The sequence below is a fragment of the Nelusetta ayraudi genome, unplaced genomic scaffold, assembly GCF_046127955.1.
Source record: "Nelusetta ayraudi isolate G7.1 ecotype Tasmania unplaced genomic scaffold, CSIRO-AGI_Nayr_v1 ptg000022l, whole genome shotgun sequence".
NCBI classification, from domain to species: Eukaryota; Metazoa; Chordata; class Actinopteri; order Tetraodontiformes; family Monacanthidae; genus Nelusetta; species Nelusetta ayraudi.
Genome location: NW_027466072.1, coordinates 3,666,608 through 3,735,967, shown reverse-complemented (window position 1 = coordinate 3,735,967; position 69,360 = coordinate 3,666,608). Strand labels below are relative to the sequence as shown.

Sequence of the window (69,360 nt, the reverse complement as noted above, 5' to 3'; positions counted from 1 at the left end):
TGCAAATGGCGCGTTGTGTTTGGACGGAGGAGGAGACAGAATATTTTTTACAAGTAATCAAAGAGAAAAATATAATAACCATTCTTGACAGTAAACAAACGTAAATAAAGAAAAGCAAACATAATTCTCGTAAGTCTCGCGGGACGAGTTTTTACTAGAATTACGGCTTTTGCTCTTCACAGCATTCGATGGAAACACCTGCAAAACGCAATTGCACTTTGTCGAACTTTTAGAAATATCGCTTTTATTTTGCAAAAAACTGTAATGGGAACGCAGCTATGGTGTCGCTGTGGTGGTTACTCAGGAAGAGCATAGATTTGGGTCTCACCACTGCAGAGGGCCATTCTTCCTCGTCCTCAGCTCAGAGGGACTTTCAACTCTCAAACAAAAGCCCTTTTTTTCATTCCCTGGGCATTATTTCACAACTCATCCCGACGATGACTCACCCGCCGCTGGCTTTGTGAGCGGGACATGGAGCGCAGGAGAATGGAGCCCCGGCCGTGGGGTAAACGGGGCCGACCTTTGCACCAAATACGCACTTCACAACTCCACAGTGGTCGACGCGGGGAGAAATTAAATGACACGGATAATATGAAAAGGCGAATGTGAGCTGGATTCAAACTGAGCCCAACTGCTGCTTATCCTCCCGAGCCTCCAAAATACTCCACTTAATACCTTGCACAAAGATTCGGCACTGGCCCTTCGGCATTCCAGCGGCATTAAAGGCTGGTCAGGGAGCGAAGGAATCCCCCTTTCACGTTTTGTTGAGGCCACTGAGGAGAAAGGAAAAAAAAACTGCCTGCCGTGCAAGTACAATGAGGTGACGCTCAGGCTGATGTCACCCAACTGTAGGGGAACAGTCACGCCGTACAAACAGGTTCAAACTGGATTATCTTTTCATACACTAATGCTTTTAACAACAGCAAAAAAAGCATGTGCCAAAAACTTTATACAGGTAACAGATTTGCCTGCTAAGCAGAAAGCCATCAGGGGAAGAACCAGTGTTGCATATTAATGGACTATTAGTTTGAATGGACCTTTTTGTTTATAAAGATTCCTACCTAAGATTATTTAGCAACAAGGAAACTTTATTGTATTTTTCTCAATCTATATTCAACAAGAATTGACTGGGTACACCAATGGGAATCCTTGGATTTATCTTACACATCCAGCTGGTAAGCATTTGTTTTTTTTTTTGGCAATTTATGGATTGATTGGACTGGAGGCATCACACCCGTCTCCCACGACAACAACAACAACAAGGGTCTCAAGGCTCAGTTGGGCTAGTATGCTAACTGCAGTAAGCTGTCCTACACACATACTGAAATACATGCAGTGCTAGACTGAGGTAGTTCAGGGTCTGTTTTCAGGATCTATATTGCTGAAACCACAATGAAAAACTACAGCACAGTTTAATTACAATGGTGACTTTTTCTTTTCTTTTCTTTTCTTTTCTTTTCTTTTTTACAAATCAGCCATCTACAATCCAAACTGATGATTTCAATAGCAACACACTGTAGACTCAAATTTTTGATTTTGAATAAAGTTTGGCAAAGGAGTGCATATCACCTTTGGTTTAACTGCAGCAAAAAAAAAAGAAAGAAATTCAAAAGCATACAAGAGTTTGTCATTGAATCTTGAGTATATGAAGGCATTCTCAATCTGGGGAGCCCATCCGCCTCCCACCCCCAACCCCTCGCTTTCACTCAAGGCGGTCACACAAGAAAAGACCCATCATATGACCACAATACAATCACATTCCTTAAACTGGTCACCTTTGAAAACGTAACTGGCACACTTGCCCTGCTGTGCAAAGGCCATGCCGGCGGGAGAAGAGAGATCAATTGCAGCAACAACATGCATGTGGGAAGATAAATACTAAAGATCCAATATTCTACCGATATTCCCATCTTTATTTTTTCATCCTGGACCCTGGTAGACAAGTGGTCTATGATTATTTAAACAAAAAGTCTTTAGATCTCCTAAAACAAAAATTGTCCCGCAAAGAAGGAGTGTGTTCTTCCTGCTAAAACTGATGCTTTGCTGCAGCCTCAACACGTCTAAGAGGGTACAAAAACATGCGGGCTGAGCCGACACCCCCGACTGGGGGTCTTGTCACAAACATGGGAGGAGTGTCGCTGAGAGATCAGTGCCTTTTGTTCACGGACTGACTGCCAGAACGGCAGATAAAAGTTCAGACTTTTTAAACAATATTGGAAAACCTTGGGATAAGAGGAAAAACCCTGAACAACCCCCGGGCGCTGAATGTGTCTCTTGATTGATCAACCCTGCCATTCAATCAGCAATAACCAAAGGAGATGTTTGACGTCAGCCTCTTACTTATGTTTAAATAATGAATAAGTAACTTTGCGCAGCCATATGCCATTACATAAAATGCTACATCTACATACATTGGTTTGCAATTATATTTTACAACAAAATTGTAGTGCTTTGAATCCCAAACTATTCCAGGTTTTATGAAAGAATCTGAACTGGCCTGAACACAGTCAGTCCAAGGCAGCCAGCACCGGGCAGCAAACTGCAACCCCAGTGGTTAAGAAATGATGGAAAAATGCCTCAAATCTGATGGTCTGTAAATTTCAGCAAAGCAAACCTTTTCAGAATAAAAAAAATCAGTTCTTTATCCGCAGTCAGACGAACAGAATGACAGCCCCCCCTCACCCCCCCAAATTATTGGAATTAGAGAACGTGTTATGTTACCATGAGCAAAGAAGTAGTCTCTCGTTAAATATTTTGGATCTGGATCCAAAATGATTTACTTGGCAGTTTCTGGTGGGTGTCCACGTCCACAAAGAGCGCTGGGTAAGATCATATTAGTCATGGTCACATAATGAGATGGATTGTAAGATTAAAAAGCTCCAGGCCTTGTCTTTGGTCCAGGAGTCCAAACACATATATTACCGTAATAGTAATGAAGACGGTGGGCTGATTCATTGTCGCTGATGTAAACCTACTAACTCTGAAGATCTTAAGCGCTTTAGCAGTGCCCTAGCAGTTTTATACTAAGCTATGAGCAAGACCAGACCAGTCAAAAACATTCAGCAGATTCCACCGGAGTAATTTGCTAAACTGAAGATGTTGAAATAAAGGAAATATTTTCCCAGTGATGAAACTGAAAAACTGAAGCGGTAAATTGTTTACCACATAGTTCACTCCATTCATACAGATCACCAACGCATCTTGGTTTATTTCCACTGCTCCCAATCACTCCCAGACAGTTGTTGCAGAAGTTTGCAGTTTGAATCATTGATGCCTTCTGGTAGTGAAAGCGACACTATGAAAAAAACAACCCCACTACAACCCTTGAGGGCAGTGACACATTTCATTTATACTCCAAAAAGGGAGAGTCCCTGAAAGAAGAATTTTGAATACAAAATGGATAAAGCCTTTCAACGCAGGCCAATGTCATTTCTTCACAAGTAGCAGTGACAGTGCAGCACAATGCACTCGTCTCTAAGAAGCAATGTGCCGCAGTGTTATACTAAACTGTATCCAAAGCCAGTGAGCAGCATCTCTTCTACAAATGAGCCATCAGCGCTCTACTTTTTCGCTGCTGCTTCCTGTTTCTGACACAGCTGAGACCGGGTCGAGGACCGCGAGGTGATTGGTCATGTCGAACTCCAACCAGCCGAAAACAACTCGGTTGCAAGGTTTCCTCAGCACGTCGATGAGGAATCAGATTGGAAAAGTGAGGAAGCCCAAAGTTTCACCGGTAACAACGCGGTGCAACGTCTCCTGCAGGGTTTGCAGCACAACCTGCACCAACTCGTCATCACCAAAGGGCAGATTCTCCTGTTGATCTAATGGCTGATGTGATGTCACAGCTTAACTTGTTCTGCCGGAAAGTACCGGAAAGGACGCTAACTTGCTAACTCAGGTAGTCAGGTGTGGGTGGCTCTCTCCGCCTACAGACAGAATGCTGGTTTCATCAAAATGAAAGCAGTGCAAGCTTGGTAACCATGGCTCAGGGGGAGAGTCAAGGCTGTCAGCATAACTATCTGCTTGCTCACTATCCACAAGCAGCATGAACAACCTGCAAAAAACTAGGACCAACACAAAAAAAGGCGCAGAATACGAAACACTTGGACGGTTTAGAAGGTAAAACATCAACCTGCGAACTTCAACAAGGTTACCTTTTTCTTTTCGAACCAGCGCCCTACAGTGCGGCGCTCGGCAGTATCACTGGAAACAGTGCTGCAAAACAGAGCAGACTTTTCATGCATTTCATGGGACCTGGAGAACATATGGCTTTGATTAGAGGGCAGGGTAGACAAGAGGCTCCAGTGAAAGCTGCACACAGACAGCGTGTGCTGCTGCGAGTGTGTGCGCGCGCACAAATCTAAATTTCTTTGCGCGTGCGTGCGTGCGTGTGTGTGTGTGTGTGTGTGTGTGTGTGTCCTTGCTCCCAATAAGAGAATAAGATGACTCAGAGGGGAGAGACTGTTGAACTTGAAAGCCAAAATGAGTAACAGCTTTTTGTAAATCTGTGCATCTGCATTAGAGCACAACAACAGCGAGCCGTGCCAGCAAACGCTTGATGAACCGTGTCAGTCACCGCGCCGCACTTATATAACCTGGCACAACTGGTGACTGTACGCACAGGTTTTCACTGCTTTACCAAACAAAGAACGTGTTGCTTTTGATCTGAACCAACTGGTTCGGGGAAAAGAAATGTCGGCGTTCTGTTATCACTTATTTATGTTAAACAATGAGCTGTCGGAGTCGAAAACAAACAAAATGAAAATGAATTTCTCAACATGTCATTTCCTGACGCATCTTCTTTATCATTTCACAACTGATAACAACGCAAAGTCAATTCCTGGTATGAGAGAAGCAGATACTGAAGTTCAGAAAGCGATACTACAGCTCAGGCGTCAATACTGTCAAGCAACACCAAGCTCAAGCTTCATTTGCATGATGAGAATATTAAAGACAGAAACATAAACAGAAAGATGTCCCTTCTCTTTCAATCCTACATTTGCGCATAACAAGATGACAGCAGTCGCTTAAAGGCATGGGAACGTTCGCTCTGCCATTGTTTCCCCTGGCTTGTGAATAAACTTCTCAGAGATTAGCACTGCTTTTTCTTGCTCTACTTTTCAGAAAACATGAGTCAAAACACACAGGTCCTGAACAAAAAAGTTGTGTAGTTTCCAATTTTGGGATCAATATGGTAGATCTATCTATCTATCTATCTATCTATCTATCCATCTATCCATCGACTCTGTCCTTCATGTCATAGAGGATAGCTGTAATCCCCTAACACCTCTTCCAGGCTAGTCACAACATCCCCAGCCAGGTGACCCTCACGCTTACCCCCCCCCCATATGCAAGAAAGCATCAGTATCGGCAGCATTTTCCGAGTGCTTCAATTGGCCATCATGAGGTTGCAGGTTCGATTTCCAGGTCTGAAGACAACTGGGATTGACTCGAGTACACTTGAGAGATAGAGTGCAGGAGAAGTGGCAACAGTTTTTCTGGAAGTTTAGCAGAGTGCATAACAAAAACAATCCTTTTGGGATAAAAGGATAATTTAAAAAAAAATAAAAAATAAAAATAGCAGGATTACAGGGCACTGCAGACAAGTGGATGCCATCTGTGTGTTTAGAAATGTTAAAAAGAAAAAAAAAGTTCAACTTTTGTCCCTCAGCTGCCCCCTTTTCTCTTTCCTGCCCTTCTGTTTTTGATTTCGATAAAAAGAAAAAAAAAAAAGAAAAACAACCTCATCTGATCTCCATTATTTCCCTTCTTTTTCCCCTCAGTTCGGAACGAAAGGTTGTCTGTAGTCGTATGTAGCCGTAGGTTGACCGCAGCCTCACATACAAAAGCGCTAAAACTCGCAGCTGCCCCAGGGGGGATGCCTCAGTGGCCCTGCCTATGTAAACAATGAGCAGACTTGTCAAGTTAAAGAGACCAAGGTTTTGGAGAGGACCGCAAGCAACCAAAAAATCTATACGTCCGACAAGTAGTTTATGACTTTGCCACCAAACCGAACCCCACTTTAGACACAGTTTAACTCGGCTTGAGGTTCACTGCGGTGTCCCAGCGGCTCTCGAAGGCAAAGCCACAACCACATGTCAGCTCCTCTCCTGTCTGGAACCCGGGACAAGACAAACCCTCCGACCAACCGCACGAAACACACCGGCTTGTCTACAGAGTGGCGCTCATTTCAGGGATGCCACTTTCACGGGGGCGGGGAGGGGACCTCGCGCTCCCCTCGCCGCACGGAGCCACCCCGCTCGGTGCAACGGCAACTCCGTCAACAAACAGAAAGCGGAGGAGGTCACAATGCTCCTCCGAGGTGACACCTCGTGTCGTTACAGCCAACTCACCGGGGAAAGTCGTCGAATCCGGCGGGCATTCACTGCTAGCAGCGGTCCACTGGCCGAGGACTCAGAACTCAACTCAGCTCAGCTCGGTGAACTTGGTGCTCAGTCACTGTGGAGCCCCGCACACTGATGCCGTGTCGCGTGCTGCGGTGGGGAAACGGCTCTCCCTCGCGTTGTGTTCACGTGCTGCCCGAAAATGGGGATACTATTTGGAGATCCAAGGGCGTTTTGTGGTTCGTTTCCGGGCCAGGGGCCTGTCATAATTAATAGTTGGTCAAAATTTGATAGAGATAATAAGAATGAATAACTGTGACCTTAAATAATTAGAACTATATGTCTTTTGTATGTTATGAATAAAATTTCTGTCAGAATCAGTTAGATCATTAGCTTATGGTGAGAAAAGTTAATATAATAGAATTTCTGTTTCCTTCCTTTAGTTAACTAACCAGAACCCCACTGAGCAGTAAAAGAAGAATATTTGGGTCGTTTTGTAATGTGAGACATCTTGTCTAATTAGAATAATTAATTTGAATGAATTCACTTCTAAAGTCTAGCCATGCTTGGAAACAAAGAAGTGGGTATTGAAAATTGATGGAAGGATAATTTTTTTTTAAATGACAAAAGTTAATTGCACTTTTCATGTTGCGATGCATAACGTACACGCAAACATAACAATGACTATAATGAGAATAAATTTGAGACATAACATCGATATCAACACAATCTACTGTGAAACTGAACCAGACCAGGATAACATCATTCATATAGTTTTCCTTGACAAGCGTCTCATACAGTTTTACAAAGTTTTTTTTTTTATATGTTTCTAGTTTGAAGTTAATTTAGATGTAGTTTTACATTTACAGTAATAACCCCCCGCATCCACCCCCCCAAAAAAAAAACTTAGTTTAGGATTACACAATTTCACAATATAAACTTTTTTACAATAACATTGTTTTTCATAGTTTACTCGTGTTGCAAAGAAGACAGCACATGATTTTTGTATTATTATGATTATTATTATTATTATTATTAATATTATTTCACACCGACAGATTTCACTAACAACTAGCATGTCTCCGGGAGTTCCAAACGTGCCGCTTGCTTCGTATGTTTCTTTGTCTGTTTGTCTTTGTTACATTGGTTGATTGAAAATTTAAAGGGGACAAGCCAGACGTGTGACATACAAATTGGTGTACCCTAATAATTGTGGCAATATATCCAACAGGACCTGAATGCAGCATCTCAAGCCTGCAGTAGCAAACTGAGCTGTGGACTGAAGGACAATAAACATGTGTGTGTGTGTGTGTGTGTGTGTGTGTGTGTGTGTGTGTGTGTGTGTGCGCGTGTGTGTGTGTGTGTGTGTGTGTGTGTGTGTGTGTGTGTGTGTGTGTCACTGTATTGGAATGTCTGTCTACATTGCACAGCATAGACACCTACGCAGACTGCTTACTTCACCTTTTTGCATCCATCCCAAAACAATTCAAGTTCAGGTTCAGATTTTGTATTTCATTTCAGATAAAGCCTTAACAAATATTTACATTTTCTATTTTTGTTGCATTTTGACAAACTGTTTACAACTTCACCGTACAGACTGGATCAACAGTGGATCTTATTTTGTGTTGTGTTGCACTGGTTGACCTCAGCAAACAACAAATCCACTACATGCAATTGAATGCTCCCCTGATTGCACAATTACTTGACAAACCTTTACAGCCCCTCTCCGACTACTGCAGGACCATTCAAAACAGCAGCACGTGATCGACAGATTCTTGTTTCCACCTCACGGCCTACAAAACTTCTTTTTTTTTAAGATAGGAAAAAATTAGGTATTATTTTCCAATGCACTCCCACCCACTTTCTGCTGATGGGAAGTGTTATGCCATCTGACAGGAATGTGCAACGCTTCCATACCACCACGTCTCCCCCACCCAGGAGTGTGTAAACCTGTGGGATTCCCCAGACTGCTGATAGAACAGGAGGGCGGGCAGCTTTCCAGCTTCATCCAGCTTTTTTTTCTTTCTTTCTTTCTTTTGCACTGGCAGTTACACACTGAAGCTGCCATTGGGAAGTTGTCTAGTCTGCACTCTGCTAACAAGCCTGACACTTTCATCTCAGGACATTTTCTATGAAGGAGAAGTGCAAGGATGACGTCCTGAGCTTTAAGCGCTGATGCAGGCGGAGTGATGCAGCGGCCTGATCTGAGATGTTTCATTCAGGGCTGATCTGTTCTTCGTCCTTCAACCCGAACCTTCAAACTAAAGGAATGACGCAACTACTTCTAAATTATCTAACAGCTTTACATGTTTGCTTGAGAAAAGAAAGTCAAAAGGCTCCGCATGTGTTGTTCTCCTCAATACTTGGGCACAGACTTCAGCTTTAAAGCCACATTTATAATGAGCTTCATCTGCAAATCGGAACTAGACCGCACAGTGCATGCATCACTCAGAGAAAAACTTGCACTTGAAGCCTCATTCAAACCCGTGGTGTCTTTGTTTGCTTTCACCACTGAGCAGCGTTTTTTATTTCCACCACCACATTTCCAACTGTGAGAATGTGCAACGTTGCTACTCACCCTACTTGTTGTTTTTATGACCACGGGCCTGCAATAAAGCCACAGATACTTTTATGACGGGTACACGTTGAGGTGAAGGACAACCAAGAGTAAGTAGCTCCTTCTGTTGTGGATCCTGCCCTCTGCTGCGAGGCGAAGGTCATTACAAGTAGAAATGGGTGCGGCGTTAAACGTGGAACAAAAAGGAGTAAATCAATTTTCTGAACACTAATTGGAGAAGGAGGGCAATGTATCGTTTGCAAGACGTGTAATTTATGTATTTTTGTCTGTCCTCTTGTGTGTCTTGTTGTGTATTTTAAACAGACCGATTGTGAAGTAAACGCCGAAATGAACTGAATCAAAGTGAATGGAATTTTGAACATGGAAAGTGAGAAAGCTGAAAAAATGCAAGTGATTAAGAATAATTAAAAATCAGGAATGCGTATGAAACATCTAAGAAAGAACATCTGTGTTACAGTGCAGGCTTTGCGCATCTCATAAAAGCCAAGAAATAAGTGAGCGCCTGTGACTGAGTCAAAAATTCACAGCACCTTTCGGCATGCAGGCGATCACGTGTGCCAGCTACACACTTTGGTTGGGCACAGTAAGGCCCATTTTGGGACACAGTGCAACCACACCGTGCTTGTGTTGTTGACAAACAAAGGGGAAATAAACAAAGGCGTGACAAAATAGGGACAAATATGCTGCATGCATGCATGTGTGCACGCACAAAGGCCACTTGGCCAGGTGCTGCAGCTACCTGACTCAGTGGTTTCATAGCTCAGCCGCGGTACAATTGGCTCCCATTCATACGTGACCTCGCTCAACCTTCTCGACAACGTGAGCAGAGCGACACGGCGGGCCTTTGGGAAAAAATGATGTAAGCAAAGTAGAACGACTCGGCGCAGCTTGAAGCCTGTTCTGCTGACTTCAATCAGCTCGGAGGAAACAGTCGAGTGAATTCAGAAGTGATTGTAGTGGAAGCCAGAGAAAGAAAATCTGATGAAAATTGTGGATCATTTCTCTGGGGACTGAGCACTACGAGCACAGTTTTTGTTCCTTCTTGCTGTTTTTTTACGATTGATAAGAAATGATTTCTATTTTTACAGCACACTATTAAATGGTAAGTGCTGTATGTCATAAAGATCAGGGTACAATGCATTATCTAAGGAGGACATATAAAAACCTCTATATCATAAAATCCTAACCCTAACCTATAAAAAACTAAATAAGAAAACAAGTTAAACAGTTAAAATGTGGAGTCTGATTTCACAAACCCTCGAGGCTCTGAACTGGACCAGATTTAAATCTGTTTTAATGGCAGTGTGAATCTCAAAATCTGATTTAAATCAGACACATAACTGCATTTATTTAAAATCCAACATGCAAGCCGCATGGAATACAATGCAAATTTTACAGCACTTGAAAAAAAAAAAACCTTTGTACAAGTAGTTTTGTCTGAAAGCCGTCAGCTGTTGCCCCACAAAGAGGCGTAATAATTGAAATATTGTGTTGTACTGGGAAGGTAAGAATTTGTGAGGGGTCTGACAGCAGAATTTGGGATATTTGAAATACGTTATATTGCTGTATCACGGTAAAATGTTCACCGTGAGTCAGCATTGAAAAAGACGACACACAACATAAATTAGAAGATTACATATGATTTATTAATAAATCTTAATATACTAAATATAGTCATTACCTATGCAGAAATATATACATCATATAGATTGTCCTGATGTAATACGAAGACAGAAATAATAAATGTTTTTGAAAACTATAAAAACATAACTTTAGTAAGGTTGGTAAGGCTCACAGGTGTTGAAAAGCTTTTATCGGAACCATCCAGTAGAAAAGAAGAAAAAAAAAAAATCAACAACAACAACAACAAAATGCGCTCAACACGACCAGCATTCAAGTCCACTACAATAGCGTTTAGAAAAATCAATAGCAAAGCAAATCAAAGGAGAACATGGAGCGGTTGGAGAGCGGGTCCAAGTGCTGTCGAAGAAATAGCTCGGTGCTAACGTGTCGCTGCTTACGGGTCGCTGCTTACGGGTCGCTGCTTACGGGTCAAACAACCTTTTAGAAGGTCTGGACACCGAGTCACAAATCCACACATGTATCCTCATGATAACAGTTTAGAACTGTTGGTCTGGATTAGACGTTTCTCGTCCACAATGAAACGGCTCTCTTGTGCAGCACCTGCACCTCTGTTTCGGTTTATTTCAGCCCACAGCGACATACAGTGAGATTAGAACTTTACCAATCGGCACTGAGGCCCCGGTCCGACCTTTGGAACCGGGTATTTCCTCTCTAGGAGAGATGAATTAGGGAAACACTTTTACACTGCCACATTATACAGCCTGATATAACTGAGGCAACAACGGGAGTTCAAACTCCAGAGTTCACTCGTTGGCTGCTCAGGGTTCGACTTGATGACGACGGGAGGAAACACGGCCAGGTGGCGAGTCTTGACGATGCAGCTGACAAGATGACAGCGGCGTGAGAAACAGTGGGGAAACTGCAGGATTCTAATTAGTGGGCTGCCAGCATTAACTGTGTTTCTCTACACACAATTGTACACTTGGGCAGTTTCTACCAGCGGTGGCAGTGAAAAACTTTTTGCTTAGAGCTGAAAGTGCTAAAATCTCAGAGACATGAGCCGCTTGGCTAATCTGCCCTTGTCTCATCAAACACTGTGGGAGTTCAACAACGTTAAAAACTAGAAAACTGTTTTTTTTTTAGTTTGCAAAGTGTGCACAAAGATGACGTGTATTACTTGTGCGCTCAGCCTGGTTCAACAATTCATCATCCATGAGAGAATAAACACCACCTCCACACCTGCACACGCCACCACCAATGACCACTGGTGATGTAATGTGGTGAGTGGTGTGCGCATCAATCCAAAAATTGGTACCAGCGTACCGAGATTGATAGTGGACAAGTGCTTTTATATATTTTGTTTTACCGGAGCTTTTCCCGAATTCTGTCCTGGGTTTTTAACTCATTATTAATCAACATTAGGAAGAAAAAAAACTCCCAAACACTTTAAAGGTCATGAAAATCCAATCAGATTTAGCAATTGGATTATATATTGAACTTAATTCTCACAAAGTCTCACTATGGGTGCCAGTGATACTGGCCTTGTCTTTAGTTTTACAGTGTTGCACACTAATTATCATCCCAGACTGCCTGCACCACCTGTTAGCGATTCTCAATGAAATAAATAGCTGAGGGCAGACTAAAACAAATAATGATGAATAAATTAATAAACATGCTGCCGCTTTGAAAGGCCAGCGCTCAATTGGGATTTCTGCACCAGACAATAAGTGTACAGCACCCTAGTCTACTGGCCGAAGTGCCAGATTTGGAAAACAGTCAGTAAGTCTCGGTTTGTTTTTCACTGAATCTGGCAAACCTGAGTGCAGTTACATCAAACTGCAGACCTTCCTTAGGGAACAATAACAATAATAATAATAATAATAATAATAATAATAATAATAATAATAATAATCATCATCATCATCATCATCATCATCATCATCATCATGTTTGACTCTGAAGTTATCACTGTCACACCTGTTGTCTGTGGATTAAATACACAGACCATCCTGGACTGTCTCACCACCACCTTTTTCTCCTCCAGGGTCTAAAATTGTAAAAAAGAAAAAGAAAAAAAAAGAAAAAAAAGGGGGGCATCTTGGCATGCGCTGTCATATTCAGCAAATAAACAATACTTTGTGATTACAGTGGGCAAAATTGCACGTTTTACCTTCCAAATACAAAGTGCAAACAAACAATCTCGGCCCTCCCCTCGCCCTTTGAGAATCACGGAAAACAAACGTTCGCACGGCTGTAAACACGAATTAGATGCTTTAGCTCTGCATTAAGCACGAGTCAACGGTGGGGAGGGACGACTCCTTACAAATTCTTGCTTGATTTGATCATGCAAGCAGCGTGAAAAGCTTTTCAAAAGCTTTCTTTCCTCCCAGACCAACACTCTTGCTGTACCTGAGAGGTGCCCTGCAGAAGTTGCTGGGTTACCAAGCAGCTCTAGAGCTTAAAGTTTCTTGTTTAAGGCACTTCAAAAATATTTATTTTTTTGTTAAAAAAAAAAAATAAACTATGCGTTGAAAGAATAATAGATTTTAGATGTTTTATCTTTAAAATAGAGGAAAAAAGAGTGTTGACAGAGGCAAAGTCTCATCAAAAATACTTCAATCAAAAAGTAATACATTTCCTATCTTCCGAGATAAGGACGTTGGGTGAGATATAGGTATAATTATCAAAAGATTGCGCAATTATGAGAGATCCCTGAGATAAAGCTACAGTCTGAGCCTGATTTCAAGCAAAATTGCAATTTCAGCATCTTTTAATTGTCCAACTTGTTTTTAGTGCTGACGTTTGAAAACAGCAATACTTGCACTGACGGCAACTCAGAGATATTTTCTTTATCTCATTCCCTATGATTGTCTAATGTGACCACATTTAGAAATTTTTTTTTTTTTGTTTGTTTTTTTACCCTGTAGCTATTATTTGGGCATAGAAACTAAGGAAACTGCTCTGAGGACAAAACCCTGTCGATCTGCTTTACTTTGCCCAAATAGTATTTCATAACTACTGCATATCTGGCCATTGAAACAAAGCATGACGTCCTAGGCAAGTCCTAGGGGACGCTGTGTTAGTTCAGCAACTTTCTTTGAATTCCCATTTGTTTACACAAAAATAAATGCGGCACAAAAAAAGGTACACACGTTGACCCCCAAGAATCAACGTGCATAAATGTACACAAAAAGGAAATTAGAAACCCATCGTAAGTTCCTCACTGACCCACTTCTTTTGGATTCATCTGCAATACTTCTGCTTTCAACTCTGCAACGAGCGGAAATCTCCCTCAGAGGCTTGTGTGTCGATAACAAGTAAAACACAGAAGAATTCAGGGACAGATGAGAGTGAAAGAAAGAGAGAGATGGGAACACCACAGCGTTCCGTGTCCTTCTCAGGACTTGCGGGAGTTTGAGTACCACTTCCGAAGTGCCACCCCGCTCGTGCTCACCACGATGCACAGCGCCCCTCCGAGGGTCCACAGTGTCGGCACGCGGTTAAAGAATATGAACTGGAAGATGAACGCCAGCAGCACGTCCACGGTCCTCATCAGGGCCACGGGTCCGGCCTTCTCGATCTGCAGGGCTTTGGTGAGGAAGGTCTGGCCGGCGATGCCCAGAACGGCAATCAGCATCAGCATCCAGCGATCGCGGCCGCAGGGCGGCAGCTTCCACTCCCCGAGGACGGATACGGTGATGACGCACTCGACAAAGCCGATGACGGCGTAGTACCAGACGGAGAGGTAGTAGTGGGCGCCCTTGCCGATCTTGCGAAGGACGACAATCGTACATGCGGCCGCGATGGCTCCTGTCCATACAAAGGCAAGAATTAGATGCTAGAAAGGCGTCGGATGCAGCCATGACACTGTTTTCCTACTCCAGAAACTCTCCAGAACTCTCTTCCCTCGCTTGCCCTGCTTTTAGGAAATCTTTCTGGAAATGCACTGATATTTTTGAACATTTTAACAAAGTATAATTGCAATTTGCAGGTGCTTCCATTGAATGGTGTGACAAGAATAAACTCTTTATGCGTCATGTCAGCAGCAAACTAGTAACAATGTTCAAGTGCATTGTCCCTGTCAAATTTCACAAATAAACAAACATGGATTTGGATTCAAAAGAAAGTCCAGGATAAGGTATAACGTGAAACTGTTAACATTTGTCCTTTCATAACTTCCTGACTTTTATAATAAAGGGACATATTGGCAAGAAAGCTTCCATCTTTCGTCAGTATCAGAACATACAATAGTGAGCAGCAGTGCGGAACCCTGTGTGGTCTATTTTTGTTCATCATTCAGTTTTGCTGCTTCTACTCAGAGATGAGTGCAGCTTTGCTCGGATGCTTCCCGGGAGGAACATAAAAGCAGTGCAATTAAAAATGACGCCCTGCCTTGTTGAGTAATGTTGCTCTGGTGTATTTTGTCTTCGTATTGCATTGCATTGTGATGCTTACAAAGCAGCAATAAAATCTGATTCTTTCACAGCTAAATTTTTGGGACTCATGCTGGGAAAACAGGAGGAACAGGATTGTGTTGTATCACTCTCTGTATAAATAAGATAGTTTGATTTGCTCCATCAGTGAACGGAAATGTAAACGGTGCATCCTGTTAAATGTGCAGAGTGCATTTGGTGATCGATCTATCTATCTATCTATCTATCTATCTATCTATCTATCTATCCATCCATCTATCCATCTATCCATCTATCAATCAGCATAGAAAGACAGTGATTATTTCCACAAATTTCAAGCGGCAACACTAAAGAAAACCGGCATTCTTTGGGGAGCTTTTTTAGAGAAGTTTCTGTTATGATGCAGTTCCACCTTTGCTTTACATGACAACAACGTACTGGCTCCAAAGTGCGACCAGCACAACATTCTTTCTCGCAGGGTAAACTGGCAGAGTGGACAACACTAGAGTGACCATTGACCAGCCGTGGCTACTATGCCCCGTCTCCTTGGGGCATAGTGTACTACTTACCTGCAAATGCAGCGATAGTGCCCTTGATGTGGTTCGCGTAGTTGCCCTCGATGCCGTGCAGATGCTTTCCAAAGATGAACGGAGGTCGGGCGATGAGTATGACTCCGGTGAGGGTGAAAACAGTGAAAACGCCGTCCCAGATTGTGCATTTCTCCTTCAGGAAGATCCAGGCCAGGAGGGAGGTAAAAACTGGATTACTGTCGGGGGTCAGTGAAGAGCAAACAGACAATCACAGCCGGGTTGCAAATAAAGAGGCAGAGAGGTGAGCCAGCAGAGATCAGAGAGTAAGCAAGGTGCAAAGACGATGGTGCAGAAAAGTTCTGAATATTGTGTGTGAACGATCCATCGCAGTGAGCAGGCTTTGCCAGCTCTTTGGTAAGCTGCAGGGAGGCCATGGGAATGATGATGATTAAGAGAGATAAAGCGATAAGTGAGACGTGAGAGGAACGGGAACAGGAGGAAGATTAATGTAAAGGCAACCTAAGCCCTTCAATTATGTTCCCGTCTTGCTCTCACCTGAACATGATGACGGTGGCATCTGCCAGAGGCATCTGCTGAACGGCATAGTAGAGCAGGATCATGGCGTTGGAGCCGATGAAACCCCGGAGCACCAGATACTTGCGTTTACCTTTGGGACCAAGGAAGCCCAGCCTGGAGAAGGAGAGATATGAGGACGATGGACGAATGAATGACAGAGACGTAAAGGACGGATGGCTGGACGGATGGAGACGAGGCAGCAGAGCAGCATGGTTGAGCTTAGAGTTGAGTTGAGCTAAGAAAACCAAGACACAGCATTGATGGGTGTACACCAGAGTGGGCCGGGCTGAAAGTAGTTCATGAAGAAAGATGCGAAGATGAAAGGATGAATTGGCAAACTGAATAATCGTCTCTGAAAACTGTCATCATTTTGGTTTCACAATGCGACTATTGTGAGACAGGTTTCAGAAAAGGTCCAGTGTTAAAAAGGAGTCAATTGGCATGAAATGAGGTAAAAAGAAATTACTAATGTACATATCCGGTCAAATAAACCAACGAAAACTACATCAGCTGTTACATTTACTGATAATAAGCATTAACATTTACATAAATGGCAGATTCAGTTCCAACAAGGCGGCTGATTTGTACCACCGTGAACATGCAGAAGCCCATAATGTGGAATCAATCTGTGATTTATTTCAACCTGACATCGCAGCTGGTATAGAAAGAGATTTGAGGTCAAGCTGGACATCAGAACACTGGAATTAAAATCTCTGGTGTTTGCGGTGTGCTTTATTAATAGATGGTCCTAAATGCTACACACTGGGCCTTTAAATTGACTGCAGCGTTCACACACACACATGCGTAGTGCAAACCAGCCCTCGTTTATCAAACAAGTACAGATACAAACTACGCATGCCTCTGATATGACTTGAGAGGTATAAATAATAATCTTGGGCCTGAGTCCACCTGCACAGTTCAAGTGGACGAAGAAGTGGGTGATGATAAATGAAAACAACTCTCACTTCAACCATAAATCACGCCAAGATTTCCTTTTGCTTGGCCAAGCATATTAAACAGCAAAGAAGAAAAACGTGTCTGCTCAGGAATCCAGTTGTGCTGTTTGGAAGCCTGAAAGGTGCTACCACAGAGCCAGAAACTGTGTCTGAACACGTAAAGTGAACAGCACCAGTGTGTAAATGTCACCTGCAGCTGATGTTTTAACATTTAATATATTACCCATATATATCCCATATGTTCCCTGATCAAATTAGGTTTATACAGGATCTGACTGATAGAACCCACAATTACATTGCAAACTTGGATTAAAACTCAATTCAGGCATTCAGGAAAGTGGTGGCACGGACTCACAAGGCAAGAGTTTTACTCAAAAAGCTGAGTTCAATAACAGTTTTTGAAGCAAAATCCTGTTGCAGAAGCACATTGCTGTTGTTCAAATGTTTCTCAATTTAACTTCTCCATTGTCAACAGCTTCAAAGTTGTTTTTTTTGATTAACTGTTCAATATCTGTTGCGCCATGTACAAGGACACGTATAGTGTAACTGAAAGCAGACTCACCAATCTCTCGTTCCAGAGGTCACAGACATTAAAAAGCAATATGCCGTGAAGAGATCTCACATTTGACTTTGAGCTGCTTATGTGTACACGGGTGCAGCCGTCTGCATTGGTCTGGTGCGCTTACTTGTGGTAGATGAGAAGGGGCAGGATGAAGAGCATCTGGAAGAAACAGCGAATGGCGCTGATCTCTATGGCTTGGATTCCTTGGATGGATTTCACCACCAGGCCGATGATGGAGAAGAAGACTGTGGACAGGAAAGCATAGAACAAGCCGAGACCTACACACTTCTTTGGTTTCTGTGCATCTGCGGAGAAGAGAGAAAAACGTGCAGGAAGATGATGAGAGGTGTGGAGTTTATGTATTTATAAAGCACTGATTTATTGTACTAAGTACAAGTTACAAGTAAGCGGGTCAATGCATTCATTCCCTGTTATTCTTAATATATTGAGGGCAAGTAATAATCTTCCATAGACTGATATTTCAGAGACTCATATAGCAAAACCCCAATCTAAAGGAAACAGAGTCTGGAGATGGATGCTGAATGGAAGGTGGGATCTCAAACCTGGACAAAGGAACAAGGAATGCAAGTGACTGATCACCTGATCTGGCTTTGGCACTGCCTTGACTTCTCTCCCTGAACTAGCTTTGCATGCCTCCCATCAACGCCCCATCCCCCACTTCACATTTGCAGCCCTAATGCTGATACAGTAACTGAATCATTGAGGAGTGATGTGGGGAGCATGTTTTGAAACACTGCGGTGCTCAGGGTAAAATTCAGGTGAGGAAACCACAGGCGGGAGATTATTCAGTCTACCAGTGCAGCCGTGTTTGCAGACCGTGCCTGGGAAACAATAAACAGATAAGCTTGTGAATATTGGATTTCCACCTGGGGTGACTGGGGTGTCTCCCTTTGTATTAAAGCACAATGGGTGACGAGATTGACTTACCACTTCATTTATTTTCAGAGAATATGCCAAGCTGAAAACACGAGTCCATAAACAAACTGTAAAGTGTTGCTTACGTGTTCATGACAGATAAAAGTACAGTAGTACAGCCACATATTGACATTGACTTGGCACCCACTCACTGTCCCTTACTGACCGGGCAGAGCACAAAGTGCCTCTCATTCACTGGAAAGGCCTTTCTTTCTCTTTGTATGAGCACAGACTTCAAGATCCCACACAGCAACTAGGCATTACAAACAAGACACTTGGGACACTCAACTCTCAAACTGTCACAGACAAGCGCTGCGTGGTCTATGTTGCAGCATCAGGTTTTCGGACAATTTTAAAAAGAACAAAATCCCTCCTTTACTACTCTTGCTTGCGCCACTTTTCAGAAAGATTGCACTAAAGGGTCGCCCTAAAAAATAAGGTTGTTGGGAGATTGTAAATGGCACTGGTGACTTTCTGGATACTTCTCCCCAACACCACACTTTGCAAACTTGCAAACATTACGGTCCAACAAACCATCAGTTTTAGTATCAATCTACAAGCGAGTGTGTCATCTTTAGAGACAGACTGCTCCACTGGAGTCTGGGAGGGAAACACTTTCTGAAGACACATTTCAGAAACTATTTATCTGTAAAGATTTGTACGATTTCTCACTGAGGAATTTTGAGGTACTGCTAAATATATAAGGTCATTATTAATTATAGTGATGTATGGGTAGTCAACAGCAATGAAACCGTGTGCGGTAGTAAGAGAAAAAAAAAAGAGAACCAAAGAGGTAAGACAATCTCTATCATGTTGTCATTCCACATACGGTTGTCTGTGTATGTATAAAGGGGATCACTGTTGCTTCCCTCTGCAGAAAAATGATATTTGTGACCATGCCTTTCAATAGTTTGCAGAGAGAAGACGAGCCGGTCGTCAGAAAGTAATGGATGTCCACTGGCACAGACGGGGAGGGCTAAACATATTAAAAGCAAAGAGCGTGCGGGCATATGGTGCGCGTTGCTGGAAAAGTGCACAGTCATGCATCCTGTTACGGGATTGTGGAAACGATAAGCTGGTTTACAGCCCCTTTTTTCTTTTCTTATAACGGTCAACACAAAGGTCATTCCTCGACGTAGTCATCCTGAGACGTGAGGCACTATGACCGAAATAATAATTTTAAAAAAATAATTAAAAACAAACAAACTCCACTTTCACTGTCTCCAACTTTTATCTAATCACTTCAGTGCCAACGTAACCGGCGTACATTGTAAACAAATCACGCTTCTAAAAAGCGGGAACAACAGAAGCCGGCGGCACTTTAATCTTGCCGTCTAAAAACGGACATCCGCGTGCGGCTGCTTATAGGCTCGCGGCGTACACGTGACGCCAGCGACGCTATCTACTGATACACGACGCGAGAGACGGTTGTGTAACGTGGTCTCAACCCTGGAAGAAGCCCTCAATGTCCGCTGTCATTGTACTTTATTTTTTTTGGTAACATATATGTTGCCTTTGCCTGACATGTAAACGGGGGTCTCGCTCTCCTTCAGAACAAACTTTCCTCGAGCCGCTGGCGCGCGCGCCCTTCACTACCTTCGCGTGCACCATCCTCCAGGGATGGGGGCTCGTTGCTGACGCAAGACGCCGGCTGGCAGAAAAGCCGCTTCCTCTCGCCGTCTTCCGGCAAATGTCCGTCCCCGTGTCCCGTATCCGTACGCCGAGCATCATCGTTTTCCTCCTCCTCCGCCGCCGCCTCTTCCTCCTCGTCGTCATCGCCGTTCGAGCGCCGCGACAAGCCGCGGCTCCCGTGCAGGCGAACCCGCTCCGCCGGCCGTTCAACGTCGTCATGGTCGCCGCCACGACCGCTGCTGTTGTCGTCGTCGTCGCCGCGGCTGTCAACTTTGTAAAACACCACGGTAATGTCGTCCTCCGCGTCTAAAGGCCGCCCGTGTGCGATGTGGTTCCTGTCGCCCATGATAGAGTGTGCCGGCTGAGCGACAGCATGCCTCGGACCGAGCAGGTTCGTCCGTGTTCGCCTTCTTTTGGAGCCCTGAGTGACTGAGAAGGTGAACTAACCTTGGTGATAGCGGAGCCAAACTCGCCCTGCAATGGTTACTTCACCCACGTGGGGGCAGGAATGAACTCAAAACGCATCCATTCCATGTCCAAATTACCAAAGTTTACGCCCATTTTTTTTTTAGGGGGCCATAAACCATCGTGCGAATGGACTTGTTTTATTCTCTAAACCCCATCAGTGCGGTTAACATGGTTGTTTCAAAGCCAAGTTGTTCACTAAACACGGACCTCATGAACATGAAACCCCATATAACCTGTCATTAGTTCATTGTATGCTCTTGTTCACAATGCTTGCTTCATTACAGTAAACACCACAAGATCACAGACAACCTTTGGCCTTAGAGAGATGTGGCTTTTATCTTGACTGTATTGAATGATAAGCCGCAAGAATACTGCTGTGATCTACATTTTTGATTAAAGCATCACTGGTTCAGAATTGACACAAAACCAGATTGTATTCCATTTCTGGAGCACAAAAAAAGGGACAGAAATAACAATGGTGTCGTTTTCTTTTTTATTTCTACCTCACATAAAATATAAGCAACAATTATGACAAAGGAACAGCTATGTAGTAGGTATTTTAAAAACCTAAACTAAATGAGACTAACACAAGTACACCCTTTGCAGAAACTACATGTCACACAGCATTTAAGGATACTAAATTCAATATCTTATGAAAAAAAAAGTAGACACTGGGTGTGGTTTCATCTACATACAAAAACAGAGTCATATAAATTACTGAGCACGGCGTAGTAAAAACGTAAACACTGTATTTGGCAAGTGGTCGTCAGTGAATTTGTTAATTGTTAACGGACCACTATGTCCTTTTGTGGCAGAATAAGAGGGGCGTGTAAATGCACAGGTACTAGGTGCCACGCAGCAGTCGGCTTTTTAGCGGCGGAGAAAGACAACAATAGTTTTTGTCAATGGGGGAGAAAAGGGGTAAAAAAGCAGTGAAACATGGAGGGCTAGGTGACACAGTGGGATGCTTCTAGTGTGTCATTCATCAGGAATCAACACTATGGACATGTGTATCGCGCACACAGTCTTTCTTGTGGTTGAGAGGGGAGATCCCTCTCCAGCTCCCACCCCATTACCATTTTATGCAAAACTGGCCACAAATTACAGGTACTTTTATGAGTAGAAATACTAAAGAGTTATGGAACACTGCAAGAAACTGGTAAATGGTTTCAGGGACTTGTCCAGGTTCCCCCCTCCCTTGAAGACACACGACCAGTTTACACATCTTAAAGGGACCTTGAAACGTAATAAAGGTGAATAGAAAAACTTTGAAGTGTATGATTTGCCTTCATTACTCACAGAACCAGAATGTAGCTTACAGTTCATCGGGAAATATAAGCTACATTATTAATGCCTTACAGTGTGTATTAAAGGAATGCACAGTCATCTGTTAATTTGCCAACCATTAGAACTGTACACATGAAATGGACCCAGTCATCAGCCTGATGTTTCCTTTCCTGTTTTTTGTTTGTTTTTGTACTAGTGTTTTATTAAGCTGAAAAGCACAGATCAAGTTTGTTCTTGATTTTAACTGAAGTTTTGAACTTTCGATTGGTGCTAAATTTCTTGATGGCAAATAAGGTATTGACTTATCAAAATTAAGGAAAATGAAAAAGGATGTCGTTTGACCATTTTTTGTATAGTGTAAAATAGTGGTAATTTTAGCGTTGGCTCTAAATGTTATCTTACTAAAAGAAAATTGCTGGTGTATTGTAATGGATTGGAAAAAATAAAAAATTTAACAGGTAGTGATCTGTTTTTCTGCAAAAAATATCAGTCTAGTTACTTAGATCGATCATGAGGTGCTCATATATCTGAGTTTTCCCCTTGAAGCTGGACGCGAGCAGGAAGACCCGGTTGTCGATGAAAAGCAGGGAGAATCCACGCGGTGCCTGGATATTCAGCTCCTGAGATGGGACAAACTGGCCCCTCTTGGTGTCCCATTGGTAGACCTGCGTCAGGGAGTAGTCGCTGCCAAGGATGGCGTACTGCCAGTTGCCGATGGAGACGGGTTGGAACACCATAGAGCCACGGGAAGGAAATGTCTGGATCTCTTTGAACATGGCACCATCCCAGCGCATCACCTTGGAGTCCCCGATGAATCTTGTCAAGCATATGAACAGCTCACCTTCAGAAAGGGCAAAGTATTAAAAGGATGCTTGTTTTTTTTTTCCTAGGAAGTGACTCATCGAGTTCCTAAAAGTCTGCAAAAGCTTTTAGCGTAAGGACACATTGTGTATGTTGTGTAATGATTTACAGGAAGGTTTTACGGCCATGGCCAGTGATACTGCTTTTAATTACCTTTGAAATGAATCTCTCCGAAAGGTAACACAAAGTGTGAGTGCTTGGAGAGCTATGGTGAATGTTGTTGAAAGATGACATAAAACACAAAAAACAGAGCCTGCATCCGAGTCAGTTGCCAGTGAGCTAATTTGGGAAGAGCTAATTACTATATTTTCTGAGTTGGGAGACTGTTGTCCCCTCTCTTGAACCTACGTTTCAAGGTGCTTGTCTCTGTTCTTGCTCCAGTTTCATGTGTCTCTTCTCAGTCCTACACGTCTGCCCCACCATCATTAGTTCCACATCACTACTGAGGAGGGAAAAGGCCAATCCGTGTCTTTTGTTGCCAGTCGGTATGGTTTCCAGCATAGCTATGTGTATGGGCCTCAGTTTCGGCTTACTGGCCGACAACGTGTGTCTAAAAGGTTATTCACACACCAAAGTGGTATATTTGGACTGGGCATACTTTTGCACTCAAACTCTGAGAAATGGCACAGCACTGCATACAGTATTGCCTCGAGCTGAGTTTTACATTCCTGCTAAAACGGATGCCACATAACTCACCCTTGACAGTGAAGTGCTTGACTGAGAAGACATCCTCCATGTCCGGGATGTCAGTCCTGCGGTCAAACTGCTTCTGGCCCCTGTTCCACTGGTACACAACTGGCCTCTGGGAGCTGCTGGACAAGATCAAGTGGGGTTTGTTTGAGATCTCAAGATATTCCACATCCGTGTCCCGGTACCATGGGTGGAGCGACTGGTGGGAGTAGAAGCCATTGCCGTTCCATTTGTACACCGTCGTGGAGCCAGCCTGCAAGCCACAGATGTACAAAAGTTCAGCTGAGCGGACTTCAAAGACTTCCCATGCGTTCACCAACATCTTGAACAGCTGGATGCATTAACGGTACCTTCGAGCTATCGGCAATGACAAAGAAAGATTCCCCGTCAATGGTGAAAGTCTCAATGTCGTTGGGTTTGCGGATCTTCAGGATATCAATGTCCTGAATCTTGATGAACTTGTTGGCCGAGGTGTCATGCTTGTAAATGTGCGAGCCCCCAAATAGCTGGGCCACAATCACAAAGAGGTGGTTGTCGATCACCATCGGCTTGCAGACCACAGTGGAAGTGCCTGGAAAGGAAACATAAATGGTGACAAGACTTACATGCAGTGAAGCCTCCATTATGTTTTTCATCTCCACATGACCTCTACTCACTTGCTCCCTGTTTGACTTGTAAGCAAATCTAAGGTTGTGTGTGTTACTTCTGAGGCTTGTTGAGATGCAAAAACAGGCTGAACCAATGTAAGCTATCTGCCATGCCAGCTACTCAGTCTGGGCCACTTAAAATGTTACAAATTCAAAGTTTTTGAGTATGAAGATGAGTGTGTTTTCAATCAAGAAGGTCAGAAGACATATAGAACATTGGGGTTTGATATACATTTTCTGAATTATTTTCTTACATGAGCTTTCACAGAATCTCATCATTCAAATTATGGTTTCAAGACTCACTTTCAATGGTGTCGTACGTCCTGAAGGTCATCTCAACGTGATCCCATTCCAGGAAACTACAGGTGCCAGCAAACGGTTGCGCAAACACAACATACTGATCTGTACCAAAGGTGAAAGCTTCCACTGATATGGACTCAAACTTGAGCGACTGGTATGAGGCAAACTCTGGGGGGGAAAAAAGATGGACTTGACACAGACTGAAAGGATGGTGCAACGGGTCTGTGAGGACATAAAGGTTACTGATCTGAATGAATAAATAGTCATATAGATAGTATACCATTGTTGGTATTGGTGTTGATTGATACCAGTGTAATGAGAGCGTTGCTTCTCTCCTTTGCACACTGCTGTCTGTGTGAGTGCCACTCCTCACAGTGCAGTGCTATATTTATAGTATAATGCTCATGAAGTTGGATTAAAATACATATTTAATGTTAAATATAAAATATTTAATATAAATTTAATGGAGGGCAAACCACAAGCCTCTTCATGAAGACTGCGGCTCTAAGGTGAGAAGGCTTTGCTACAATTCTGTCCTGGCCTAACTAATTAATGATCTACAAGGAAACATCACAAACACACATATAGAACATGGCACCTGCTGTGATGCAGTCAAAGGAGTGTGGCAGCAAGTCATTGAGTTTCTTCCCCTGGTGCATGGGTGGACCGCTGCAAAAGATGTCATCCAGCGTGGCATTGGTGTGGTGCATCCACTCCACCAACCACTTGAGCTTGCAGTCGCATACCAGGTTGTTGCCACGTAGATCCCTAAATGCACACGACGAGCCAGCCAACAGGTAGAGGTGTATTTTTTTTGGAACAGAAGTTGACTTAATGTAGCTATTTTCAGATTCTTTTTCACCCCAGAGATGTCCCGTATTGTTAATTATCAAAAGACAAGGACAAAACTCTAAAGATCTCCAGAGAGTTGCATATTTAGTGCTCTGTTTACAGCCTCCTGCAGAAAACTGCTGTGTTTTAGATTCCTGCTGAAAGTGATGCTTTGTCGGAACACCTTTGAAAGGAGACAAGACCACTCGCGTGTGGAAATCTGGTCAACAAGATTGCCCATCAATGCCTTTTGTGACATCACAAATGGCTGATTTCCAGAAAGTTCTCAACACAAACATTGTCTAAGGTGTAGCAAGCAAAATAAGTAAAGGATTAACCTTATTTATTGGCCGCTCATTGCCAGGGTATATACTGGTTATATAAATTTTGCATAAAATATTGGACCTGTGGGTGTGTGACTCCTGTTCTACCATCTGTTCTGTCTTTACTCCCCAGAATCACTTTGCTAAGCCAACAAACGTTTTGCAAGTGTCCCCACTTCTCATCCACTGATGTTTTTTTGCTGCTGTTGACCTTGAACATGGGTACTGAAGTGCAAACGTGCGCATAAACACACACACACAGCCAAATTCTTCAGTCTGTCCTACGTGATTATTTATCATCTCCCTTTCATCTTTCCCCTTCCTACTTTTTCCTAAAATCCCCAGCAACATGAAAAACTTCTTTATAGCTGATTATTTATCTTTAATCCCCGACTCCCTAATTTTACACGGTGTGAGGATTCTCTTTGCTCTCTTAAAGCACTGCAACATTCCTGTGTTTAATCATGTGTTTGAGTTTCTGTCAGTTTGAGAAAAGGAAGGAAAGGAAGACAAGTGAAGATCATCCTCGGCATTTGCATTTGCACACGCAAATCCTCTGCCTCTCATCCCCGATGGCTCTGAGCACATCACATTTGTGCACTACCTTTTCATTATGCATTATGCTTGGCTATTTTGGAAGGAGACACCAACTCTTCGGAAACACTAAATTAAATATAGTCTCAAAGGCACGTGTGCGCAAGCCTGGAGAAGTGGCTGATTGGATCAGACAACCAATCTGAGAGGGGATGAATGAAATGAGATGAATGAAATCAGTTGGTAATGACAGCATGAACTCACACTTTTGTCAAAGCGTCCATGCCCCTGAAGACATCTTTGGGCAGCGTCTCCAGGTTGTTGTAGGCCAGACTCCTAATCAGCAAAGAGAGCCAAAAAAGACAATAGACACAGTGTTTGAGTTACAGCAAGACTCACACAAGCCGCAGGCTTTTCATCGTCTCTTGGCCTGGTTGACCGGATCAGGAGCAGAATAAACAACACAGCGCTGACATTACACGCTAGCATTTTTGAGCTCAGGAGGACGACCTGCCAGGAGAGAGCGGCCCTGTGCAGGAGTGTCGTTCTGAGAGCAAACGACGATTGCGCTTCAAAACCAGGGAGAGATGGAAGTGAAATGTCAGCGTAATTCATGAAGGCTGCATTATTTATCCCAGAGCTGTTTTCCCTCGAAGAGAAGCCGTTTTTCTTAGTGCCGAGGCTCTGCTCTCCCAAACAAAACTGGACGAGAAGCAGCGAGAAAGCGGGTAGGATTCCTCCAGGGTCTCTGCCACTACCTGTTAATAATTTAAAGAGCCCCCAATAGTTTGTTTATTCACCAGTGTTTCCAATGATCAGGACTGGACTGTTGGTTTGACACTTGACCTGACACTTGTTTCTCAACTGGATCCAACACTTCCTCCTGTTGTTTTGCCGATGTAATTGCAAGAATGCTGATTATGACAAAAAACGTTTAATTATTATTCTTTATCTATTATTCAATAACTTATTTTTACTGTTTTTTCAAAGCACAGCAGTATAATAAGTGCGTGTATTGACCTACTGACTTCATGAATAGTTTCTTTCCAGGCACCTTCCCATTTCATTAACATTATCTTGAAAATTCATTTCTTTAAAAAAAAAAATAAATAAAATTATGAACCATGAATTTAGTCAATATGCTACAAAAAGTTAAAATGAATTTTTGTTGCAATTCAATAAGGTTTAACTGACTTCTCTCATCGTCTTGTAGAATAGCTGGAGAACATTAAAACTTAACAATTGCAGTTTTAATATTCCTTTTGTGCTTTACTGCTCAATAAAGTGTTTCTCAGGATGAGATTTAAAATTACACTTTTAAAAACCCATCAAGTAATACACAGCAGCAAAGCCAGAATGTGTGAAGAATGACCTGCAAGCCTAAAGGGACAGATGGTCGGCCACCCAGTGTATGGTTACAGTACATTTATATTTAGCTTTCACCTTTGGGTCAGTCACGTTCAACACTGCTCTTAAGTTTAGACAATCTTTATGGTTGAGGAATGTGTCACGATGTAGGGAAGTCGGGCCATGTAATTGTAGTTAAGGAAGTGTTTTTTTTTTTATTACATCACCACGGGGCTAACCTCATCAATATCTATCGTTAATACCTAAATATCATTGTGTTTTCAGAAACTCACAACTACATGATTGTTTACTTAAGTTTTTTTTTTTTTTTTTTTTAGATCAAATGGTATAAATGACGTACAGTGAACAGGAATGTGCTGTTCAACCAAATGTCCTTCAGCTACTCGAGACGGCCGACACCTTCAGTGACCTCCACTGTCATTGCTGACAGCAGCACTTCTGCTCTCGTTTGCAATTCAAGTCAAAGTTAATACAAAGAGGAGCAGATGCGCAGGTTATTTTTGAAATCTGCATAACGAAACATTAACACACCAACAAGTTTATTATAAAGAAACAGGGCAAAAGCCGCTGTCACAAGTCATTTACATGTTAAACAAGGAAAATAAAGGAGCACTGGGAAAAACGCATGGAATGGAAACGCGTGAAGAGATACTTACAGATGGATCAGTGTCTTCAAACCCCGGAAAGCAAAGGTGGATATTGATGCAATTTTGTTATTTTCAATAAACCTGCAAAAAAGAGAGATGTGTTCAGATATGTATTTTATTCATAAAGATGAATTTGTTGCATTTAAAATCCTGCAAAGATCTGAACACATTTTCTTTTTTATCCCACTGCATGACACAAGTTGGACAAAAGGAGGTTTGTATTCTTTGTGTCACAATCTCAACTAAAATGAGGGCTTGGACAAGGAAACGGCTGTTTTCAGTAACTCATCTTGAACTCTGGCAAAGTTCTGAATAGCACTGGGAGTGGCAAGGTGAAATCTGACAACTACAACAGAGGCAAAGAGATGTAAGACAACTTCCTTAGGAAAAAAAGAGACAAAGAGAGGCATTTACGTGTGCAATTGAACGGCAGCGCTGCGGGTGAAGTGCTGAGCAAGGGAGTTGCATTGACTTTCTTGACTTTTACAATACTTCCCAAAAATGTATTAATTAAACACAAAACCGTTACTTACAGATACTCAAGATGAGGCAAACCCAAGAATGCATCTTCGTCAATATAGTCAAAGGAATTTGCAGTGAACAATCTGAAAAGGAAAGAAAAGTAAAACGGCAGTAATTGAGAACAGCATCCCATTCTGAATTATTCATTTGTGCTGGCTGCAGTTTGCAGTTTGAAACTCATTTAATATTATATTGATGCATGTTTTACTGTTACAGCAGCAACTGTGATCTGTTGATCCCAAGTAGGAAATAATTGCTTTTGAGAGTTACAGAAACAGACAAGCAGCTCATTCAAGCGTCTCTGCCCACACTGCAGGGCTCCTGGAGATCCAAATAAAAGGAATAAAACGGAGGAATGGCAGATCACTCCTACACATTTTTGCTTTTTTGCTTGAGAAATAAGAAACAAAAACAAACAGATGCCTACTCCCACATTCTTCTGACTCACCCTTTATGCCAGTAATGTAATATTGTCTGCCAATAACATATTCTGCACCACTTGTAAATCTTAAAGTATAATGGAAAGCAGCATTTTCAAAAAAGACTTGTAAGACCGTTGCAAACAAATGCAAGACAGACCCCCCCTCCCCCCGCGCATCATCGTCAGTGCAGCGACGTTAATCTCCTTACAATTCATTTTGTTTACTTGACGTTTGATTTGTTCCAGTTTTCCAGAAACAGTGTCAGTTAAACATGATTTTCCCCTCAAAATATAACATTGGAAAAAATAGAAAAGTTTAAATAAAAAAAAGCCAAGTTCTTGATTTACAAAAATGTTTAATTTTTGGATCTGCATATTTCTCGCTGTGCGCTTATCACAATGAGACCACACTTCCACACTCAGAGCGATGACAGCAGGGAAGCCAAGTGATGCAGAACTCTTGTGGCCAAGATGCTCCAAAGCCAATAAATAACAACATACGCGGCATTCCCTTTCGGTTTTATCCTCCTTCTGGTCACCAATCTGCACATGCAGACTGATTTATCACAACATTGAACATGGCAACCCTGCAGGTTTGTGTTTTTTTTTTGTTTTTTTTAATGACAGAGTGATGCCAGGGTGGCAGCATTCCCTTATTGCATTACCTGAATGCCAACAAAAGAAGTAATTAAAGAAAACATCCAAATGTCAAAACTGTCAACGTATAGGCCCTGTGTTTTTGATTGAAGGTTTAGAGTCTTAATCCTATTGCCCTTTCTTTCTTTTGTTGAGCTATTTTTAGAAACAAAACATGTTCATGATTTATTCAGCTTCTCTTTGCTCTCCAACAAACAGACTCTCCCTAGCAGCCCCATGCTGTGAGCCATGTGGTCTGTTGCATAATGCCGAACAGCATTAGACAGAATGGCCCCCCTCAAAATCTGCATATCTACCCTCCCACCAAATACACGTCTGGGGAGCTCTAGTCTCATTGTGTGATGCTGCAAGACCTGGATAATGGGCAGACACACAGAGCGAGTTCAATAGATCTATAGAATGTAGACAGATAGGAAAAGGTAAACAAAAGGAGCACTATAGGCAAGGATAGTTAGATAGAAAAGAGTAAACGACAAAGCTATAGATGCATAGATAGATAGATGGATGATAGATAGATAGATAGATAGAGGGATAGATAGATAGATAGATAGATAGATAGATAGATAGATAGATAGATAGATAGATAGAACTCACAGCAGTTGCAGAGCAGGTGTGTGCACAAAGCTTCCACTCGTGATTTCATTGAATCCGGACTTGACAAAAGACCTGGATGGACACAGAATTCACGTAGGAAAAGTCAAACAAAGCTGACCCACCCCCACCCCCTCCTTTCTCCAACCAATTTGCACACTGAAAACCCGTCAGACGATTCGTGCGCGTGTTTGGTGGGCAACTTACAGTGAAACGACGTCGGACGGGAAGGCGTGCGGCACGGATCGGACGCTCTCGCACAGAGCGTTATCTTTGGTGCAGGTGCATCCTGCGGGACACCGGGGCTGCCTCACCCGCCGCGCATCGCCGAGGACCAGGCTGACAGCGGCCACCCAAACCAGGAGCGTCCATCCTCTGTGTGTCCTGCACGGGTATCCCATTCCTGCTGGCCCGCTCCGGTGTCCGATCACTCTCGCTCATGCAACTTGCAAATAACAAATAAATAAACCGTTATTATTAAATTACCCCTAACCCGAAAGATTAATTTAAAAAACAAACAAACCAGCGGCTCCTCAAATTCTAACGCCCAGTTTGACCGCCAACTATTTTTGATATGCGTCTTATTTGTTTAGGATGACAGCAGCAGGCGATGTTGCGCTGGGATGGATGCAGGCTCGTGTCTATGCCTCCTGCGTCTCAATAGGAAGGCACCCGTCCAGCGGATTCGTTCTGCGAGGCGCAGGATTACAAATGCGGGACATGAGAACAGAGACCACTGTCTCAGCCTCGGTTTTTTTTTTCTTCTTCTCCTCTTTTTGCTCATGAAACGGAAAATATCCCAACCTCTCAGACGAAGGTCCACGCTCCTATTTGCTTTCATACATCTGCTGTTCGGTAGTGAAAACCCCACAAATAAGTTCCCGTACAGTTTTCAAAGGCTTTAAAATAAATAAATAAATAAAATAAAGAGGGGAGGGGAATAAAAAAAAAACCTTCAAACGCCGCGAGGGGGGAAGAGAAGGGAAGAAAGAGATGGAGATGCAGAAAGGAAAGAGAAGGAGGGGGAAGCCCCAAGGTGCGCTTTTTTATCAGCAGTGCCAGCTATTATTTATGCGCGCTTCAGAGGCGCATGCATGCGTAATAGGAAGCGGCTATTCATGGGGCTCTGTGCAAATGCACCTGCCGCACTTATGCGGGGGGGGGGGGCTTTTCTTCCCTCGGTTTAAAAATAATGACATTAACTGCGGAAGATCAAGGGTTCCTGACTGAGCCTACCATATGGCAAAAGTAAACATGCTTTATTGGGTCAGATGTGTTGGTCGGTTCATACGTGGGAAGACGGTTAGAATAAAACCGCTCTTCTACGTGAAAATCTTGGAACAAGTTTAAATCTATGACAAAAGGACATATATGTCTTGATTAAGTATATATACCACAAATGCAGCAAAAATAAATAAATAAACGGCCTTAAGAACACAGGGGATTTTCGTATTCTTCAATAGCATTTTTCACGCTCATTTCCTTTCTTTGGACAGCTCCACATTGAGCCCATTGTTCAGTTTAGGGGGTCGTGGAAAAGTCAGGAAACACAGGACTTTTGTTCACCAGCTACGCTGAACTTTCACCCCTGCCACCCATAATAAGGCAGAGACTCAGTACAGAAAGATTAACAGCCCCTAGATCAAACGCCCCCAAAAGAGGAAATGAGCATCGTGATCGTGGTTTGGCCGTCAGCCCTATCATTCTGGTGCAAATGTGAAAGCAGAACGACACTCTGATGTTGTTAAATGCTATTTCCTTTCAATGGTTCCGCCACGTTTCTTACCATTTTTTTTTTTTTTAATTATTATTATTATTTTTTAAATATTGGATAGAAGCGTGAAAATAATAGGGAATCAAAAACATGATAAAATGTGGCGAGACTATTAAAATGGGACAATGACACTTTAAAATAATATAAACAATGTCAGACATCAAAACCATATACTAAGTACTTCATTTTTAATGTCACCAAAAACCGCATCCAATCGCAAAAGCCAGCCAATTCTATAATTTATCCCATTAATATTTATGTTTATGATACAAAGACGTCGGCCTCTTTTTATGCTGCCCTCGCAGTCACATGGAATAATTAATTAGTCTCCAGTCAACGTCATCATACCGCGGCTTCGGCGCTACGTCATAACCGAGCGACGGAGTTTTGCCGTTTATAAACATTCGCTGCATGAACGCAAGGCTCTACTAAAACATGGATAATCTCGTTAAGGTAACCTGTTTTTTTTGGAGTCGAGGATTAGTTTCCGTACATTTGTCACTATAGGAGGATGAAGTGACGGTTCCGAGTCTGTCATGTCTTCTCTTTGCAAGTTATTATTAGACATGAATTGAAACATTAACAATGTAAACATATTAAATAAAATGTGTTGCCCGTCGCTGCAATTTCGATTACAGACATTTTAGCAAACATATACTTTGTCTATGGAATATATTTATACATGGATAAATATTACATTTATTTCCCTGCTGTATCGACAAGCACGGAGTTAACCCATGTTTACAACTGATGTGCAAGGACGTTTTTATATTGTTGTGCATGCATTCTCCCGATTAGTCCGATAGTAACGCTACAGAGTAGTTGAATTTGATCTAATTTTGAGTGTGAACATCATGACCGGGATTAATTCACCAGGTACACGGTGGAGGTGGTGGCTACGACTCTGATTTTAGTGACGATGAACAGGGGGAGCCCTCTGAGAAAACTCTGAAAAGGTAAATACTAAGACTATACCAATTTTACTCTAACACAGTATGCCCAGTATCAAAGGTGCAGCAAACATTTAATTACCGTGAATTTGACAGTTGCATAGATTTTTTTTATTTTATTTTTTAAAATACAAACTTGTGAATTTGTTTGTTCGCCAATCAGGAAACGGGAGGAAGAAATCCAGCAGAAGCCGTTCCAGAAAGGTCGCCACTCAAAGGTTGCTCACCGAAGTTTGCACTCAGATGAAGTGGACAGGTGTTGCCCCGGGAATACACTCACTCACTTCCTGCTCATGTCTGACATTGTGTCTTGTTTGCTCATTGAAAATAGCTGCCAGAACATGTAAAGGGTTTTATTGTTCCATTCAGTACACACGTTTTTCTTTTATTATTTGATATATAATTTGGCTTTGGTCAGAATGACATAAGTAATTTTGCTTTTCATTTTGGTGACAAGTCATGTAAATTGTACTATGAAACTGTTAACTGGTTGATCATTTATAAATGTATAGTTTTTCTCCATTTTATTTCAGAGAGGAAGCCAGAAACAGAAGAGCTCACCTGATTTCATTAAATGCTGTATCCTTTTTCGTACTGGAGTTTGTCAGAAAAATTCTGGTTAGCCTCCATTTAAGAAAAAAATAATGAATTTAAATGCATATTTTTCTTTTTCTTTTTTTGTTTTTGGTTCAGTTCACATTTGAAGTCTGATAGACCTTAAATCAGACTGGCCAGTTTGAAAGACACAAAAAGTTTGTGGCCGACTACATACTTTACTATGGAGGGAAGATGTGCGACTTCAAGCGCTCAACGTAAGGCTCTTCAAGTTGTCACACACCACCTAAGGCATAAAGTGGCGTTTTCATTCATACAACCTCTCACCTTGCACTTGTCTTCCCCGCAGATCCAATGACAAAACCGATCATGATGTGGTGCGTGAGAATCATCGTTTCCTCTGGAGGGAAGAGGATGAAGAGGAAATGACATGGTGAGTGTCCTAGAGTCCGAGTGTCATGCTAGGGCTGTGTCTCAATTCAGGTTCTGCACCCTTGAGACCGAGTGTCCTCCGTCTGAAGGAAGCGTTCGTAGACTTCCCAGCCTAGAAGGACGGACCAAACCCCGCCTACCTGGTAACCACTCGGGACGGTCTAGCCTTCGGCGTATTTCCTCGTTTCGTCACCGCCGTTCTCTCCGGCTGGCCAACACAGGAAGTGACGTTTTTATAGTATCAAGCTAACCATTGGTTTGCCATCTAACGATGCCGTTGGATGATCAAATAAATAAAATCCTACATTAAAAACTGGATACTTTATGTGAAACTTCAATATTTAGATTTATATGTCGTGTCTTAACCAGTACATGGCGCTAATTTCAGCCGACTTCCCAGGATCCCACGATGCTTTGCAGCAGCACGCAAAGCACCATGGGATACCCAAGTGCGCGAAGGATAGTGCGGTGCATCCTTGGACTCGGCTAAAACTAGTGCGTATTTCCGAGGGCGCATTTTGAGTGTCCTAAGCACCCTCGGGAATTGGGACAAGCCTTCGCGCAGTGCTATGAAGCAACTTCCTTCCAAAATGCGCACTTCAAGGGCGCAGAACCTGAATTGAGACACAGCCAAGATGTGTTTGCTTTTGAGTGTGCGCTCTGCTCTTCTCCAAATACGTTTAGCTGCAAATACAGTTTTGGCATTCTGACTCATGGGCTCATCCTCTTCCAGGGAAAAAGAGCTTGCCAAGAAATATTATGACAAGTTGTTCAAAGAATACTGCATAGCTGACCTCAGCCGATACAAGGAAAACAAGGTGAGGAAAGAGGAATCGAGCGGTTTCAACAAAACCAAAACAATCTGCAGCAGACACTAACCAAACGTGACGGTTCACAGGTGTTGTGGAAACATTAGGTCGACAAGTCAGCGACAAAACTTCAAAGCATATAAATGTGCTTCTTTGTGGTACGAGCTCAAAGCAAAGATGTGAGCGTGCACCGTCAGAAAGTGAGTCAATGGCCATAAGCGTCTTGACGGTCACAGAAATCACCGCCAGGATTTGGCAAGATGATCCACTTTATTGCACTGTGCCTCGAAATGACTCCGGCAGTGCGGTTGATGGCTTATTGCTTGTGAAGGTCAATATTACGTAACCCATACACTGTCCTCTGTAGATATACGAGCGGAAAATGGTGTTGTATCATAGTCTCTCCCTCATCTGTCCACTGGACTTGTTTTTCCTTTGAGGTGAAGAGAAAGAGAAAGTGGAAATAGTAATCCTAAAACAAACACAATGTGTTGAAAAATTGACTGTAAGAACACACAGTAGTGACTAACATCAGCGCCCTGACTGTCAAGGTACAAAGCAGCCATTAAATATCAGTAATTTGCACATTATTTTTTGACTTGTGACAATTGCCTGGGGCCTTGCGTCCAGTTCAGATCATACTTCTCGCTGATTAGTCATTTCTTTGTTTATCGCTGCACAATTTGTTCCTGCATTGTGTAATTTCCCATGAAATCAGCTGACATCCTGAGCAGTGGTGATGGGCCAATGTGCTGTGGACAAATTCACAGAAGGGAAGTGTGCGATGTACGCTGCCACATCATCTGTTCATTAGAGTTTAGGTCTGGCTGCTACTGCGCTCATATATCCCAAACAATGTGTAGAGACAGCCAGGAGGAAAACCTGTCAAATTATCTGGAGCAACACTTACCAGGAAGGAAGCTCTGCTGCATTTATTCACCTGTCCCCTCCCTTTTTTTTTTATTTGTTTTTTTTTTTTTTACATTGGTTAGATAACATTGAGTGTGGCACGCCACATTCTTTCAAAAAAAAAAAATGTACGTAAAGTCAAAGAGAAAGATGCTGCGGGTTTCCTTGAATATGCTTGATAATGTTTCCCAGTAATTATCAGAGTGTTCTAAAAGTGTGATAGTGTGTGAATCTGCATCTTATATCAATTTTCATTGGTCAACAGTTTGGCTTCCGCTGGCGGACTGAGGATGAAGTCGTCTCGGGCAGAGGTACGACACAATACAGCATTCTGCTTTCTCCCGTTTCTTTGTACTCGTCTGTCTGATTTCTCTTGTCAAAACACTGCCATGCTGTCAAATAATAGACACCAAGTAAAATTTGTGTTTCAGAGCGCATTGCCACCAAAACAGTCAAAGTTGATTGCGCTTTAATTAGGATTTTTATTATTATTATTTATTTTTGAGTCAGCCTGCATATTTGTCTTGTTTTCAGTTCATTGCTGCAATTTAAAGCAAACAGGAGCGGCACGTAGCTTGAGAGAGCTCATTAAAAAAAAAAAAAAAGGTTTATGCAGCTGCCACAACCAGTTCCCAGGCATGTCCACTAGATGGAGACAGAGATATTGGTAATTTACAAGGAGGCGGATGACACAGGCCTCCAAACTCTGCATTCAGGCCCGCGTTGTGAATAAGTTTGCACTACTTTGCTTTGATGTCTACGCTTGTCAGGGTAACGGGCCTCTCAAATGTTTCACCAATCACTTTCAATTTCATTTTGTTTTCTTGACTCAAAACCACCGAGGGCATTCTTTTACTCGCTTATCGATTGAGACAATTGATCTGCTGATTGGCGCCAATGGAGCTGCCGTCGCGTCGGCTATTACTTCCCGTTTGTGTCTCTTGCTCAAAGAGAAGCACGACGTCCCGACACTGCCTGCCAGTTTGGATGTGCGCTGATGATCCCACCCATTAATTGTCCGGGATTAGTGCGCCACCTCCACTCTGTCTACTGCTCCTTTTGTGTGTCAGTGACAGATATTTATAGGTCTGCCTGTAAAGAGAATATTAGCATTTTTGCCGAGGGTGAGCCTGTCACGATGGCTTTTTGATACGCCTTGAAGCGCGAGCGGGCTCATTTTACATCAGCATAGTGTTGAAATGCAATAACAACCAGTCGCTCAAGTCCTACAGTTTGTGGTTTGCATGAGTTTTTTTTGGAGACGCTTTGTGGTTCTGGTGATTTAAATTGAATTTGTATAATCTGGTTTAAGACTCAGGGATCAGTAACAAATCAAGACATGAATCCCAGCTGTAAACAGTCTCAGGCAACGTTCTAAAATGATGGTTTAAAATGTCTGTGGTTTTACTCAAACCCCAGCCATCTAGCAGAATAATTCTATTTTGACCTGTAAAAAAAAAGGTCTGATTTTGTGCAAATTTAATTCGAGCTGAAAACTCTCTCCAATCTGTTAAAAAAAAAAAAAAACCTTTCTTGAAACTCCCTACAGAGGATGTGCCAAAACACTCTTTGTTTTTTTCGCCTTCCAAATGTAAGGTTCAAAAAAACATCCGTTTTTAGTCGGAAGCTAAAACCTTGTGTTTTTTTTTTCTTTTGTAGAGGTCTGGAAACAGAAAGTTAAATATTCTGTTTTGGTTGAGTCAAGGATGAAAAAGATCTGAAAATGGGAATATATATCGCAGAGATATGGGGGAGAAAAAAAACAACAGTGGTTATGTTTATGTCAATCTGTCTGCTATTTGATAAGAGTTCATAAAAAGCTACTCTTTGATGTCATATACAAATATAGAAACACACACACACTCACACACACAGTATGTCTGAGAAAGCTGAGTAAAGCCAATATATTGTTCCAGATTAAGACGGTAATCCTGCTGTCTGACAGTTCATCCCCTGTGGCAATACTCACTTACAGAGGATGTGTGATTAGATCAGGCCAGAGACACATTACTAGCAACTCTCAGCCATTTGTTTACATGATTGTTTCCCTGTGAACTACTGCCTGATCACCAAACTCCCGTCTGGAGCCAGAGCTCGGCCTCGAGGCGTGACGCAAACTCTGGCGTGTTTGATTTGCTTTCCAACAGCAGCAGGGACGTCAGTCTCGAAGCCAGTGGGATTGAAGTTGTGTTGTCATTTAAAAATGCCAATGAGGTCCAGAGATTCAAATGCAGGGGGAGATGAGAAAACCGAAAACCCTTCATCGTGCTGAACCAGAAGACCAGGTCTTCTGAAGCAGATGCAGAATCTGAAAGATCCTGCACCATTCTATTGGAGGGGGGGGGGGTGCTCTTCTCCTGCCTTGCTTGAAATTACTGAAGTGTGACTTGCCTGATCCCTGCTAACCATGCAAGTGGAGTAGGACTTCTCTTTGACCGGTTGGAGTGATTATTAGCTATTGAAACGATTCATCGGCTCAATTGAATCGATTAAAAATGATTCAACCACAATTTTTATCTTGAATTGGATCTTCATTTTATTAATGCCACTGCTGCTAAACATTTGTTCCACTGTTGTTTCTGATGGAGAAATTCTGAACTTTCTCTTCAATAATCGTGTGATGTGTGAGACACTGACTTCAACATCCTGTTTGTGTGTGGTGAGTTTTTTCTCCCACACAGATGCTTGTTGGGATGCACGTTATGTCACATGTCCTTTCGCGTCTATTGTTACATTTTTTTGCCTATTCAAATAATTGCTTCATGGAATCAAACAAAAATAATCTATAGATTAGACAGTTGCAAAAATAATCGATCACTGCAGCTCTAGCCTTTAACCAATCATTGGTCGGCTTTCCGGACACAAATGTCTAATCAACCAATCACATGGCAGCGACGCACTGCCTTCAGGCACATAGATGTGGTCAAGGTGACCTCATGAAGATCAAATCACACATGACAATGTTGTTGTCACACAGGCTGGCTTGAGTATTTCAGTAATCACTGATTACATTGGAGTCATCAGCAGAGGGATGCAGAGAAGAGAAAATAGCGAGTAAAAAGCAGTACTTCTCGTCAAAATGCCTGGTTGATGGCCAGACTGGTTCAACCTGGCAGGGAGGCATCAAAAATTCAGGCCAGAGCTTCAACCCAGAACTTGCTGGAGCTTTGTGTGTTTTTTTTCCTCTAAAGGGATGAGGATTATGTCTTTATCCACCCTCGGGTGTCTGGTAGAGGTTTTTCACCTTGGTCCATTTTTGAATCCACACTTAATGCTTCACACTTGTTAAACATTACTGTCAAAACTGAACTGTAGACAACTGGACTTGGAAGTCCATTTGCCTGCAGTTCAACTCCCCTGAAGAAATTACCTTTCCAGACACTGTTTTGACGGTTTAAAGCCCACTTCATTCTTTACCTTTCCTCTAAGCTTGCCACTGTTTGCAGTCGTGTGTGTGTGTGTGTGTGTGTGTGTGTGTGTGTATCCCGTATTAAAAAAAATAATGAATAAGCTTTTTAGCTTCAGCGAACCATGGAACAACATCTGGACAGCACTTGTACCAAGTTTGGTGCCGCTGAAGCGTGGTAAAATTATAGAGCTTTTAGTAAAGACCAGTCTAAGCCTCAGTGATTTTGGCACAATTTGAGATTTCGTAGGACCCAAACTAAGATTTATTATTTGTATGTCAATGAGTCTAATATTTAGATGCATTAATGACTTTTCTTTAAATTAAAGAAGGGCAATGTAGAGGCACATCGACACTGCATACTAGCATAGGTTGAGAGCTTTGGTGGTTCATATTCACTGTCATTGTCTCATTTAATAGCGTTCTAGACACTATCTTTTTTTCTACAAAGAAAAGCGAGGCTTTGCACACAAACCAGCTGGTCTTAGCAACATTAGCTTCTGACGCACTCGATCGCTATGAGCCCTCGACCTGCTTGCCGCTTTCCTGAAGTTACACAGGACAACTCCTTGAAACGTCGGTCAATTTCAACTCCTTCGCCCATGTCAAAACGCGACATGAAAGCTAGCGTCACGCCGCTTCACTTGTCCTTCCGACACACTCCTGAAAAAACTGCGACAGAAATCAGGCCAAATATGTCTCTTTACATTGAACTGCTTCGCATTAGCAAACGTCTCCTTGCGCGGATGAGACAAATACATTAATTTCGGTTTTCAAAGAGAGTTCGGCGAACACTTTTTGATGTCAACTTATCCCGACCTTACGGTGGTGTTTCCATGTGGTCTTACCTTGAGTTTCGTCGGATTAGAAAATCATTAGTTCCGCCTTCGTGGTTCCTACCTGACGTCCAATTTTGCATGACTACGTACCACAGGCTGCGCGGAAGTGCTGCCATCGCGAGGTGGACAGAAAGATTGTAGTCAGTTTATTTGATCCAGTTGCCCCGCTGGTCGTAGTTTGGACACCCCTGATATAGAATATATATGTACATTTGTGTCCATGTGGGTGGAGATGACAAACAAATTTTAGTACCACTACCCAAAAATTCCTCCTTTCGCCTCTTATGACCTTTTCTAGATTTAATAAATTCATTTTGCTTCACAGTTGAAGCCAGCAAGCTCATTTTTTCCCCTACTTGGTGTGTTAGTTGACATGCCAGTAACGCAAAAAGGCATTAAAGAGCTGAAAAAGTCAGACAACTTTGTAATACTTTGTTATATAATACAGCCACGTCGTGGATGCATTTTCAAGTGTGAAAGGCTTCAAACAAACCGTGTTTTTTTTTTTTTTTTCCCATTTCAACTTTTTAAAGCTAAATAAAACCCAAATTTATTGGCAATATCCCCTCAGGTGCTCTGGCCTGGCTGGAGTCTGAGCGCGGACAAGATTTGTGCTTTGTAAGGTGCTCCTGCTGGGCACTGCTGTGCCAAACAACATAAATCAGCCACGGAGAAGGAACCAAGTGGCTTCCAAGCATTCAAAATAATAGCTTACCAGCCCACACAGCTTCCTCAGATGCAACGTCCAAAGATGGAAGTTGTCCAAATTTTAGAGTTTTAATGTTTTTAGAATGATGGCAGGAAACCAAACAAAAAATAACTGAAAAAAAAATACAGGTATTTCTCCACATTTTACCGACTTACATGTCCTTTGAAAGCAGAACGTATGTGATGGTGTCTGGAGCAGACAGACACTGCAAAATAGAGAAATAAACTAAAGGTCAGTATTCTTCGCTCCCTCACCCAACTGAAGTCTCACTAAAGAGAATACGTCAGATACAGGCTCAGAGGTTGGCAGGCTGTCGAGAGAAGCAGGCGCTTGGAGCCGACTTTAAAAAATAAAATAAAAAAAACAACTGTGCCTGGGGGGTAGTGAGGTGGGGAGTGTTCACTGTGTCCCCGCAGGCTGAGAATTTATTAAAGGCAGTTGACCCCGCAGAGGGGGCAGAAGTAGCAGCAGTGAGTATATAGAGTTGGCTGGAAAACAGCTCAATAACAATCCCGCACACAGGTGCAGCAAGCACTTGGACAATCAGGGTGCCAGTGAGATGGACAGAAAAAATATATATACAGGTATATGTACATATATATATATAGATATATATAGATATACATATATGTGTGTATGTATTTTTAAGGAACCCTGTGATTCAGAATGGTGCGTGTATGTGTCCATACAAAGTCCTTTAACACAAAACTGTTCTTGATGTGCCTTTTATCAGCTCGATGTTGGTGGGAGGGAGAGATGATGTTAGAGTTGTAGAGATGTGACTATCACTTTTTGTTATAGATTAATGTGGGAATTATTTGATTCAATTCAATTAATGAGTTCATTAATTAAATAATTAATCAACTGATTAATTAATAGGTCAGGAAAAAAAATTCAAACTGAATCTTTTTTTGTTTTGTTTTTAACTGATTCAGCTTGGTGAATCGTTTTGGCTCCAGAGGCTTGTATACTTTTGCATATGTTTACTTACAGTCGTGTCAGACAAACAATTCAGTATGAAAAAATGTTCAGTAGTTTGGAAAGTTACACAAACACATGCAATTAACAAAGGTGCCAGTAGCCCCACTTTGAAAGTGTATTCCTAAAAAAGAAGAAAAAAAAAAAATCAAATTCTAAAAACTTTAGTTCAGTGTGCACATGCAGTTCCAAAAGTTGTGTGTGTGTGTGTGTGTGTGTGTGTGTGTGTGTGTGTGTGTGTGTGTGTGTGTGTGTGTGTGTGTGTGTGTGTGTGTGTGTGTGTGTGTGTGTGTGTGTGTGTGTGTGTGTGTATAAAAAGACTCAATGAAAGGAACTCACTCATTCTACCATCTTCATTCTTTGAAGCCGGCCCGCCATGTGGAATGTTTCCTGAAGTCCTTTGGATTTTTTTTTTCTTCTCATCCATCTGATGGAGCCATGACAAAGTGTTTGGAAAGTGGAGGCAAAACTTTAAAAGTAACCGGGCAAACTGTCTGTCACGTTGAAGGTGACCAGTCAGATCTCAGGCTTCAGGTTTAAGCAGTGAAAAGGCTCCGTGCTGTCGTTGGTCGGGGTGATAGTAGCTGCTCACCAGAGCTTCCAGGCAGCGCCGCGGTTCGCACAACTCCTGCCAAAGCCAGTTGGGTCCTTTTTTTCCGGGTGCCACTTTTTGCTTCTCACAATGGGAAGTACAGTCCAGGTCTGGTTGAAAATGTTACTATCGCAGCATCCACGCTAATCTCCTCAGCAGCAGCCATTGTTTACTACTTGAGGTCGCTTCTTTTTTCCTGGTCTTGGAGCTTGGAGCTGTCACTTCTCAATTTTCAACTCTGAAATCTTCAGAACTCTTAATACACTACCAGTCAAAAGTTTGGACACACCTTTTTTTTTTTTTCTTTGCAATCTTTACAACTTTTTACACTGCAGATAGATATTGAAGACATCAAATATATGAGCAAGATATGTGTCATTATGCAGCAAAGAAAAACATGTTAAATAATTCTAAATATGCTTTTAATGAAAGGTGGCTGTTTCGAAGAATTTAAATTATTTTACACTTTTGTTTCCTACATAATTCCATGTGTGTTCATACGTACCTTTGATGCATTCAGTGAGAAACTGCAATCAATAGTCTGGAGAATGAAAGAAAAGACATTCAATTCATAGGATGTGTCCAAACTTTGGACTGCTGGTGTATATAAAAGAAAGCTGATTGGTTATGAGATGCACTGAAGTTGAAGGAGGGTTCGAAAATGTTTGTTGACAGCTGTTTTTACAGATGAAATCTGAATTCTATTTATTTATTTATTTATTTATTTATTTATTTTTTAAAAAAAGAGGCAGTTGACCTTGTGAATGTGCTTCGTGAACTTTAAAGGTTTCCGAGTGCACTGGCTGAGCTCTCCAGAGTGGCCACAGAGATCACTGGTCCAGGTCAGCGTCCTCTGACATCCACCAGTGAATGTTAATCACGCGTCCATCTGTCCTGTGGCGCATCAGGCCTTGATCTCAGGCCCTTTAGTCGCCATTGACGTAGGAAGGCAGGAGTTTCCCATCTTAATGGGCTTACTGGACCCAACCTGGTGCCAGCTGCTTTTTAACAGAACATGGCGGAGTCACATGACACGGCGAGGATCCCCGCACTTGTTGCTGAGGGGAGAGTCTTATTCCTGAAGCTTTAAATAAAAATCTTTGGTGTAAGATTAAAAACAAAACAAAGCAAACATACAAACAAACAAACGAACATTTGATTTTTCATGTGCCGGAGGACAAAGTCGTACTTTTATCTGCTGTGATTCATGCGGATACCAGTGGGCAGAAATGCGCAAAGAATTACGAGCCGACCTTGATCACACACAATTTTCTTTCAGAATTTTTATTTTCCAAAAGGAGTGAAGGATTTTCTTTGACAGCAATCAATCCGAGGCTGTGAGTAGCTGGAAGCTCAGATGTATTTGCACTCACTGTTGCAACCTTGAACATTTTCTTTTATGTTGCGAACCAAAACCCTTTTCTGAAGCAGCAAGCCGAGGTATTCAAGTCCTTCTGCGAGCGAGCGTTCTTCTCCAGCTTCAAACATCCACATGCGTTGGCGTTATTATCTTGCGTGCAACAGCTCGTGTGCGTTTGTTTGTCAAACCAACGTCAAATGTGTTTTTGTCGCCTCTCTTTGTACACGCGGAGAACCAACGTGTCCCGGGAGAGTTCGGCTGCGAATGGATTGACGTCATTGCTGATGAATCGAGGCGGGATTTTCTCAGGTCTCCAGTCGCTGTTAATGTCATTAAATTAGCACTGGCCCAGGTTACTACACACCACTGTCTGTTAGCTTCAACCATCAGTGAGTCCCCACCGGTTCCTCTGTGGCAGAAACTTGTAAGAGAAGCCGTTTGCTTGGAGAGAAAAAAATGTCATAAGTCGAACAGTTTTGAATTGACAGTTAAAAGTAAAAAATATATATATAAAAAAATATTTTTTTAGAAGTGCTGCTAAATAAATAAATCTTGATTTCCTACAAAGTTACCAGTTAAGAAAAAAACATTTCGCTTCAGTACATATGAGTTTGAATAAATTTTTTCTGCATTTGAATAAAACTCTGTCTTAATTGGACCCGCCTCTTTCACAATGCACAAAATGCCACAAGGGTCTCGGCTTCCAGCCGACGTCACAGGCCCTGGATCTAATACGGCACGTGAAGGGAAAGTCTTCCTCCTGCTCCAGGTGGCCCGCAGCCACGGAAAGCAGCCTCGCTACGCCTGAACCTTTCCCCTGTCTTCAGGCAGGAGAGGGCAGGCGTCACAGCCTCTCCTGGGTCTGTGCCTAGGCCGCCGGGCCGCTCTGACGCACTGCTTCAATCAGGTGGAACCCCTGAGAGCAGATCAATGCTATAGTAAGCTGCTCTGGGGATAATGGGCCTGCTGTGCAGCGGCTAGGGAAGGGAGACTTGAGAAGCAAGGCGTGGTGAATAAAGAGAGGTGTGGAGAGCGAGCAGGAGAGGGCGGGCTGTGTGGCGGCGCCAGACTCAGTCTTACACAGCGTTTTTGAGTTTAAAATGGGACAATTTCCCTTTGTTCTGTTAACAAGGGAAATCTATTTATTCCCTCCGCAAAATAAGGATTCCTTCCATGATTGCACACGTTGCTGGAGGACTTGCTGGACGACAAATGGGCGTAACGGAGCAATACCATAAGAAATCGTGGGGAGGCAGTAACACAAAGAAAATGACATCAAACCGATCAACAAAATGACAAAGAGTTTCAACGGGAGAGCAATTACACAAATTGATTTGAACTTATTGCCACAATGTGCTATAACTGCACCAGGACAAGGTGACAAGCAACGCTACCAAAACAATGGGAGCAGATTGTAAGGGGCTCACATTCATTTCGTTTTCGATGAAGTTGCTCACAAAGCGCATATGCCAAAACATTTGTGACTTCTGCATTAATGGGCCCACATGCCATGCGCAGTATTGTCTTTTCCCATCATGCCTCTGTGACTCACATGATGGGAAAAATGCTTTTTGGACCCATGGTAATTTTTTTTTTTTGGGGGGGGGATGCCCTAAGCAACCACATATCTGTATGTTCACTGTGGTCTTCCAGGTCAGTTCCAGTGTGGAAACAAGCGCTGTGATAAGCAGGAGGGCCTGAAGAGCTGGGAGGTGAACTTTGCCTACGTGGAGCACGGCGAGAAGAGAAACGCCCTGGTCAAACTCAGTAAATAATGCCACCTCTCTGTTGTCACACCCTGTCCAGGCCTCACCTGTGTCTGTGTGTGTGTGTGTGTGTGTGTGTGTGTGTGTGTGTGTGTGTGTGTGTGTGTGTCAATGCCGTCTGGGGGAGGGTTTTCTAAGAAGTGACTTATAGTACATAGTAATCCTCCTTCAGGTATCATACAGCTGGAAATCCTGTTAAAATAATTACCGTAATGGACTGGAGGCCTCAGCTGCTGTGCTTACACCGTCACAAAAGTCTCCTGATGATATGACCCCTTATTATTCCCATTAAGTTCAACCCTTGTTTTCACTGCCCTGCTAAATCCACAGCATCCGCTGTGCCGGGCCAGTCCTGCTCGGCGCGATAAATACAATTTTCATATATTAAAACTGCAAAGTCAAAAAGTAGTTTGACTTTGCAGTTTTGTTTTGTTTTGTTTTTCTTTTTTGTGCCGCTAAACGTTTGAAAATCTGTTGACTTGTCTTGCTCCTCTGTTCTCACAAGGACTGTGCCCCGAGTGCTCCTTCAAGCTCAACTTCCACCACAAGTAAGCTGAAACCTCGGAGACATCCTTAAATTAAAAATTAAAATGGTTTTTGCCCAAGATGAAAGGCTTATTTAAAGCTGCTTGGGTCAGCGAGAAATATGGCAGGTCACCAAGGACGCCGCCTTACTTTGCCACATGCTTGCAGGGGTCCTGGACTGAAAACAGAATCGGCGTCCCCTTTTGTTATGAATAAATAATTCATGATTTGTGTCACTTTTTTTTTTTTCTTTTAGTTGAAACTGTTTAAACCGGTTTGAGTTGCTGAATTAAAGCTTAGTTTCCTTAATTTTACTCTTCCTATGGTTCAACTTGAACCTTTATTATTTATATATATTAACATTTTGTGATTTTCTCAGCTGGTTCTGGAATAAAGGAAAAAGTTGTCTTTTCACATTTTTACCATTTTCTTATTCGCCAATTCAAATAATCGTTAGATTAGACGATGAATCATGAATCAATTGCCACTGCCGCATCTCTGTTCTAATGTAAGACTGCGGTTTTCAGGAGAAAGGAGGTGAAGGCCAAGACGAGGAGCAGAAGGTCAACAGAGAACCAGGAGCCCCAGCAGAAGAACAAGAAGACCAAGAAGAAGAAGAGGAGGAGATCATCTTCATCGCACTCCAAGAAGCACAAACACAGGGGACACGGAGGTATTCCAGTTGCTCTGCTCCCCTCCTCCACCTCCTCCTCCTGGGCTCCTCTCTCCTCCTCCTCACCTGTCTAATTGCTCTGCCACTCTGCAGATCGCTCGGCCACGTCCAGCAGTTCCGAGGAGTCAGAGGACTCGGACAGAGGTAGCGTGAAGAAGCGGCCATCTACATGCAGTAAACAGCTCATTTAGAACACACACACACACACACACACACACACACACACACACACTCACTCACTCACTCACTCCTTCCCGGCTGTGACACTCCAGATATTTGAAGTGAAAACACGCTGGCAGTCATTTCTGAAAATAACAACAACGTGTTTCTCACTGCTGGATTTTGTCTGTTTATTGGAAGACTTTTTGTTTTTCGACTGAGCATGCAGCATGAAATAACAAAATCTTTTTGTACCTTTGCACATTTTGGGTTACGGATGAATCAGCAGCTGATGGGAGGAACAAAGTATTTGAGCAGAACAACCTGTATTCGTTTATTCCCACTTTATTTTTAGTCTTTTTGAGAGGCTGAACTTTCTGAGATTCAGGACTGTTTGAGCAGTGTATCGCTTGTAACTGCTGCCTGAGTTGAATCCCACAATGGGGTCACATCTAAAGAGCGTCTTTCCGTGCACCATTTTTGTTGGAAAGAAAAATCATTCTCTGCTTTCACTGCTTCTGATGCAAGCGAGTCGCTTGCTCAGTCGCCCGACGTCTGACTGGTTTGCACATTTTCCCCCTGGCAGACTCGCCGGCCGGCAAACAGCCAGGGGGCCAATCAGAAGCCGACCACTGGCGAGGACCCGCTCCCGTGGTGGAGGAAAAGTCAAGGTGAGGTTGGCCGCCTGGAGGAGCAGCAGAGATGGGCTTTTCCCCTCTTAGCCCACATAAGATCCGCCGCGTTTAGACCACTTACACCAGACCTTTAAAGCCCTTCTCAGGAGGAAGGAAATTAAGTTAACCCTTGACCCCGCCGCCAGTCACGCTTCCTGCCGGTAGATCAGGGAGCAGCACCGTCTCTTCCTGGGCTCTCCAATCATAAATAACTGCGCCGCAGCCACGACTGGATGTGGGAATAACTGTGTCACAGATAAATAACCCATCTGCTTCAGTATAACGAGAGACAAGAGAGGAAATGCACTCAACATCAAGGCTGTGTCCCAAATCGCCCCCTACCCACGATATAGAGGCCACGCCATTCCGTAGTGGCGTCCAAATCCTGAGTGAACATCGGTATTCACTTCATAGTCCACCCAGTGTATCCCACAATGCATCGCTAAAACTACACTACCAGTCAAAAGTTTGGAAACGCCTTCTCAAGCAATTATTTTTTAATCTTTACAACTTTCTACACTGCAGATACTGAAGACATTAAATATATGAGCAAGACATATGTAATTATGCAGCAAAGGAAAACAAGTTAAATAACTCTAAATATGCTTTTTATGAAAGAATTTAAATATAAAACTTGTTTGAGTTATTTTATACTTGTATTGTTTCCTACATAATTCCAGGCGTGTTCATACGTCGTTTTGATGCCTTCAGTGAGAAACTGCAATATCAATAGTCGTGAGAATGAAAGAAAAGACATTCAATTCATGGGGTGTCTCCAAACTTTTGACTGGTAGTGTAGTGCACAACCGATGGTCACCAGCCCAGCAAGATATCCCATCATGCATTGCACTCACATTGACTGAAAGGTCGAAAAGGCGAGAGGAGCTGACGGTTGCCGGAAGATGCTTATTATTATAATATGAACTTCTCACAGAAAGGCACATACATATGTGCAAATTAATTTATAGATGTATTTCTTATTCATCACCAGCTGCCGACAGGAAGTTTTGTTATGTTATTAACGCCGCCTGGAGTAGTGCCTGATTTTTTATTTATTTTTTCATTTGGCTAGTGAGCGCGCAGTATAGTTGTATTTGCAGAAGTCCTAATGTCGGGAGTGATTTCAGACACAGCCCGAGTCTTCCTCCATTCACTTTTCGGGATTATTTCCCAGGCACTTCCTGTTTGAGTTGCGACGTGTCACGTTTTGCGGCATCGACCATCAGCAAGTTCGAGGCGGATATGATTTGAAAAAAGCGAAGAGAGCGACTCGCACCTCCGCAGCTCGTCGTCACCACCGCCGATACGGAAGCATTTAACAGCCGCGGCCATGCGTGTTTACACCGTGGCTGACAGGGAACTAACGCCTGTGCGCTCTGCTTTGTTCCATCCGTCTAGGGAGGAGGAGTTTGACGAATACTTTGAAGACATGTTCCTTTGACTGCCGCCGTCAGCTGCCTGCCACCCTGCTGTGACAACACTTCCCTTGCCGCTGACATTAAGCATTTTCCCTTCACAGTGCGCTTGTAAAATGTTTCCCAGCTCCCCCCAGCTCTGTTTTGTTTTGTTTTGTTTTGTCTCCGACTATGTTTAAATGCCGCGGCAGAAATAAACCTAATGTTTATTCTGTAACGTCGCTCTTCTGATTTTGTAGTTTGTCGGCTCGTTGTCGCACTTCCAGTCACATCACTGTCTGCCACACAGGAGAAACACGCGCCGAGCGGAAGAAAAAATAATGTTGGCGACGGTGCGGCTTCCAGTTTTTTTGTTTTTTTTTCCACGCTCGTTGTCACTGGCCAGGCTTCACGGACTGGGTTTTTAGCATGACACTTGCCAATAGCTTCTCAAAATGTCAACAAACACACACATACATGCAACATGAGCCAAAATCAGCTTCAAAAGCATCAGGGCCATCTCTTTAGATTTTCTAAAGAGATGGCACTGATGCTAGCAAGGCTAAGATCTTATTTAGCTTTTCATTTCTTTTTTTTTTTTAAATAACTTTTTCAAATATTTATTTATTTGGATTAAAAAAAAAACAACAACATTTTAAAAGTTCAGTACCTTTTTCCCATTAAGGCCCGACACTTCACAGTTGGCTCAGGTTAGTGTTGTAGCACTGGAGATTGGTCTTGGTCTCCAGACCACTTTTTAAGGGTCTCGGTCTCGTCTCAAACGCGGAGGATTTGCTGTTGGATTTAGAAGCAAACTTGAATTTAAAAAAAGATACTGGTCATTTTCTTGCATTATGTTGTTGTTTTTCTTTGATATTTAAAGTCTTGTCTTGGTCTCGATACTTTCTGGTCTTGACTACAACACTAGTACAGGTTCACTAGAGTGTACATCGCCGCCGCTGGTGTTCACTTTGCTGTATCAACTCTTTTTTTACTCGGAGTGAATAAGCAAGGATGTTGGAGGGCTGTGTTTGCAGTTTTTGCAGACCATGAGCTCCTTGTTGAGACACCCAAAGCAGTCCTGAAATAGTGTTACTTTACTTGTGTGTCACTTCAAAGCTACCAAAACCAGTGCAGTCCTCAAATAAACCTTCAGCAGTTATTAAATGGCGTGGTAACACTACCTCCTCTACTCTGCCGTGTTCCAGTAGAAGCTTTTCTTCGTCTGTGCAGTGCTGTCCTGGAGTCTTCAATCATCCAGCTGCATTGCGTCCAGGGCAGCCACTGCCTGGTTCTGACCTCCAGTGGCCCGCCGTTGGACCCAGTGCAGCCGTGTTCACTGAGTCCTTTATTATGATTGAAGAAAATTTTTAATTTTTTTCTTCATGGTCTCTTACTTTTAAAAATCTTTCTTATTTTCTTGAGAACTTTGTCCATGGTTTAGCAAGTTAAACGCTGATGGGCTACAACAGCCTGTCTGTGTTATGTGTCGGAATTACAGAAAAAAGAAAAAAGGAGGCTAGTGTTGGGTCGTTATCACTTATCCCAGGTTTAGGGATAATGTTTAAAGTTGGAATTATTGCACTAGGACTTGGTCAAAGTGATGAAAGTGAAAGTCAGGAGGGATTTTTCTTCAGAAACTCAGGCAATTCAGGGAAAAGTCAGATTTTTTTGTTTTGGCTTATGATTAAACTTGAACCAAGACTTGTTTTCCTGTCACATTGATCACTTTTATAATATGTTAGTGTATAATATGCAACTATAAAATACTAACTATCATAGGGCCAGCTCGTGCTCTGAGTACATATTCTGTTTTCAACAAAGCTGTCAGTGACGCTTCAGTCCGTCTCTACCTTGAATTGTTTTCCACAACTTGTCTTTTGTCTAACAAAAGTCACAGGTGAGGTGAAGAGGTCCAGGCCGGCTCAAAGCAAATTGAGCAGCGGCCTTCACTTCAACTTTCTGAGAAAGAAGGAAGCAGCGTGAGGTTGCGAGGAGATTACCAACCTCGGCTTAAATAAAGACAATTACTGTAGGAGGAGCCGCAATGTGCCATTCACAGCATGCTTACAGGTGGTCCAGCGTGGTAACTGCCACCTCGGCTAATCAAAGCCAGCTGCTATTAAAGTGATTCAGTGACTCAGTGGTTCGGTTCACTTGATAAACTACATACATTCAGAGCATTTTTGAGTTGCTCATTTGTTTCTTTCTGCTGTCAAATATTTTTTCTTTCTAATGATGATGCAAAAAAAAAAAAAAGGGTGAGTAAAGCCATGTACAAATAATAATAATAAAAGTATTAAAGTGCCAGTTTGAATTGAAAGCACTCTCCCTTGCTGCTGCGACTGAGATACCTGAGTCACTTCAGCGCACAGAGCCGTGATCGGCTTTCTCACAGCGTCTCACGCACAAGCAGCAAATAGGCTTTACAGAGAAAAACGTCATCCTTGAGAGTTCACAACGGTCGACAGAGACGCGAAACAAGGTGGTAAGAAGTGAGCCGCCGCCTTGGCCTCGCTCGCCCCTGGCTGCTCAGAGAATCAACTGAATTGCCGCTGACGTGGTTTGTGTGTGTGGGGTGGGGTGTGGGGGTGGAAGGCTCGACGGATGATAGAGGCTTCTTCTCCTTCCTCTACTTCTGTGCTCCCTCGTCAAAAGTGACAAAACGCCTCGCAATCTTTCGTGCTTCCCTGCAAACAGGAAGCCTGGAGACGGACTACGCGGCCAGACAAACGGCGTATCGGGCCGGGATCAGAGGCAATCCACTGATCCTCTTTCCCCCAGAGGCTCATCCAGCTTTGGAGCCTCTAAGATCCCTGCACGATACGCCACTAAGAGCAAGTCTTGTCGCAGCTAAGCCCCCCCCCTGGGTTCCACTCCCACAGCACCGCTCCGTCCGTCGTCTCCGTTTAACATTCACGCGAGTCGAGCGTGGATGCGTGATGACGACACGTCACTCTCGTCTTTCTTACACAACCTTACAGTTTCTTTATTTGCTTATGCACAGCACATCTCTTGGGAATATACATACAGTAGCAGTCTTTTTTTTTTCATACATTGAATCAAATACTCTTCTAATGTCCGAACGACAGTCTGATTGGGAGGTAGGGGGTGGAAAGAAAAAAAATAAGTCTACCGTCCATTATTTGTGATTTCACAAAAAAAAACAAAAGCAGAGCAGAGTGGGTTTTTCATCTGGGAACTGGAGCTGGAGTCCGAGGTTGTCATGAAGCGGCAACAAACAAGGTGAATTTGTGGCTAAATTCTGAGAAAGTCTCTCAGGTGTCCGTTTAGTCCTTGTGCACCATTCCGTCTCCTCGCTTCACCTCAAGCGGTAGAAAAGGAAATTCCAGGTAGTCCTAAATCCACTCTGATTGGATTAGGTGCCTTTGATTGATGCGCCGTTGATTGGAGGAGATGCTGTTGTGTAACAGGAAGCGGGGAGAGTCTTGCCTTTGGCGGCCGCCAGGGACACGGCTGAGGTTTTTCCAGACAGTAGGGGGGGCTGGTGGGCCTGAGCAGATGGGGTTTGGCTCCTGTGGGCGGGTAAGGGATGGGGGAGGGAGGGATCTGGGGATTCACAGTCAGTCAGCGCCTGACTCATGGCGCTGTCGCACCAAGACAAAAAGGAACAAGACGACGCTGATGTATCAGCCGCACCTGCTGCACTCCAAAATGCGCGCCTAAATCTTTGGTAGCTTTGCCTCCTCGGTAAGAAGGGTATTTCACGTCTAGAGCCGTGTGCGCGCCTCAAACGCTGGCTGGCTGGCAATCAAATCAAATCCCGTCAAATCTTCTTACAGGACGAGGCAGAATCTGCTGAGCCTCATCGTCACAGGTTGAGTGAGTCTGACTGACTCCGGCCTCCGCAAGGGAGAGCGGCGCCAATAACGCCTTCATCACTCACATATATTCTTTACACTTTTAAACATAATTTACATTTAAACAAGCGCTAAGGATCAAACTACGAGCGCGTGCAATCACACGCGTTATTTCTTGCATCTTTTTTTAGGTTTCGAAATGACATGAACTGTAGGTTTGCTCTAAAAACAAGTTTTGTTATTATGATACATCTCTTTTTATACATTTTTTGCCCCCCCAGATCACAGGATAACAGTTTTCAGGTGTTTTCCAGGATAATTTCTCACAGCCGCGCCTTTAAACTCTGAGATCTGAGAAGACGGTTCGAGTACAAAAATCTTAAAGAATCAAAAAAAAAATACATACATATATGAGTGTGTATAGATTCATTGCATATTAAAATAAATATATACCCTGTTCGACTTCCCTGTGCTCTTTGAGGTAAGAGGACATATTTGCCCGCCGTGGTGTCCGAGCCATCGACAAATCCATTCCACGGCTAACGCTAACTCTAGCTTCTCCCCAGAAAGCTAAAAACCGGAACCGGGTCCTATTTTGTGTCTCCCTGCCTTTCTGCCCTTCATCTTGATCAGCCGCAGCCACAAAAAAATGGGGCAGCCAGAAAATAAGTGCGTTGTGCAGTCTACAATAGTGTTACACCGCCAGTGGAAACACCGCCTACGGCTGTCGCATTGGCGTGTGTGCACACGCGGTGCCCAAGTTAAGCTCCCGTTAAACTGGGTTTAACTCTACAAAACTATGGTCTCAAACCACGTGAGATGATCAACTCTGTGCTTAGATGTCCTGTTTTTTTTCTTTTTTTGTTTATTTTGTCAAGTTTTTGAAAAGTTCAGCAGCTTCAGTCGACTCCTTTTTGCAGTCTGTCCCGATTTCGCCTCACCTCACGGCGGTGTTTTTTTCCCCCGCCCGAACTTTCATCCGGGTGAGGGTGGAGAGGCCGCACTGGGACCAGACCAAAACTACTGACTAAGTCACTAAGTCAGTCAAAGCAGCAGCGGTGGGCAGACGGCTAAACCAGAGAGAACTACCTCGGTGTGGTTCAAACCAGGCCATGCTAGCCTATAGCTGAGCTCCACCTAGCCTCGGCCGTGGGAGCAGGTGTAGGCTAACGCGGCCTGGAGGAATCTCAGCCGTGCTGCACGGAGTGAAGGAGCCTAGCAGATGGTGCAGGTTTTAGATTTCCCTCCATCTCCAGCTGAGGAAATAAAATAGAAACAAAACAAGAATCAGGTGAGCAGTATGTCTCTCTCGACATTCAACAACCCCAACGAGCCAAATATTCATAATCAGTTTCTTACACTTCCTGGCCTCATCTTCCTCCAGCTTCTTCTTCTCATCCTCAATGGCTTTCATCTTTGCGTTGTAGACCTCAGCGAGCTCGTTCCAGTGGGCCCTGTTGTTGTTCAGGCCGTCGAACATGGGCTGGATCTCCTTGTGGAACCTGGAGAACTCCTGGTGGAGGAAGGACAAGAAGGACCGCGAATGTTGTTTAGGAGGAAGAAATCAAGGCGACACTGACTCACCATTTTGGATGACTGCAAGGATCTGTTTTTCTCTCTCTCTCTCTCTTTCTCATCTTTCCCAGACAACAACAAGTTCTCTCATAACAAGTTAATCTCTGTACACCCTGAGATGATTTATGTGACAAAAACGGCTCAGGCAGGCAGGAGACTGTGTGAAAATCCTTGAAAATCCTGCCTCATCCTGCAGTCCGTCCACTGCTCCACCTCTCATGGTAAATTAGACGCATCATGCTGATTTATCTTTTGTCAGTGTTAGTCTCACTCAGTTCTGAGCAACAGGGTTTTTTTTCTTTTTTTTTTAATTTCACATAATCAGGAGCGTGTTTATTGTGCTGTTGGAAATTACTGTTATTGCCTTAAAAACAGTAATTACACCCCGAACCGTGGAAGAAGGTTAATGACTCGGCTGAGCTCCAAACTACGGCTCCTTTGAAAAGCTCAACCGGTGCACAAGCGGTCTAAATTCTTAAGCCGCTTTGCTAAAATCATAATCAACCGAGGCTGGACTGAATTATCAGTCCCTCAGTTGGACCTTTGCTGCCTTTTTTCATCCAAACTGCGGCGACACACAGGCAGACGGAAAGCAGCTTTCTTTGTACGCCGTAAAAACCTTGAGATTGATACACGAGCGGCTCATTACCTTGTACACAAAGGAGCACACGAAATCGATGAAACCGCACTGCATCTTGGGTAGCTGCTCGGCACAATTTCTGTCCATCATGGGCTGAGAGAGAAAGGAGGGTAGGGAGGAGGCAGAGAGGGAGAAAGAGAGAGAGATGAAATAACAAGCAACAAGAGTACATCATGCAGGAGAGACGGTGGGACTCTTACGATTGGCTGTTGGTCCAAAACGCTTCTCTCCAAGTCTCCTTGTTCCCAGAATTCTGCCGCCACCATCAGTGCCACCTAGGGGGGAGCAACATTATTTCCTTCCCTCAATGTTTTCAACAAAAGGACGAGATTAATATTCCAATATTGAAGATCCCATTGAAAAAAAAAATTCCACTTCACCCATTTTTTTCAATGATATGTGGACTGATTTGCTCCAAAAAAAAATGATCTCAGCCCTTTGTGATGTCACAAATGGTGCTGATATCTCTGTTGAGGTACGTGAGCTCCACCAATCCATCGGCCTGGTGTTGCCTCCGCCCACTGAGACCTCCTCGTTGAGGGAGGTCCAAAATAATATAAGACACGGATTTAAGCAGAAGGCTGTAAACAGAGGGCTAAACATACTGCTTTCTGTAATATCTGTTGAATTTGTATCCCCCCCCACCCCCCCCCCACCTATAAACAAGAAGCAAAATGAAAGATCTGGTGCAGAATGTACTGCTTCTTTTTGGCAGGTTTCCCTCTTGTGTCTCTTAATCTCTGCGAGGCTCAAGTCACATTCGTCACTCAGCCTGCGCCCACCGAGGCTGTGAAGGCCACCCACCTTGCTCTGCACCTCCCAGGGTTTGGTGATAGCTGACAAGTCACAGCCCGTCATCATCATGGCCCTAGGCGAGGGACACAGACAGAGGGAGAGAGAGAGAGGGAGCGAGAGAGAGACAACCTGTTACTGATGCGACACAGCTCCTGCTGTCCTCGCACGACAAAGACACACGCATGATCTCTTCGCTTCTGCAGCAACGAGAGACATACATGACAATCTCCTTCCTAATGGGGTTGTTGGACACATAGGCGATGGCCTCCTTCTCGTCCGCCATGGGCTCGGTGGCGTTGACGATGTTCTGGAACATGGTTCTCTTCCTACGCGGGGAGAACACAGAGGGTCACTGATCGGCCCGCTGCTCTGGAGGGCGGGGTCGGGGTGATATGGGGGCAGCGGGGGTGGCGGTCTGAGTTGGGACCTACTTGAAGTAGAGCGCCAGGTCGGTGGCAATGATGCACACGTCGAACAGGTGCTGCACGTGCTCAAACTGGCGCTTCTGGAGGTTGCAGAAGATGTTGAGTTGCTGCGAAAAATGGAGAAGAAAAAAACAAACAGTCATGAGTCAAACTGAGCTTCTCTCTCTCTTCTCTCTCTCTCTCTGTTTCTCCTGAACATGTGCAACGTGTCTTACCTCCTCGCCCATCAGCGTCTTGCTGTACTCCAAGTGGTGTCTCTCCATGATGGACGAGCCGTGCAGTTTGGCCAGAGGATGCGCGCTCCTACAGTGACAGGGAGAGGTACAATTGACGAGGGTCGTTCGCTGCGGACGTGTGAATCGTTTGGTTTTTTTGTCACTCTGGCTGCACTTGCTTTGTCTGGTAGAGGTTGTTGGTGCCTCTGTGATCGATGTCGTGGCAGAAAGCCGCAGCCACCATGGCAAAGGCATCGAGGTCGGAGTAGTACTTCCTCAGCCTGCCTGTCTGCACGCAAAGGATGGGGGGAAAAAAAATCTTTAGCATTTAAGTCAAGTGTTCAAAAGGAACAAGAGCTTCATCAGGACCAGCAGTGGGATCAGTTGTTGTTGTCGTTGTTGTGTTACCTGCAGCAGGCAGAACATGGTGTGGCCCACGTTGAAGCCGTGCCTCCAGTTGTGGTAGGTGATGGCGCGGTAACCCTTCCTCACCGTGTACATCCATCTGGTCAGCGCCTGAGCCGCAGATCAAGGTGCAGAAAAGAAAAAAACATTTAGCACAGCAAAACTAGCATCTGAAAAGATTTGCATTGGAAACACAAGACACAGTGTTTTTTTGCATGCAAAGTCCTGATTCTGACTCAGATAACAGCCAACGGAATACTGGAATTCTCAGTGAGGTCTGCAAGCTGAATGGCCAGAAGCAACGTCTGCAGAAAGCAAAGCTGCCAGAGGTTCAACATAATTGTTTTTGCACACTGACCTCCGCCGGGACCTTGAACTTCTCCACCACTCCGAGCTCAAAGAACATGCGAATGCCGGCTTTGATGAGGTCGAACTCTGAGACGGGGAAGTCGCTGAAGGAGAACAGGTAGAGGTTCTCTCCGTTGACGTTGTCGGCAGCCGGGCAGGTTCCTTTCTAAATGGGAACACAGTGCAGCAGACGCAGGCCAATCATCAGGCGGGCAACTTACAAGTTTTTTTTGTTTTTGTAATAATCAGGTTTAAACTACTACATACCAATAGTTTGTACATCTCCTTCTGATCGCAGTCCTCAGGCTCCGCATCAAACTTGGTTTTGGTGTTCTAGTCATGAAACAAACAAACCAAGAAAAAAAAAAATCTCTTTAGGTGTCTTTATACTTCACAAACCAACAGCACAAAATGCTCATTGATCCGTCACATCTCCCCCATTACCCACCAGGATGGACTGCATCTCATCATTGGTGCACCTGGTCTGGTACATCAGCATCTCCTGCGCAATATCTTTCCTGTACTCCATCCGGTTCAGCCTGTCGTAGGTGTCGCAGTTCAGCACCGACCAGCCCAGGAACTGTGTCAGGGCCTGGAGTGGGTGGGAAAGAGGGAGGGAGAGAGAGAGAGAGAGAGAGAGAGGAGAGAGAGAGAGAGAGAGAGAGAGAGAGAGAGAGAGAGAGAGAGAGAGAGAGAGAGAGAGAACTTGAACAACAGATATGGAGTTGAACTACGTACCTCCAAGGATTTTCATGGCAGAAAAACATTTGCGATCTATATGGGATTTTTTTTAAACCTTAATAAAAATAATAGCTTACAAGTTTGACCATTTATTCACTTAGAACAGGGAGTGTGATAGCCACAGCACCCCCAGCTTGTCTGGGGAAAAAATGACATTACTTTGGTTGTGTGCCCAGAAGACAAAAAAACAAAAGAAAACCTTCCAGTCTGGAAAAGTGCTTTTTTAAGAAGTCTGTTGTCAGTGATGTTCTCAGTTTGAAGTTTGAAGATTTCCAAACTGTGCTGTTCAAGGTAGGGAAACCCTGGCGTCACCCTGAGACGCGGCCGGTGGACAAGCTGCTGACCTCAGTGATCTGCTCATCGTGCTCGTCGAAAGGCTTGCCGTCTTTCCTGTTGAAGAAGGTGGCCACGCCCACAATTTCTTCCTTCTTGTTGACGATGGGCAGCGACAGGACGTTCTTGATTAAGAAGCCCGTCTCGTCCACGGCCTCTTTCTACAGGGAGGAGACACAGCGTATGTGCACGTCTAGATTAAAAACCACTTCCATGAATAATTTAATAAGTTGAATGAAGTAAAAAAAATAAAGCAAACAAAAAAAAAAAACATTTATATATGTATAGTTTGCTTCAACATGCTAATACAACAGCATTTATGATCAAATGTTTTCATCATGATTAATGCATGTCCTATTTGCTTGTTTGGCGCATTTGTATGGCCAAATAAGTTGTCTAAGTGTCTTCTTCTTTACAGTAGCAACAGTTGCTTGCCTGTGGGGTATCATGATGCAATCAATCAATCAATCAATCAATCAATCATCTTATATTTATAAAGCCCATCCAGAGGCGTTTCAAAGTGCTTTGCACATTCACGTGTGCAACACATTGAGAAATAAAAAAAGGCAACAAAAAAACATAAAATCAGGCCGCAGTTTTGCCAACATCTCACCTGGAAAGCGAAGTACTCATCTGCAGCCACATTCATCATGTTGCAAATCTGCAGGTGGACACATGACAAAGGTTTAAGTTTGACTTTTTAAATGACACACCGCTGTTAAAATGAAAAGTTCTCTGCTGTGAGCCAGTTGCAATTTGAACAACAGTTCGGCACTGATTCACAACACTGTTTTTGCAAACATCTCAGCCTGAGTTTGCCGAGAAGTGAACACTTGTCATGCGGAGCCAATACCCATCATGCCGAGCGGCTCTGTGGCAGACTTACAAAGCCATTTTCTGCGACGTAGGTTGGCAGCCCGCTGACGAGAGCCCAGTGATCAGGGGGCGGACCCCTGAAACAGAAACAAACAGATGCAGGTGTCACCAAACCGCCGCTGCGACTTTAAAAGTTGCTGTCGGATGAAGAGTCGCTGGCAGCGCCGCTTACGGTATGACTTTGATTTCCTCTTTCCCTTCCAGGAGGTAGTCGATGATCTTGTAAAAAATGATTTCCTGTTTGGAAAAAGAAGAGAGAAGCCGGTCAGACATCACGGATGATGCGCGTGTGGCGTTCGGGAACGTGGGAGGAATAAAAAGATTGGTACCCTGCCATCCGGTGTTTTAGGTCCTTTGTAGGGTTCCACATCTCCCAGTTTCACCGGCCACTCGTCGTAGAATTCCTATCGATGGGAGGTGAGAGAAAAGAAGAGTGAAGCGACAAATCCAACGACAGCGCGAAGGGCTCATACCGACTCAAAGGGGCGCATTTCTCCACAACCAACCTTCTCTTTGGTCATGTCCAGCAGGCCCACTGAGTATCGCTCGCAGTTCAGGTAGATCCTCACGGTGTAGAGCGCCTTGTGGAACTGTCGCTCGATGTCAGTCAGCTCCTCAAAGACTTTACTGGCCGACCAGAGAAGCACCTGAGCAGCAGGGGAGAAAGAGAGAAAGGGGTTGAGTGAGCCGGAGGGGGTCGGCTGGGTGGGGTGGAGTGAAGGGTGGTGGAGGTCTACCTGACTCCTTCTGGACTCCACGTTGTACATGTAGTTTGTGTAATGCTGCAGCGTGACGACTTGGGCAAAGTTCATGTACTTGTGGAAGAGCTGAGGAGGAGACGTCGGAGAGTTTGGTCAGTGCACCGCATCACACTTGGCCACAAAAAAAGAGTGAGTTTCCCTGACATGGTCAAGTTTGGATTTTAATAAAACAGAAAAGAAAAAAAGAAAAGAAAAAAAAGTCTGGATTATCTGAGCAGATATTCAAAATGATGACAAGAACCGGACAAACAACCTCTGACAACCTCATTTCACGTGGTCGTTTTCTTCTTTAGTGTATTTATGCTTCACTCTGCTTTTTCGATAACTTAAGACTTGTAATCAATAATAACATTAATAATATGTGTATTTTGCAGACAGAGAACAGACACATTCAAACAGCAGCGGCGATACATTTTAAGATTGAATTCTATTAAATTCTGCCCTGTTTTAGCTGCTTAGTTCCCCCAAAGACTTAATGATCCTGTAATGAGCAGATTTAAGCTCTATTTATAAGGCCGGGTCCGTGTCAGCCAAGTGTCAGGGTCCAGCTCAGCAAATCACCGCGGATAACAGGGGCTGCAAACTTTACCTTCTCGTCCTCTGCGGTGAACGAGTCCGCTCCGATTTTGTTCAGTGCCATGACGACCCCAAGGCACTCTTTGTCAGCCATCACGGGAAACGTGAGCATGCACTTTGTCTTGTATCCGGTCTGTTTGTCCACAAAGTCAGAGAATTTCTTGTTCTATTTGGAGGGAGAGAGAGGAAAACACAAAAGTCACGTCAAGCGGCGGTGGACATTCACACGACAAACATTTTCATTGTGGCTTTAAAGGTGGTTGCCATACGGACAGACTGGATTTTTAGTTCAATCGCTGGGCACACTTAATGCAAGATAACAAGATTGTAAAAGAAAATGTGCTCTCATTGTCACGGCAGCAGTTTAACAGAAATCTCCTTGTTAAACTTCAGAAGAGGGAAGAGAGATTATTTCAGAATGATTTTGTGCAGCCAAGCATCTCCTGAACTCCCTTCCAGATGATGGTGTGTTCTCACTTTAAGAGATCCACCAAGTGCAAAGATGACACAGGCATCATTATGGGCTGGATCAATATTTCATTACCGGCTACACTTGATGTTATCGTGTTAATTCCAATGATAGGCTTACAAGTCCTGAATTGAATCAGAAAAAAAAAAAAATCTATTCATATTCTCTATTCTGGGATGTTCTGTTCCTGAAGTTCTAAAGTGATCATTTCAGAGGAAACTTTCCCTAATTTCCCACTTGTTTAAAACCATTACCGTGACATCCACGGTGCACAGGGAGGATAAAATGTGCTGTCAGGCAGGCGCACAAATACATGCAACACAACACAACATTTCTTGCACACAAAAAAAAAAAAAGAAGAGAAAAAACATCTCACCGCAGCGACATCAGGGACGTTCTGCGGCTTTTTGGACTGCGCCGTGAAGCCGACCACTCCCATCTCGAGCGGGAACACGATCTCGGTCTGCGGGTGCACCAGGTTGGCCTCGTACTTGGACGTGGGCGTCACGTCGAAGAGGCAGGTGGCGAGCTCCGGCGTGCCGTTCCGGCCCCGGGACGCGTAGTAGCTGATCCGGTCGGCCTGGATGATGAGGGCGATCCGCTGCAGCACCTTGTGCAGGGACTTCTCCATGTCGCCCTGCGTCTGCAGCTCCTGCACCAGCTCGAACACCACGGCGGCCTCCTGCACCGAGTTGATGTCCTTGAACGAGGCGGCATCCTTGACGTCCACGGGCGCGCTAAAGGCGGCAGACAGGGCCTCGGCGCGTATCTTCTTGTCGAAGTAGTCTTTGGCGAACTGCGGGTTGTTCTCCAGGTATTTCTCCACGCTGCCCTGGTCTGCCATGGCCAAGTCGGATGGTTTGCAGCTACACGCGTTCTTTTAGTTTTTTTTTTACGATTTTCTCGATGAGCGCAAAAGCATCACAGTGAAGCGCACCACAAAAACAACCGGCGGACGCTGCAGCGGTGGATGCGCGGTGGCCTCGGCGGGTCAGTGGCACCGGCTCGCGCCGACTTGCATCCTCCTGCGCGGGTCCCCGTGGGAGTCACTGACTCGATCCCAGCATCCCGGGAACAGGAGTGCGGCTTAGGAGCTGAACGGATCAAAGTTGCCGCTAATTAATGTGACGTCATGACATTAAAAGCCCTGCTCTAAGCGTCCTTAACCCGCAAATCCCAACGCTGATCATTTTGGGCAATCCTCACCTGAGGGGGGAAGTGGAGAGGGAGGGAGAGTGAAAGAGAGAGGGAGACAGTGAAAGAGAGAGGGAGAGCTGTCAGGTGGAATGACGAAGGAATGGGATCAGAACACCTGGTTGGGGAGGAGGGATGGGGGGGGGGCAACAACAGAGAAACCGACTCATTGGCTCGGATGTCTCTCAGAAGATTCTCCACACCTTGCGAGACAACCACCTAATCTCTGCGGGAGCCCGAGGTGAGGCTCTTCCCTGCCAGTGAAGTTGCGAGTTGCTCAGGTGTGAAGTTAGAAGAAAAACATTTTCCCGCCTCTTTACCACCCACAAATAACCTTATGTGCCAAACTGGCACCACGACGCCTTCACTTTATCCCAGAGTCCCAGAAAACTTTCAGCCACTGTGTGTGTGTGTGTGTGTGTGTGTGTGTGTGTCTTGTCTCCCCGTGTGCTCTAATGAATCGCCGTCATGGTGGAGGTATCAGTCCTGTAACTGGAAATTGTCCAATTAGAGAGACTTGGATGTCTGGGAACAAGGACCTAAACAAAGAGGGCCGGCTATTATTAACAGAGTGGCACTGTCTGCCTGGCAAGACAATGAGTTCCCCGCTATTTTCTGCTGCGGGGATTAGGGCAAGCCTTTCAAGGGAGGACAGGCCCTGCAACGCAGCGAGGATGTGTGGTGTCACAAATAAAGTGGAGCAGCGCATTTTTCGTAAAGTGGGGGAAGCCCGCGTTGGATGTGCAGAGACAGAAGAGCCGCTTGCAAGCCTCTTTATCCAAGTAGAGGCTGGTGAGGCTTCTTTAACGCTTCATTTTTTAAGAATTTACAGAACAGGGAAAATGCGCTGGATTTCGATTTTAAACGCAACACCTGCTGGAATGAAATATATATTTAAAAAATGTTTCCACTTAAGCCAGATTTTAAATGTTCAAATTTGTTGGCGTTCAGCTTTTAATTGCATAGAAAGTAGCCAGTCTCTCAAACCCGAGTCAGCCCACATTGAGAAAACATTTGTAAGAAGTGATGAGATATGAATCATGTGACTCCTCCAGCCATGCACTGTGTGTCCCAATGAAGGCCACTATCTCGGAATGTCGGAATGCCAGGTGTCATTGGCCTTGATGAATTGTTGACATTAAGCGTGTTTTCATGGTCCCTTTTTTATGTTGATGATCAGCTGATGACAAGATCTCACGTGCAGCGGAGCTTGGGTCTTGTTCGCGAGACGAACCTCGCTGGCTGCGCTTCTTTTCGCATTTCCTAATCAAACTGTGCCACCAAAGAAACATTCTGCTTCTCTAAACAATATTAGCAGGAAGAGACGATTATCTCCATCCGCAAAGTGGCACCATCATAACGTTATGATATGATGTCATAATAATGTTACATGTCAGACACGTGCACAAAGCTCCAATACTGGGAAGCGAGCCGATGTGGTGTTTACATGGACTCTGATCGGCTCGAAAACAAACTTACACCGCCTCCAATGAGAAATTCAATGGGATTGGCGCAATCTAATCGGAATGAGTGTTCACACGATGCAATTTTAAGCCGGTTGTTTGTTTAATCTGATTACTTTAACACCAGATTTAAAAATCGTCTGCCTACCCCTCAACTTTCATGTGTGCATCCTAAGTCCTTTATGTTTTCAGAACGTGTCTTTGAACTTTGACTGTGTATTGGTAAATTGAGCCATCAGCAACAACAAGCACGTCTCGAGTTGACCGCGGCGGCTAAAACTAAAACCATTTATGTGTGATACCTGCTTGTCTAGACAATGACGTCACATTCAACATCGAACAACAATGTAACAGTCTAACAAGAACAAATTCCTCTCAGTACCGTGCATGTTTCTGGTTATTATCCTGCAAAAACAGGGTGGCAAAATAATAAGCTGAAATGAAAGTTCTAGTGGTAGACAACTGTTGTATCAAGGTTTGCCAACACAAAACTAGGCAGCATGTTGGGTATCATTGAAATCACTGGCTGGGCTGTTTTTGAGCAGCCGGCACTAAGGTTATGCAAGCTACAGTGTCATTGATCTTTCTTTCAGACCAGCCTGGCGACACGATCTTGGGGAAAAACAACAGAAAAGATCAGATAAGATCAGATAATGGGCGACGGTAACCCAAACTAGTTTTAAAAACCTGTTTTACTCTGTGTAAATTGGGGTGCACTGCACAGACACTATGCAGGCAAACAACAACAACGACAGAGTGACACTAACCTACAAAACCAAACATCTCCATTTTGGGAAATGGGTTGTGTTTTGTTTTCTATCAACACGTATTAAATAACATGATCCCAAATCACTGACTTGAATAACAGCAATATGGTGATTACGTCACCCTTGGCCGAGCCCGAACCTCCCACTCGCTAAGGTCAAACTATTATCTCTTTAACATTGATTTGTTTTTTGCTGTTCGACCTGAGAACTTTGTCCGCATCACTGCAAACACACAACTCTGGTATAACAACTGGATGAAAGGGAGAAAAACCCAACGTTAAAGAAGTGCGTGGGGGAGTACACGCGTGAAAACACTTTCTGTGTTGCACTGAAAAGTTTTCTTCACACGGCTCTTTTCAAAATGGCAGCTGACAACCCTGCAGATGTTTGACTTGAATCAACATGTGCAACAGAGATGCGTTATATTAACAGGACCAGGAGGAGATGGTGGAGGTGTTGGTGCTGGTGGTGATATGGAGGCACTGGAGGCCAAATGTCCAAATTGCACCAATCAATAGGACCGGGGGGCGGCGGGCTGCAGTTACGTAAAGTGTTTGTCCAACGTCGACCGCTTTGGACGGGGGGGCGGAGGGGGGCTCAGGTCGCCGGGCGTCATTATGCAACGTCACTCAACCATATAAGAAGCTGAGCGCGGAGGAAGGCCGAGGATCTCCGAGCCGCCCGCACCTCGCTGACCAGGTACGCACACCACGCTGGTGGCTTTCACCTCCTCATTATTTGCATATACTTGGATTTTACTGTTTCTCCCCTCCAATTATTTTGTCATTTGGGGAATATTCAAAGTATATTACACTAACGGATGGGGTGGAATTGTCCCTCTCTCTCCGTCCATTCCTCCGCTCGACTCCTAACTTGGCTTTTTTGTGATTCTTCCTTCTCTCCCTCCTCCAATCTAGTATGTTGCGCTACGCTGTGACCTTCTGCCTTCTGGCTTTCACCTTGGCTCAGGACTGCCAGGTGCAAAACATCCAGGTCAAGGAGAACTTTGACAGGCACAGGGTGAGTTCCAGAGCGAGGCTCTGAGTCAGACTCTCGCTCACTGCGATACATCGCTCATCTTGACTCGGGTCAGGTATATCTTGGTTGGAAATTTAACATTTCCTCAACTCCACCTCCGTCACAGTACGCAGGTACATGGTACGCTGTGGGAAAAAAGGATCCCGAAGGTTTGTTCTTACTTGACAACATCGTGGCCAACTTCAACGTCAGCGAGGACGGGACCATGCAAGCTTCCGCCATCGGCAGAGTCATCATCCTCAAGTGAGTAACGAGGACTTTGACTTAACTTCACAGCTCCTCTGTTTGTTTGTGTGTGTAAAGTAGTGGATGTCGTCTCACCGTCGTTGCGCTCTCTTTCTACTTACAGCAACTGGGAAATGTGCGCTCAGATGTACGCCACTTTCATGGACACCGACAACCCTGCCAAGTTCAGGATGCAGTACTGGGGGGTGGCCTCCTACTTGCAGACCGGAGGTGAGTCGGGTCGGGGCCAAATTTCAGGAGGAGAGTCGGCTCCGTCAATCAAGGGGTTTGCCGACTTTCCTCCTAAGCTGAAGACAACTTGATTGAATCATCGACTGTGACTCCTGTTTCTGTGCCAACTCCAGCCCACACTGTAGCCCTCTGTCCCCCGTCCTGCCTTATCAGCTGTTGACTTGCTGGGAATCATGGGAAACTTTTCCACCGTGTCTGTGTGAAAAAAAAGCCCTAAACATCATTTGCAATAGTCTTTCTTGGTAGCTAGACCGAACACACTAGGGCCTTTAAGCAATCAGGGACTTTTCAAGCTAGATCTGTTTTCGAGCCAGTCAATTAGAGTCACCTGAAGGAATTGCTAACAGTGGTATAAAGCGCTTCTGAAGAATAAGGGAAAACGCGTTCCCACAAACCAAAGAAAGTAAATAAAGTCAAATTAAACGTTCTGCCCCACAGATGACATCCACTGGGTCATCGACACCGACTACGACAACTACGCCGTGCACTACTCGTGCAGGCTGGTGGCCGAGGACGGCACATGCGCCGACAACTACTCCTTCATCTTCTCCCGCCACGCCGGCGGCCTGAGGCACGAGGACATGGCGGTGGTGAGCGAGAAGAAGGCGCACATCTGCCTGACCAACAAGTACAGACGCGTGGAGCACAACGGTGAGTGTGGCGTCATCGAGGCGTTTTGCAACAGAGTGAATGATTGACCCCAACCGATGTGTGTGCATCCCCGTGATCCCAGAACGAACCCTCTGTTGACATATCAAGTCAAACAGTGCCGTCGATGCGACTCCTTTCGCAACTGATGCAAATCTTTTTTGTGTGTGTCTGTGTGCAGGTTTTTGTGCTGCGAGTTGATCTGGCCGCACCATAGAAAAGTCTTTTTTTCCTGAAAGGCGCCTCCACCATTGAGACACGTCAACCCTCCAGAACTGTCTCAGCTCCACCGTCTTTATCTCATTTTGCAAAAGCAGCAGCTGCAGCAGTAGCACAGTTTTTCTTTTCTGTCTTTTTTGACAATAAACCGCAGACCAGAAGACAAGACCACTCATTTAAAAAGAAAAAAGAAGAGGAGATTCGCCGGTTTGACGCCACCTCCCTGAGTGTGCAAATTAGGGCTTTCAAACGTTTTATCCTAAACACTTGTCATGTGGTTGTCACTGACTTTGATCCTCCTGCTTCCACTATGTAAACTAACCTGCCAAAACTTTTTGGGGAGTAGGGGAGCAGTTGTGAAATTGTCCCTCAGGTGAAAGTGACCTCAGCAACGGCCTTCACAGTGACAAGCTGGCAACTTTACTTTCACAGTGAAACACTCACAGCCCCAATAAAGCCGTTGTTCTCTTCTCCCAGTAAATGATGAATCCAGACTGACTGGTCTGCAATATGGGTCTGTTTTGTTTAGTTATTTAAGCTTATGACTTCCCAATTAACACTTTAATACAATGTTATTAAAACCCAGTATACCAAGTATTTATCTACTGATCCAAATGTTTACATATAAATATGTATACTAATAGAAAGTATGAAATTGTGTGCTTTAATTCTATCATTTCAAATAAACTACAGAAAAACAACAGTAGGAAATTGACCTCCTTGTTCTCGCCCTTCACATGCTGCAAACGCAGTGTGTTGACCATCTATTACATAACGCATGGGTTGCATTCAATTATTATTTTTTTTAAGTACCATAACACAAATCATCTTTTCTGCTGTATGAACTCACAGACTGGTACATGAGCAGCTGGTTTTATAAGTTTACAGTGGATAATATGAGACTTGGGGCCTTCACTGGGAATAAAGACTTCAGCCGTTTTGATTTGCTACAGACTATAGTTTATAATCCCTTTATGATGCTTCTGCATAAGACAGAAGGATCCCATGAGACTGCAGGTTTTAAAATACCACAACAACCACTGGGAGCTGTCCGCACATTAATGTCCATCAGTAAAAGATCTGTTGCCTCGCTTTCCTTTTTAAGCGTCGCATTTTGTTAAAACAATGAATGTAAAATATCTGCACCGTCGTAAATAACAGTCAATGTTTCCGCAGCCCAGCGGTTTCATCGTTCACAGCTGATGCTGTGATGGGAGGGATTATAAAGACTCGCAAATTTCCAACACGAGCACCTTGTTACTTTGGAGATTAAGCTAAGAATCAATTAGTGGATAAAAACTTGCGGCATAACACAGAATTGATTAAAAAGACCAGGAAGAGACAACGGCACATCTGCTCATTTCAAAGCGAAGTGAACGCCTTCCAGCGGACACTGAACTCACCACCTGCTGTGTATCACCACCTGAAGACAGCGTGACAAAAATCCCACCTCACCGCCTTTTTTTAAACTTACGGCTGCATTTTCCAAACTTTTAATTGAGGTTTGTATAATTTATATCTTAATATTTAAAATCATTGCTAATAATATAATTAATTGAATAAAACACTGAGAATGCAACACACACATTGGGTTTTAAATCTTTATTGCACATTTTGGACAGTACAGTGCGTAAACAAAAAGAAAAAGAGACAAAACTCAAAACTTTGGCAAGACATCCATCCATCCATCCATCTGCTATACCCGCTTATTCCTATTCAGGGTCACGGGGGTCTGCTGGAGCCTATCCCAGCTGTCTTAGGGCGAAGGTAGGGTGACACCCTGGACAAGTCGCCAGTTCATCGCAGGGCACAGGGCAAGACATCATTTCAATTAAAAACAAACAAACAAAAAACACACAAAAAAAACAAAAACACAAAACCACCAGTCCCAACGGCTGGCGATTCCCCCCCCCCCCACCACAGTCCCCCAGTCCCCAGATTAAGAAGTGACAGGCTGAGAGTAAACCAGCGCAGTGTCCGTCTGGCTTCCAGTCCAACTGGCCACATTACGGCGGCTGCAGGAATAAAGGCACCTTAACCCCGTTTCCTCTGGCCAGAGGCACTTTGCTAATTCCCTGCCGTAAATAGTTTAGTACACGGAATTAACTCTCGCAATCTCATTCCCCCCCTCCTGCTCCTCCCCCGGCCTTGACAAGTCAAGGTGGAAGTGGAGTGAGCCACAGCGGGCTGGGGATGAAGGAGGAGGAGGAGGAGGCGGCCCCGGCACCATGTGACTGATTAAGTCCCAGGAAGGAACCTGTTTCAGGACTCATTACGTTTGGGTCAAATCAAGCGGCGTGCTTGATGCTGGGTGAGGAGTTCGCCCGGGGTGACGCTGCGATGCCTCGTCAGGTCACACGAGCCCGCAGGAAGTGAAGTAGGATGAAGAAAAAAAGCAGGATTTGCCCAAATATGTAGATAAGATATAAATACGCTCCCCACAGCATCATCCTCAAATTAAAAACCTTCAATACAATAGACACCGAGGAAAATACAAAACCAACCGCTGTGTGTGTGTGAGTGGGAGAGCAGTGTGGCGCACAGACCACACGTTCTTTAACCGTTATCCGAAGCACAATAAAGTCATGGCCCGCGATTATACACAAAAAGGATCAGAAATGCAGGGAAACAACAATAACAACCAAGAGAAATAAAAACTTTTGATTTAAAATACACTGCAGCTCACGTATTTTCAAAAACAGAACCAAGAATAAATAGTCTTATCACACACAGACACGCAAAACAAAAAAGAGAGACTTCTCAAAGAGCTTTATGAAAATAGGAAAACAAACATGCTATGCTAATTATTCTGC

The 69,360-nt window shown here is 43.8% G+C and overlaps 5 protein-coding genes and 1 long non-coding RNA gene across 9 annotated transcripts; 2 read left to right on the top strand and 4 right to left on the bottom strand.

Annotated features, from left to right (window-relative positions):
* Positions 1–10,546: 10,546 nt before the first annotated feature.
* On the bottom strand, positions 10,547–20,599 carry slc35g1 (solute carrier family 35 member G1). The gene is made up of 5 exons (XM_076028147.1): positions 20,075–20,599; positions 17,667–17,847; positions 16,004–16,138; positions 15,488–15,684; positions 10,547–14,316 (listed from the first exon to the last, which is right to left on the bottom strand). The coding sequence occupies exons 1-5, from the start codon at positions 20,454–20,456 to the stop codon at positions 13,904–13,906; spliced, it is 1,308 nt and encodes a 435-aa protein (XP_075884262.1). The 5' UTR covers positions 20,457–20,599; the 3' UTR covers positions 10,547–13,903.
* Positions 20,600–21,057: 458 nt separating this feature from the next.
* Positions 21,058–40,009, bottom strand: lgi1b (leucine-rich, glioma inactivated 1b). 4 transcript variants are annotated; one of them, XM_076028144.1, is made up of 11 exons: positions 39,941–40,009; positions 30,465–30,702; positions 30,261–30,332; positions 28,600–28,671; positions 28,076–28,147; positions 26,316–26,387; positions 24,962–25,131; positions 24,367–24,531; positions 23,767–23,987; positions 23,423–23,669; positions 21,058–22,706 (listed from the first exon to the last, which is right to left on the bottom strand). In XM_076028144.1, the coding sequence occupies exons 2-11, from the start codon at positions 30,656–30,658 to the stop codon at positions 22,357–22,359; spliced, it is 1,635 nt and encodes a 544-aa protein (XP_075884259.1). In that variant the 5' UTR covers positions 30,659–30,702; positions 39,941–40,009; the 3' UTR covers positions 21,058–22,356. The 4 variants fall into 4 exon arrangements, with proteins under 4 accessions (XP_075884259.1, XP_075884260.1, XP_075884261.1 ...); XM_076028145.1 differs by lacking the exon at positions 39,941–40,009 and adding an exon at positions 31,211–31,305; XM_076028146.1 differs by lacking the exon at positions 39,941–40,009 and adding an exon at positions 31,062–31,177.
* On the top strand, positions 32,364–48,999 carry fra10ac1 (FRA10A associated CGG repeat 1). Its single transcript, XM_076028148.1, has 14 exons — positions 32,364–32,484; positions 32,908–32,987; positions 33,145–33,237; positions 33,515–33,560; positions 33,717–33,793; positions 33,886–33,969; positions 34,702–34,786; positions 35,952–35,997; positions 45,224–45,337; positions 45,842–45,884; positions 46,389–46,534; positions 46,628–46,678; positions 47,280–47,364; positions 48,766–48,999. Exons 1-14 carry the CDS (start codon positions 32,467–32,469, stop codon positions 48,806–48,808), a joined length of 1,011 nt encoding a protein of 336 aa, XP_075884263.1. The 5' UTR covers positions 32,364–32,466; the 3' UTR covers positions 48,809–48,999.
* A 4,642-nt stretch (positions 49,000–53,641) lies between these two features.
* On the bottom strand, positions 53,642–61,680 carry pde6c (phosphodiesterase 6C, cGMP-specific, cone, alpha prime). Its single transcript, XM_076028142.1, has 22 exons — positions 61,118–61,680; positions 60,286–60,438; positions 59,673–59,762; positions 59,442–59,582; positions 59,265–59,339; positions 59,108–59,172; positions 58,946–59,012; positions 58,673–58,720; positions 58,071–58,220; positions 57,434–57,577; positions 57,253–57,318; positions 56,996–57,151; positions 56,641–56,748; positions 56,408–56,521; positions 56,233–56,361; positions 56,024–56,124; positions 55,811–55,918; positions 55,602–55,665; positions 54,998–55,072; positions 54,807–54,890; positions 53,942–54,095; positions 53,642–53,838 (listed from the first exon to the last, which is right to left on the bottom strand). Exons 1-22 carry the CDS (start codon positions 61,583–61,585, stop codon positions 53,798–53,800), a joined length of 2,601 nt encoding a protein of 866 aa, XP_075884257.1. The 5' UTR covers positions 61,586–61,680; the 3' UTR covers positions 53,642–53,797.
* A 3,066-nt stretch (positions 61,681–64,746) lies between these two features.
* rbp4 (retinol binding protein 4, plasma) lies at positions 64,747–66,745 on the top strand. The gene is made up of 6 exons (XM_076028141.1): positions 64,747–64,864; positions 65,083–65,185; positions 65,310–65,446; positions 65,553–65,659; positions 66,119–66,331; positions 66,510–66,745. Exons 2-6 carry the CDS (start codon positions 65,084–65,086, stop codon positions 66,527–66,529), a joined length of 579 nt encoding a protein of 192 aa, XP_075884256.1. The 5' UTR covers positions 64,747–64,864; position 65,083; the 3' UTR covers positions 66,530–66,745.
* A 1,389-nt stretch (positions 66,746–68,134) lies between these two features.
* Positions 68,135–68,443, bottom strand: LOC142889415 (uncharacterized). Its single transcript, XR_012926838.1, has 2 exons — positions 68,402–68,443; positions 68,135–68,243 (listed from the first exon to the last, which is right to left on the bottom strand). It is a non-coding gene; the product is annotated as an uncharacterized LOC142889415 (long non-coding RNA).
* Positions 68,444–69,360: the final 917 nt, after the last annotated feature.

What these genes read in the sequence shown, in the direction of transcription:
- slc35g1 (XM_076028147.1), bottom strand. Translation starts at nt 20,456, where the DNA reads ATGGGCGACAGGAACCACATCGCACACGGGCGGCCTTTAGACGCGGAG. An exon ending in CCCCTTCTCATCTACCACAA is followed by an intron (nt 16,139 to 17,666) that starts GTAAGCGCACCA and finishes CTCCTTCTCCAG; the next exon opens with GCTGGGCTTCCTTGGTCCCA. An exon ending in CACTATCGCTGCATTTGCAG is followed by an intron (nt 14,317 to 15,487) that starts GTAAGTAGTACA and finishes TTGTATGGACAG; the next exon opens with GAGCCATCGCGGCCGCATGT.
- lgi1b (XM_076028144.1), bottom strand. Translation starts at nt 30,658, where the DNA reads ATGGGATACCCGTGCAGGACACACAGAGGATGGACGCTCCTGGTTTGG. An exon ending in CCGTCCGACGTCGTTTCACT is followed by an intron (nt 30,333 to 30,464) that starts GTAAGTTGCCCA and finishes GTGTCCATCCAG; the next exon opens with GTCTTTTGTCAAGTCCGGAT. An exon ending in TTGCCTCATCTTGAGTATCT is followed by an intron (nt 28,148 to 28,599) that starts GTAAGTAACGGT and finishes TCTTTTTTGCAG; the next exon opens with GTTTATTGAAAATAACAAAA.
- fra10ac1 (XM_076028148.1), top strand. An exon ending in CACTCAGATGAAGTGGACAG is followed by an intron (nt 33,238 to 33,514) that starts GTGTTGCCCCGG and finishes ATTTTATTTCAG; the next exon opens with AGAGGAAGCCAGAAACAGAA. An exon ending in GCCGATACAAGGAAAACAAG is followed by an intron (nt 34,787 to 35,951) that starts GTGAGGAAAGAG and finishes ATTGGTCAACAG; the next exon opens with TTTGGCTTCCGCTGGCGGAC.
- pde6c (XM_076028142.1), bottom strand. Translation starts at nt 61,585, where the DNA reads ATGGCAGACCAGGGCAGCGTGGAGAAATACCTGGAGAACAACCCGCAG. An exon ending in ACGATGAGCAGATCACTGAG is followed by an intron (nt 57,578 to 58,070) that starts GTCAGCAGCTTG and finishes CACCCACTCCAG; the next exon opens with GCCCTGACACAGTTCCTGGG. An exon ending in CCATGTTCTGCCTGCTGCAG is followed by an intron (nt 56,522 to 56,640) that starts GTAACACAACAA and finishes CTTTGCGTGCAG; the next exon opens with ACAGGCAGGCTGAGGAAGTA.
- rbp4 (XM_076028141.1), top strand. Translation starts at nt 65,084, where the DNA reads ATGTTGCGCTACGCTGTGACCTTCTGCCTTCTGGCTTTCACCTTGGCT. An exon ending in AGAACTTTGACAGGCACAGG is followed by an intron (nt 65,186 to 65,309) that starts GTGAGTTCCAGA and finishes CCTCCGTCACAG; the next exon opens with TACGCAGGTACATGGTACGC. An exon ending in CTCCTACTTGCAGACCGGAG is followed by an intron (nt 65,660 to 66,118) that starts GTGAGTCGGGTC and finishes TCTGCCCCACAG; the next exon opens with ATGACATCCACTGGGTCATC.